This window comes from Solanum pennellii, chromosome 5 (genome assembly GCF_001406875.1).
Source record: "Solanum pennellii chromosome 5, SPENNV200".
NCBI lineage: Eukaryota > Viridiplantae > Streptophyta > Magnoliopsida > Solanales > Solanaceae > Solanum > Solanum pennellii.
This window is the reverse complement of record NC_028641.1, coordinates 66,102,146-66,174,234: the sequence shown is the minus strand read 5'-3', so window position 1 is coordinate 66,174,234 and position 72,089 is coordinate 66,102,146. Positions and strand designations below refer to the sequence as shown.

Here is a 72,089-nt window from a genome sequence, read left to right as displayed (position 1 = left end):
TACAAAAGATATATAAATTAGTCTACCTTCATTTTTCTTGTTCTTTTGAGCTCTCCTCAATTTGTCATCTCGTATGAAAGCGACAACTTTCATCATTGATAGTTTAAGGGATGAAACACACTCACATAAATTATCATTTTTAGTATTCTGTCCATTCAAAACAAAAATATCACAAGGCTGGTTGGAATTGTTCTCACCCAATATTTGATGCTCCACTTTCTCTACTGCAACCAGTCAGGACAGTAGCACCTTTCAACTTGGCCTTTAAGGCATCAATGGTTGTGTCCTTGACTTCATTCGTATATGGCTTTAATGTTTCTTATAATTTTGTTTTGTTTCACAAACAGTAGGTATAAGGTATGGATGCACAATCTACAAAAACAATAATATAAATTTATATCTTTGTACTTCTCCCTCTATACTTAAATAGATCACCTTCAACAACATTATCGCTCTTTGTTGTGTGCCATCTAAGCAAATAGGAAATGGGCAGAGAAAAATCCAATGACTTCTTTGCATACTTCTCAATATGAGGAAAAACCTCATATATCCAAACCTGAAATTAATAAAAAAACAGAGACTATCAAATACTATATATATATATATATATATATATATAAGAGTTTATTATAAATGAAATGCATATTTGATAATCAGTACCAGAAATGCCCAAGGAAAGTCATACAAAGCATATGATACATTCCCTCCTTCATTGTACACCTGCATCTACTTCTTCAAACCAATTTTTTTCTTCAAATGATTCAGTGTTAAATCAAAACACGCTTTCCCCATGGATAACTCTTGAAAACTCTAAATTATCGACCATCATAATGTGGTTCGATCCACAATCGTAGATCGATCTTGGGCAAGCAACTAAGAGTGGACGAACCAAACTAAGGAGCACTTCAACTTCTGATCTTTTTTCAATCTAGTACCCTTAATTAAATACATCAACGTTGTACTACTGATATTTTTACTCTTCGTCACTTTATGGTATAATTTCTTACCTTTCTCAAGTACTCTTTTCATTTTTGATTCACGAGGATATGCTGAGCAATTCATCCTCATAATCAGTGCAAACTCTTTTAAACCAAAACATGCATGCTTATCATTCACACAAAATCATATCTCATGCAACGTTTTTTTATCATTTTTAACACGACGCAACAACTTATAATGGACCAGTTGTCCATTGAACTTGTAGTACTTTGAATATGTCTTAAATGTCCAAAACAAGTAGTTTTTCTTTTNTATATATATATATATATATGTATATATATATATAAGAGTTTATTATAAATGAAATGCATAATTGATAATAAGTACCAGAAATGCCCAAGGAAAGTCATACAAAGCATATGATGCATTTCGTCCTTCATTGTACACCTGCATCTACTTCTTCAAATCAATTTTGTTCTCAAATAATTCGGTGTTAAATCAAAACACTCTTTCCCCACAGATAACTCTTGAAAATTATCGACCATCATAATGTGGTTCGAATCCACAATCGTAGATCAATCATTGGCAACCAACTAAGAGTGGACGAACCAAACTAAGGAGCACTTCAACTTCTTCTCCTTTTTCAATCTTGTACTCTTAATCAAATACATCAACTTTCTACTGCTGATGTTTTTACTCTTCGTCACTTTATGGTATAATTTCTCACCTTTCTCAAGTACTCTTTTCATTTTTGATTCACGGGGATATGCTGAGCAATTCATCCCCATAATCTATGCAAATTCTTTGAAACAAAAACATGCAGGCTTATCATTCACACAAAATCATATCTCATGCAACGTTTTTTTATCATTTTTAACACGACGCAACAACTTGTAATGGACCAATTGAACTTCTAGTACTTTGAATATTTCTTAAATGTCCAAAACAAGTAGTTTTAAATTCATTATGAATTTTTTTTGAACTAACACAGTTCTAAAATCATGATAAAGGGTCAATCTTTCTCTCATATACATTTTCGCTGGAAAAGACCGCAATTCATTTATCTCTGTACTTAGATTAAAAGACACACCAGAGATATATCTTGCACAGATTGGCAAGGACAGGGGATCATCATCCTCATCTCAAGTATCTCCGTTGTTTGTGCTACTCTCCTCATCTACACTATCAGTTCTTTATTGACTAGATTCACTAATGTGTTCATAGTTATCGATCTCAGTCATTGTCTGTGAATTCGAGTTAGACTTAGGCTCTTCAACTACAACTTTTTTCTTTTATGAAGACCCTTTTAAAACTTCTTGAGCATTTTTTTATTATTTTTAGAAGGCTTAGAAACAAATCTTTAAACACTTCCGTCTCTAGTTTTAGGAGTCATGTTGTATTATATGCAAAAACATATTTTTCATATTAAAAAACGACCACTAGTCTATAAATACAAACAAAGTAATGCTTAACAATAATATGACAAAGTATCAGTTCCAACAAAACTCGATAATATCATTGACCTAAACTCCATTATAATTGACCAACATACAAGGGATTTTCAACATACAGTAAAAGCTTTCAGCCCGTTTGACCAGATAAACATAAAAGGTCAAAAAAATGATAAACATAAAAAATCAAATATTTCTATGCATTGTTTAAAGCATAACGTCACTAATGATTCCAAATAAAAAGCATGAACTAAAACGGGTGAGATTTTGAGAATATTAAGAAAACATCTAAACTTCACGATTTTTACGACACTATCGCAAAATAAAATCAAATAGGCTAAAAGAAAATAGAAAACATGATTAAACTTACATCAGACTCAGAAGATTGAAAAGAATTTGCGAAGTAGATTGAAAAAGCTTCGACTGAACTTGGGAAGAAGATTGATTAAAATAGACAAACTCGACTTGGTTTTTCAGGAACAACTATAGAATCCCCTTTTTCTTTATGTTTTCGAAAACGGAAGATGGAAGACGAAAGAATGAATACGAAGGATGAATGGAAGACAAAGGATGAACAATTTTATGAAGGTTTATAATTTCGATAAAGAAGGTTGAGAAGCTTATGAAAGACGAGGAGGGGTCTTATAACGTTTCAGTGGTTCCTCGGAAAGTGCTAACCTTTTTATTAAATATTTTCTATATATGTTTTTACCCCATTTTTAAAGTGATGAAATGGCCTATGACCCCAAAACCCAACCCCACTTTTTTGCCTTTTTTAACCCTAACCCTACAAATTAATTTTAAAAAAATGGCTATTGTGCAGATTAAGTTTTGGGAGTGTCTCCCATTCCTATTAATCTCTAGAAACTCACCCAAAATTCATTATGAACCTCCCAAACACAAATCAAATATGTTTCTATCTTGAAAATGATATTTCAGACTCAATGAATTCATCAAAATATCCAAATAAGGACACCTTACCCAATATTGACAATAATAAATTTTAACTAATGAATCTCTTAATTTTCAAATAAGGACATGAAACCCATCCAAAAGTTTCACAAACTAAATAAAACCCAATAAACCAGTCAGAATTAGTGAAATCATCAAAACTTGGAAATGACAATCCTAACTTCATACGTGGACTAAAATCAAATTTTAGTCTTAACTATCTCCATATTTTTTTTATAATGGATCAAAATAAAAAATAAAAGCCTTAAGACCCAAGCCAACAATACATCTAGACCAAAAACACATTTCGAAGCCAAGATAATTGTCAAAATTCTATTTCAAGATTGTTATCACCAAATATTGACTTCAGTAAACTACATTACTCTTTCAACTATCAAAACACAAAAATCTTCCAATACTTATCTGATTAGTTGAAGACTTGAGCCAATAGTCCTACTAACCTAAAGGTCATGTTCTAGTGCTGATGGAACTGGTGGAATTTCATTATGAGACTGGGACCTCTAAGTGTTGACCAAAATCCTTCTTTTCAAATGAAAATCTTCCAAAACTCCAAATCTTTCAAAAATTCTCAACTTTATGATCCAACTACAAAACCAATCTGGTAAATTAAAAGAACATGACTCGGGGCAAATATCCGTAGTATTAAAATGGTAATTTTATAAAAATAATCTTCAGGTTCATTATATTTTCCGCATATGCATTGCACAAGTAATACTATAAAGTAGTTAACATGCATACATCACATAGCTTAGAAAAAAAATAACCATCACCCACCTTGCCTGAATGCTCTGAAGAACATAAGCTTTTCCCTTTTATAATGCCTTGTAAAATAATAGCCTAATTAAACCTGAATTATTACTTAATTCTAACCCTAGGCAAATTTGATGATCATTTTATCCGAACTAGAGTTTTTCCCACCATTAGTTGAAGTTTAAAAAATAAACTATTAAAAATATTATGCATATATCTACTTATAGTTAATATTAGAATATTTTATATTTAAAGATTTGATGGGTTTTCTATAATTTTATTATCAACAAATAAGCAACATTAAAATAATTTGTATTGGTCGTGAATGCAATGACAAATCCTCTAAAATCATAACTTACAATAGACTACATTAACTATTATGGATAAAGAAAAAGGAAAGTGAATACATATTATTTAATCATAGAAGCCTGACCATTCACGTGTGAATGCATTATTATAACAGTAAGAAAAATTGAATTGCCTCAAATAACAATAATCACTACACTTCATGTAGTTTATTGTTTTTGTCAGTCAAAATAGTTGAATTAATTTGAACTTTTTTTACTCTTATAATAAATGCATTCACACTTGAATGATCATTTTTCTACGATTAATAATACATATTCATTTTTCTTTTGTTATTATTCATGATGATTAATATAGTCTGTTTGTAGTTAATGCAATAACTATAGTTCATATAGTTTCTTATTTTTGATTGTCTAATCAAATCTCTACCTAAGAGTATCACACTACGTTTTAAGGCTTAAGAATTGAATTGCAAGCTAGGAGAGTTAGGAGAGTAATTAAACATTTATCAAAGAAATTAGTGGAAAAACTGATGAACAGTGTTCTAGATCGCCTTTTCTTTTCCTAAGAATGAAGTTGCATAATAATGAGAGGTTTTGGGAGTTTTCCTCTATTAATACACACCTAACTCACCGTAGCGGCCAACAACCTACTATAGCAGCCCAACTATGATGGGATCCCATCTTCTATAGTGGCTTGCACGAAGACAAAAACTTAATAATCTTCCCCAAAGCCTATATTATTCAATACATCCTCAAATAACCATTTCACGTCAAGTTTGACATTGGGAGTTCTACTCACCCTAATTAATTCTAAAAAGTCTTATGGACTCCTTCATGTCTTACATAAAAGATAATCCAACCCAATCGTAGATATTATCTCCAATCCCTTCCTTCATTAACTTAGACCTCATTTTACTTAGATTTTGTTTCATCTTAGCCTAGCCTTAAGTGTTAAAGTCTTAACACAAACTTTTTTTGACCCAAATCATTCACATTTTATATAACCCTAATGACCGGCATGGACCATTACAATAGATACAAATTTACCATCGCTTATCTCTGAGCGATCAAACAAGGAAAAAGTTGGCCAAGTCAAAAATAGTGTAGTTCTTGAATTCTCAAATAAGTGAGGTTACTTGTACCTCGTGTCCCTCTCAATTTCCCAAGTAGCTTCCTCAACCGGATGATCCTTCCACTTAACCTTCATTGATCTGATATCCTTTGTCCATGATCTCCAAATATCCCGATCAAGAACTGAAATTGAATTCTCTTTATATTGAATATTATTGTCTATTAATATCGAGTCCCACTTGATGATGAAATCTCCATCCATATAGTACCTCTTAAATGACTACGTGGAATACTGGATGATCTTTGGGTATTGACAAACTTTCAAATGACAATGGGGAAGATACCAAAACCCTCAAAGGTCACGAGGATCAGTTGGTGTTGGGGTTTGACCCGTTGAATCAAGATTATAAGGTTCTATGTATTCAAAAAAAAAGTGGGATGATTGGATTGTAGGTGATTCCCTTTGTTGCTTTATATGTATTTATTCCTTGTGCAGCAACTCATGAAAGAGTTAACCTAATACCTGAATTTCCTTACTCTTGTAGCTTACACGAGTCATTGGTGCCACATATATCAACAGGTTATTTATTGTCTTACTAGACGCCTAGGCGGTATCTTATGCATATGCTCATTTGAGATGGGTAGAAAACAATTTGACGAGATGCAAAAGCCAGATATTAAAAGAGATTTGTCATCAACATATTCTTAAGCGCAATAGCCTGTCTCATTTTACTATCTTTTGTTTGGTAAGAAATGTAGTTACTATATTACCTAGAGGTGATGAAACTAGATATAATATTTGTGTTTTGGTTATGAACTCACAGTTCATTGTTGAGGACATTTCCGATTCACAAATTAACAAGGCCTTAATTCAAGTGTTGGACCATTTAAAAAATGTGAGAAGGAATAGAGCATGTGAACTTACAATTTAGTTAATTTGAACATAAGAATGTCCATAACAAATAACTTTGATTCCCTAATCAAAACTTGTATATCATCTCGGGATCCAGTACCTACAGGTAATCTAGTGGCTACATCCCTTACAAAACTAAGAATATGTAAACGAGATAGTTGATTATAATTAAGTAAAGGGTGATCACTAACCTTTTGTTAATGATTTGTTGTTACATTTTTTTAGTGGATCAACAAAAAGTATATGACCATCAATATTTGTACGTGATAAATCCATTCCAAGTACTGCATTGTACCTTAGAGCTTTTTCTGTATGGAAAATAAGCTCTCATTTACTCAAAATGGTGGTTGATCACCCGAGACTCTTCTGAACTCAGGATTCCTTTAGCCTTTCACCCAAATTGGCACATTGCATCACTTCATATGGAAGTTTTTAAAGACAACAATATTTTTCAAACTATCACATGCCCTTTTTTTTAGCCAATAAGCAAATTAATCAACCGGTTCCATATGACCAAACTCAAAGGATAAAGAAACTACAGGAGTAAAACACTAAAAAGTACAAACTAATAGTGTATAAGAATAATTGACATAATGCTCAACTAACAAATTATTATGTTATTCTAATTTTTGTCATTCAGAACCTCCTATATAAGTTCATGTCCTTAGTTTTCTAAAGGTCGATCATGTTATGTCTAACCACCTAAGCGTAGATGTTTATCTGAGTCTTAGCCATCAAAATTATAAAGATCACCAACTGATCCTCCTTCTTCAAGAATCTCAAATAGGCAAATACCAACCTAAAAACTCTTGCAAAATCCAAAAGTAAGACTCATCTTGAGTTTTTGTCCCCTAAATCCAAACCTCCATACACATTGTTATACTCCATTGGAGTATACTAAATATGATAGTTGAAATCTCCTCTTATGAATAACTTCTTAATGTGTGAAACTTCTCTCACCACATCATCCAAGTCCTCGCTTTCATTTCTTCTCCAATAAATAGCAGTCGAATGCAGCATTTTCTATAAGGTTGAAGAGATTAGAGAAAACCTAGCCATACTTTTATAAGCATCCTACCCTAGACCTAATGGGCCACCCGTTATAGGCTAATATGTCTTTAATAGGGTCTACACAATAGCCAACATATTACCACTAGGTGAATTGATGTAGGCCCAAGAAGGAATTCATGTTTTATAAACCATAAGAAGTAAGTTAGTATGAGTTAATACTTAGTAAAAATTTACAACATTCTTCTACTTGTAGAATAATTAGCTTATTATTAAAAACAATTCTAATTTTTAAAAAACTATTATTTTATAAAATTACTCGCCAAATGAACAACAACACAAGTACATAGTTGTAGAATATTATTTCAAACAAGACTATCAGTATCAAAATTCAATAGTATTTGCATCAATCATTGTGAAAAAATCATCCACAATCACAAGAACTGAAGTTTTACCAACATAGACCCAATTGTGTTGTAGTGTATCAAGAGATAACCAGCATGGACTCCAAATCAAAGTTATTTCATTTAGTCCTTAATGTTTTTCCATAAAAATATGTATCCTACAAGACAAATTAATTCATATAATCAATATAATATTCTTTAATAACATGTGTGCAACCAGGCATAAAGGCGATGTCTACTTCGACTCGATGATCCGTTGGGTTGATTTCGGCTAGCTAAGACAAGTCTGTCAAATGTAATAAGACCCAAGTCACAAAGTCAAACTCAGAAGTTGATTGGCACTTACTAGGTGATTTGTCTAATCACCTCTGTGAGAGTTCAGTCAAATGCCTACTTTTCAAAATTTAAACACAAAATGCAACACTAGCCAGCATCCAATTAATTCAACAAGTTACCCATATGCAACTCTACCCGAGGGTACTCAAAGTTCCCCCAATTTTCTTACAAAGCATTGCCAATTCAACGATTTCCCCTTAAATCAAAGCATGGTCTTGTTAAATGTATTAAAAATCAAAATTACATAATTTGATGTTCAAACTAAATCTGCATTTTTTAAATAAAAATTAATGTTTTCATTGATGTATGAGAAAAGTTGACATCCTCGTTGATGTTGAAAAGAAATAAAATATTGTTTTTGAGATCTTGATTCTCTTTTTATATCTATTCATCTTTAATTAAAATAAATTATTATTTCACAAATTTAACAATATAACTCTTTATAGATTGAGAGAAAACCTCCGAAGACATTTGACCCAAATTTCAGAGAAATCTTTAAAATGAAATTTTACAATAACTTTTACCAACTTTTATTTTACCACTTATCTAACTCAAAAATTTGAGATACAACCGTTGAACACTTCAAATAGGACATTCTACATCATTCTTAATTTATTACCCACCTTCCTTGTCTTTTCATAAAGATATGAGTAATTTTAGACGTCTCAAAAAGTGGGGGTGTTACACAATAATCATACAATACTTTTTAAAAGTTAAAATAAACAAAATGTACTTGAGAGAATATTTTAAATTCTGTTTTATATAAAAAAAAATAATGATCAAATTGTAACGATAATTTTAAAAAACTATTTCTTTGAGTAGTGATACATTATTTTAAGCAATCATCCCCACAATAATAATATAATTATTTTTTTTTACTTTTCTTCAAAAGTTCTAATTTAAAAATAAGGTAACAATTGATATTTCAAATCGTAATAAAAAAAAAGACTACATTTTAAAATCACAATAATTATGAAAGATTTTTTTAAAAAAATACACACACACAAAAAAAAAAACATCATATCAAAAAAAACATACAACTATAACAACACTAATATATTTAGTATAACCTCACAAATTATATAATATTAATAATTATTTAAAAAAAAGTAGCAAACAACAATATTTTTCTTACATTTTTTATATTTGTTCAACTCAATTTACATGTAAATATATTTTATCTCTCTTGTTAGTTATAAAAAGTTTTTGCGTAGAAAACTNTATATATATAGACAAATGCATTTATACAAAAACACAATTGTATATTATTTCTAAAAATGAGGAATACTTATATCATTTTATATGCGAATCAAAATGTATATAAATATCATTAACATATTCAATGAATATCTTTAAGTTGTGCAGAATTACCGTCTTCTGGTTGGTTCAAAATATGATTTATACCTTTTAAAGCAATTTTATCTTCCAGTACATACCATATTTTACGGCTTTAGATGTCGTAATTGTCACCGTTAAGTTCTTCATCTTTGTTTGGGTCAGCAATAATACTTTTTGATGTCATGTCTATTTTGAGATATAATCAGGCAAGAATTCAAATCAATTTCATGTGACATACATATTCAAGCAAATTAATTCTCATAAAGATTTCATATCTAATGTAAAATCGAAAAAACACGTAAGTATTCGATCATCATCTACAAACTAAATACTTAATCAAAATTTGACATTAATTTCTTATTGTGTATCCTAATGTATTTTAGTCCATTATTAGATGGACTTACATATCTAACAATCAACACCATATGATAGTGCATAAAATAATAACAATATACCTAACCAGAATAGGATAAAACAAATATTTTCATATTAAAATATAATCAAAGGTGTTCATTACATAATATGAAAAATCAAAATTAATAAGGCTATATGAGACTATGATTCTATGTGATCATGCTAGTCATCTAGCTTCAAGATTTATTGTGACCCTCCATAATGGTTTGTTAGGAGAAAAATCATGATAGATGTCTGCTAGTTCCTTCTACTAATAATCTGGTAAGGAATTATACAGAATACCTAATCCAACATAGTCCTTAACATGGATGTAATAATTGTAAATTTAATTAATTTTAATTCAACATTGTTCTAGAAAATCAAGTAATTGGTCAGACAAGTCCTTTTTGATATTTTTGAATTCTTCAAATAATCTTTTTTTCTTCTCTTTTACATGCTCTTTTTTCTATGTGAGTCATTTCTTATGACTTCTGACTCTAAATCTGAATCATTTTCTATTTTGATCCTTTTGTGTCGCATCCTTATACTATTTCATTATGCTTATCTATCAATAACACTCCACTTGGAGCAATTTGAGCATGTTCCTATTCAACCATATTATAAATGCGAACAAAAAAAATATAAATATGGTTTGAGACCATTTAATGCGACAACATATCTCACATTCGGGGAGCACGCCCTAAATGTAACAGGTGTTGTCATCCTCGAAGAGGATTAAGACTAACCTTTTAGCTTTCTTCATTACATATCATAGGTTAAATTGCAGAAAATTTAAAACTTTTCATATACTTCTATCATGTGAGGTTTACATAGACCTCTCGCTTACACATTATATATACATATGGGGTTTACATAGACTCCTCACATAGGAAGCATTACATAAGCTTCTACTTTTATTTCACATACATAATATATTAATATATTCTAATAGGAAATGTTTCACATGTAAACAATCTAAAACGAGTACAACATTCGGGCATAGCCCATACTTCATTACAACAAAAGCCACATACAAGCATATACAATAATAGTCTTCAAATAAAAGGGAAAGAACTAAATTGTCTTTAAGACTAAAACAATATACAATACCTAGATAGTGGCATCATCCTCGGAAGGTGAGAACCTACCAAACTTGGAGAATGAGAATCCAAGTTATCTTCCAATGGCCCTCTAGAAGCTCAATGGCCGGAACCTACATAATTGTAGAAACATAGAAATATGGGTTAATACACTACTTGTACTACGTATGAAAACATACACATAAAACATTTGAAATCATGCTAAAGGGGACAATTATTCAAAACCATGCCAAGTTACTTTGATAACCTTATGCACAATTAAGAATCCATATAAGTCAATAATCACATATTCCTTAAGAAAACATCATACACAGCACAAGACCAACATAATCAAGTATAACCAAGTTAACATGTGTAATAAGATCTTTGAATACTCATAACATTTCAACATATAGAAGACCCTTACTCATAATCCACCATCAAGTCCACAAATGCAATGACCAAGTAAAGCCCCATAACCTTGCACAACCAAGTAAACTCAACAAAGGACCACAAGCAATGTCTAGAGTCACATTACATAACATTAGAGTAATCATCATCATATATAGCAATATAGACCAATAACATGTTCATACATGAAACTAACGTCATATATGATCATCAACATTTAAAGTAACCATATGCATAACATTTACGTCATAAAACATAAGAACAACCTTCTAGGACCTTCTTTAAGGCCAACTAGTGCAATGTATACGTAGAGTCCCATACTCCTAAATAGACTATGTCAAACCTCTTAAGTCACCCTATTTAGTGTTCACTTTATTACTTTATTTTACTTTTGGAAACACTTGTCTTAATCGACATACACCACAAGAGCTAAATGTGGAATGCATTGTCATGAAACACTACACCGAAAGAAGGTGTACTACTTTCCAAGGTAGTACCAAAACACGAACATAACATTCTAGGTGGATCCACTAGCTAGTACTCCTATGGGGGCAACATAGTTCAAGAACTAGGAGATATGCTTGGGACCCTCTTTATGCACATTGCATTATAGTCTCCAATCTCATGAGTACAATAAAGAACCTACCTTCCCTGCTTGGGAAGGGACACTCCTCACTACTAGTTCACTCGGTGCTAAGCTAGAGTCTCTTTTTGAAATATCTTTAAGTTATCTTTTAACAATCATAACATACTTTAGGCCATAGGAGACTAACCTCTTGTATATTCATAGTCATTATAACATTAGGAATTACATGATAATATCCTTTCTATACAACCCTCATATGTGAGATGAACACATTATCATCATCATGTCATAATAAGGCACATAGGCAATTCATAACAACGTTATATAATTACATCTTAAACATAATCTCACACCTTCACATAATAAATACATTTCAATTGCATCATCATACTAACAACTACTTAATACGATCACAAGACATGCTTTAATTGAACTTCATCCCCAAGTATAAGCCATCACAATTGAAGTAAAGGTTTAAAATCACAAAGCCTTACCAATTCTCCTTCAAAAGTAATCATCATTAGTCTTACCCTCAACCAATAAAATTTCGTCCATCAATAAGTTTAATAAAATCATTCAGTAGTAATTAACACAAGAACTAAGTCAATTGTATCAATACTAATCAATTCAGCATGAGTTCATAACCTAGGGTTATGAAATTTGTGTCAATTCATAATCTATTCCACATACTAGGTTTAACCTAAAAAAACTACCATAATTGAAAAAAATACATCATAATAATAATTAGAAATCAAGAACAATACAATTTGAAAGATCAATTTCGGATTAGAAGGAAACCCATATAGAATTCATCTTTTTGAAATCAATTTTGGAAGAACCCTTTGTGGAAAGGAATACTAAAGGTGAAATGTTCCTATACCTTGTTAATCATTGAAGATTTATGTATAAAAGTGATGATAATGAAGACCTAGAACCCTTAGAAATTCCTGTTCAACGGAGTGTTCTTTGGGACAGAGAAAGTAGAGAGAAGGTACAAAAATTTGGGTTTGGGAATTCTGGGTTTTATAGTTGGTTTTAGGCTTAGGGTAGGTTATATAGTCACTTAAATATCTTAGTTAACCACCCCTTAACCCCTAATTAAACCCCTATCTAGTTAAGTAATTAGTTGACTCACATAAAATTTGGACAGTGAAAGTGCAGGCCTGACCGATGTAACCCAGACCTACGAGCCGTAGGTCAGTCGATGACCACCCTTGCCCCCGTACTTCACATCCGTAGCTTGGTAAGAGACCATGTTTTTATCCACTTCATGAAAATGACTAAGTGTACATCCATGGAGTCATCTACGCCCCGTCGTTCAGCCTATTCCCCATCGATGGCAAGCCTAGGTAGATACTATCTTCGAAACCTTTTGGCCAACTAGGGAGGGTCCTCCTCGAGGACCCTTAGGGTGATCCTTGGGGAGTCGTACCCAGGTTTTTTGACCCTAAACCTACTCTAATACATGTTAAACACCATCACATCAAATTTCATCAAATTCCGACTGCTAAAACCTCGTGAAATATGCTAAGTCACACTAGCACCTCTTTCACTTGTGTCCAGACGTCATGCACGTGTCTTGACGTCTTGAATCTAAAAATTTCTACATGACTTATGAACTTTCTTATTGACATTAAAACAGTTTTACAAACCTTAAACACTCATGTTAGTCTCTAGATTAGGTCTTGCACTTTCGGAGTGTTACAACATATGTCACAAATTTCTGGTAGAAGACAAAGCAATTTTATATAAGAAAAGAGTTTACTCCTATGAAAATAATTACAAGATCAAATTAATATTTTTCAAAACCATAAAATATTTCCACACATATATAAACATATGTGCTATTGATAAGTGTATTAGGAGCATCAACAGTGTTTCGGTAGGTCTTGATACGTGGAAGCAATTGTTGAAATTCAATAGAAGGAAGTTTCTCGAGAGCGAGGATGAATTCTTGCTTGGATTGTTGAGCTTCTCCAAGGTTGGCTCTTGCATACAAAATTTGAGGCATATACCTTGGGGGCCTCAAATTTCTACCAAGAATAAAATTTTGCTAATTGTTTTTACATAAAATTATATTCTTTTGTACTCCTTAATCCCATTCAAAAAGAAAAAATCAATTATTTTTCGCTAACACTCATATTATTTATCTGTTTGAACTCTTTATTTTCCAAATCTTTGATAAGATAGAGTAATAGTCTGTCAAAAATATGAATCAGTAGTTGAAAAGTGTTGAATAAAGTAAATTACAATTTTTTTTATTTCTTCTTAAATTTTCAAGCAATAAAAAAAACATATTAAAGTAGGATAAACCAAGTTATCAACTTCATGAATAAAATTCTATGATTTTAACTCTTGTTTTTATTTAAAGTTTGTAAACTAATTACTATTAATTATATTAACAATTCATATAATAATGGCCTCTGTAAAAGAGTGTTTTCTAATGTTGAATTGATAAAAAATGTTACCTAAAACTAATAATAATTAAAAAGATATTTTTGAAGAAATCATCTACGAAGAAATTTTAAGCAAAGATTTACATCTTAAAACGTCACGTGCCAAAACATCATCGTGATCGGTACTCACACTTACATGCTAGTGGGAGAACCACTACTAATATCAAACTGAAACAATTATTCTAAACTATAATAGACCTTTAAGACCTAAAAAAATCTAAGAATACCCGATGCGACCTTATACGCAAATAAAGAGCGGTTCGGGCCTTACTTTAGAAATTTTTGGGGTGTTACACTCTTTTTGAATCATTTATGCTTTTTTCTAAGTTTGGATAGTTCAATATTTAACGCATCCAAGACACTTCTTCAAATTCTAAGTCTCAACCATCGCTAGTCAATACAATAACCCAACCAAAGGTTGGGGTCGAGTCCCAAGGGAGCGGTTTTGAGAATTAATCAGCCAAGAAAAAATTAGTTCGAGCTAGTCATAACTAGAAGAAATTAACGATTAAAAACATAAAAAATCAATGGGGTGACTCGAGTTTCCATTAACGAAGGGGATTTTGTAGTCAAACTAGCAACTGAAAATAGCAAAGTAATAGAGAAACGAATATGAAGACAGGATTCTTGGGTTGTGATAGGAATATGGGCTGAAATAAACTATCGAGTACATGCTATTGATAGTAAATTGTTGTAAATTTGTAACTAAGCTACACTTTAGTGGGGTAAATTCTCTCTCTCGCAATTTAGTCGAATCAAATTGGTTTCTATCAAAAACCAAAATGCCACAATTATGCCCAGCCTTTGCCTTACCCCATTCACTCTCTCGAGCTAAAAGTGTGTGAGAGGGTTTAAGACTCACTCTCTTGAGCTGAACCTACGACACTTAATAACCATCGGCTATTGATTTAGTAATTTTGGTCTTAAGACCTCTCTCTCAAGCAGGACAAAGACACGAAGAAGAAATCATATTTGCAACTCCAATTCCATTAAGTTCATACATACCTACTGAACATCACATTTAACTAGAAAATTAACTACTAATTAGGAAAACGCAACAGTAAATTCAACCCATATTCACATAATCACCCCCCCAAGAATTGAGATTTTAGCTAAGCATGGTAAAGAGATGGAAATTGATCCAAAAAGTGTCCCCATCAATTGGGTATGATAGAAAGTATCTTTAAACATATTAAGGATGAAGATTCTTCAAGACCCAATTCAAAATTCTTGAAGTTGGGAACCTTCAAATCTTAAGGCTCAAGTACAATGTCTCCCAATAACTCAAAGAACTCAAAATAGAAAAAAAGTCTGAAGTCTGAAATGTAAATTCTAATGTTTTATAATTGATACTAAGCTACAAATCTCAACAAGTATTTATAGTTTTTGAAAATTTGTGTTGCAAAGGATCACTCGGTGCAATTAGTTGGGATCGCCGGTCAACTTGGCGATCCGCCCTTTGGTTTGTTACATCACCATTTTGTTTTTTCCTTCAGCATATTTGTGTCCTCTGAATTTGGGCAATATCGTACTATTTTAGAGAACTATTCGATAACACGCTGACTGCTCGTTTCACTGCGGACTTGGTCCTTTCAATCAGGGATCAGCACACTAGAATATCAGGTGAGATTAATGCCATTCGTGACTCGCCAGATGGATAAGGTGATCTTCATGCCTTAGATCTTCGTTATTTTTAGCTACCTTGTTCTTTTTTTCTTTCCACGCTTTGTATACAAGACCTGAAACTTGAGGTTTTTCATTAGCTATTGAAACAAAATATGCATTTGAGCAAACTAAACCTATCAAAATATGGCCTAAATGAGTCCACGTCATGGACTCATCATTCAGCATAAGTTAAACCATCTTCATCATTGAAGGAAACAAATCTAGTTCCCTCCCATCTATTATTAGTGTTAAATCACTAAATGTCATTAAAAACAACCAATATCAATGATATTAAAACCACATCACAATTGACAGAACAAGAGAAAACACTTCATAAACATATTCCAAACGAATAACAAGAATGTTTCATGCACATAACATGTTTAAAACACAAGATCAAAAGATATTTATATATTCTACATCTCTTTAGTTTTTTGCTCCCGTTTGATAATAGCTATTTTGTTTGGTAATTTCTCCATGACATCGCCAAAAGGTCATGATGTGTTCCTTGCAGTGGCAATAATATCGATCGAATAGGCTCATTATTCAACATGGATATGATTTTGTCTTTATTCTCTTCAAATTTGATGTAACTCATCACATTTTTACTATAATATTTACGTATAATTACATTAAATAGCATGAAATAGTGCGCACGTGTTCGAAAACTAGGATAAAAATCATGAAGTTGTAAAGCTAATCAAACACAAATCATCTTAAGTAACTATATGGCATATGGCATAAATCTATTTGGATATCTTAAGGTTTTTGGGAAGGGGAAGAGGCTATGATATATCCCTCAACTTTATCAGCTAGAGCTGGTATACCTTTATTATGAAAGTAGCTCATATATACCGTTACCATTATATAAATGACTTTCATCTACCCCTATCGCGTTACACTAGGATCTCACATATTATAACATCTCGCAACTACAAAGGAGTTTAAAATATGAAAATACTTCTTTTTTTTGGAAAGTATAAGGATATCTGGAAAATTTAAGTTAAAAGTGAATTTTCGGACAACTTCAAATGGCCATAAATTTACCAAATAATATTTTGAAAAAAATTGGCCATAAATTTTCCGAATAATATTTGGGAAAAAATTTGCAAATAATGTTTGTCCATACAATTTGCCATTATTTGGCAAATATTTTTGGCAAATATCCCAAATTTCCAAATACTACCTTTTTCTAGTATTTGGGCCAAATCTCATTATTTGGGATATTTTAAAAATTAAAATTTTACCCCAATCTTTTATCATTTACAAAAACACCCTCTCTAGTAGTTGCTTGCATTGTATTACATAATTTTTTACGTGAACACCAAAATAGTAATGAAATATTTAGTGAATATTAAAAATAATGAAAAATTGGCTCTAGGTAACAAAGTCATGTGCTTTGTCTACTTCACGATGTATGGAATAGTTCTTGTTGCACTCACTCCAAATTACCACATTGCTTTAGTGTCATGGACACTATTTGTTATTGTTGTAATGAATATTCAATTGAAATGTAATACAAACTTTTAGTTAGTTTTGATAGTTTTTAAAACTTGTGTTTATAAATCATATTTTTCTAATAAGGTGAAATATATTTCCAAATTCTATGGCCAAACACATGATGAAACTTCACCCAAATTTTCACTCAAATAATATTTGCCAAGATTATTTTGAAATCTATGGACAAATGCTAGCTAAGATGAGTTAGGTGTAGTTGCAGATACGGTTGGAAATTCCTTGGAACAATCTTTCCAACAACGCCAAGTTTGCACGGTTTCCTCTTCGTATGAGTAAGTTATGCCTTCTAGAAGTTGGGCTGTCGGATTAAGGAAATTGTCCGTATCCGGATTTTTAAGAGGTAGTTTGACCTTTTCCCTACCCTATGAATTTTTTTTCATTTTTGGTAATTTAGTTACGCATATAAGTTGAACTAGATAATTTTAATATTTTACCAAAAAAGTTAGGGTTTTAAGAAAAGAGAAGAAAGGAAAAGGTGTTCAAGTTTTGCCAAGATCTTCGAAGTTCACTTGTGGATTTCGTCGGGGGTGATCCCTAAAAAGGCATTTTAGTCTATCTCAACGTTGGGTTTGTTCACCGATGTGCAAGGCATGTTTTATTTAGTGTGATTTAATCTTTACAAGCTTGTAGTTTTTAATGTTATATGGTTCTTGAATTGCTTTAGTTATTGAACTTGAGTTGAGATTTATGAGTTCATTGATGATTTAGGTGTTGTTCTTTAAATCATTGGGTTATATTAAGGGTGTCAAATGAGTGGGTTATGTTGACATTGAAGATATTAAATAGGTTGAATAGAAATCAGTTTGGGTTATGTTGAAATTGAAGATATTAAATGGGTTGAATAGAAATCAGTTTGGTTCTTGACCTACCCAAGTTTAATTTGGGTTCAAATGGGCTAAAAATGGGTTGGGTCTTAACCACCCAATTTGATCCGATTAATCTCAATAGCTTTAACAAAGTGATATTTAACTTTTATTATCACAATGTGTATTTAGAATCAAGATTTTTTTGAAAATAAAGTGACAAATTAATAGATAAATCCTAAAAGATGTTGAATAGATGATAAATCATATATTTTAATATAGGGACATAACTAAGTAAAATTTATAAAACAGGTTGAAATTGGAGATTGAATTGGGCTCAATTGAGAATTCTCTTAATACGGGTTAGGCTTGAATGAGTTGAGATTGAACCAATTCAAATTATCTTGAGCCCAACCCTTAAAATTCTGGGAGGTTGTGCGGGTTACCTATGTTTGGGTTTATTTTTGACACCCATAGGTTATATCCTTGTATATATGATATGGATACATCAAATATAAGTGAATTTGAGAAAAATAGAATTAGAACGATTTCAAGTCTAGAAACGACTTGAGAAATTCGTCAGGCGCCACCTGGACAGGGTCAGACGCGGCGCCCCCCATTTGAGCCAGAGGGCCTGAGGCAGCACACCTGCAATGCACCAGAATGTGGAGTCTAAACTTGACGCCTAGCGCGGCGCAGCGCGGACGCGCCTGAATCGATGTTTTCGCCTAGTTTTTGTTCAGTCTGATAAAGCTTTTCTAAAGTGTTTTAACACTTCCTAATGATTCTAACAACTCTAAATGACTTCCAATCATATAGAAATAATCCGGAAACATGAATCACAACCTTGAATCCATAACTTCAAATTCAACAAAGTATATTGTCAAGTCTAGAAAGTTCTTAGAGTCCTTTCAAGAAGTATTTTACAAATGCTTTTAAACTTTTTTGATAAGACTTAATGATCAAGTTGAGTAAATAGTAAAGATAAGAAAAAGAAGTTCATTTCAAGTTTCATAGGTCTTTCAAAAATAATTTAATGTCTTTTTATGACTTAAGTTTGAGTTCAGTTCATAGTAAAGTGAAGTTTTTTCTTCAAAGAGTATATAGGGAGTAAGTATTCCCAAGCAGTATTAAAATATTTTCACATTTAAAAAGAATGGAAACGGAGATTTCCAAAGATCGGGCTAGTTTTCATAAAAGAGTATAACTTTCTAAATGAAGCAAGATAGACTTCAAGTTATGTTTTTTAGCACTAAACTCAAATCACATAAGCAATATGTTTCAATAACATAAGAGCCAGTATATTTTGGAAGTAGTATTGAGCACCCAATCGAGGACGAGCATGAGTTCAGATAACTCACATCTTCATAAAATCATGTAGACACTATTGATAGAAAAATGTCATACTTTTTAGATGAACCCCTTTCAAACTAGACTAGTTAATCCATTAGGCAGTTTAGGTCTTATACTTTCGGCTAGGTTTAGGATGCACTGCAGCGTGAGATCAGTTGTTGTATCAGCACTATAGCTCTTATGTGATAGTTATCGGTTAGAGAAAATCCCATAGAAGTTATTGTATTTTCAAATAAACATTTTATTTGTATTATTATATACATCTTATAGTTAATTTTATCTATGCATACATACAGAGTTTATAAAATGATTTTCTAAAAAACCTTCATTATATTTAAATTGTTTTTAAATTGTTTTATATTGAAATGAGTCAGTTAGATAAGTCTAGTCGAACCAGGTAAGTTTCCTTCAGACTCTTTCTAGCCTATGTTGTTTAGCATTCCAAATCCCATACTCGTACATACCATGTACTGATGTTAGTTGACTTGTCTCATATTATGATGCAGACGCAGGTAACGAGGATCGACATCTTGCGCACCATTGATCCTGTTAAGCACACGAAAGTCAGTTTGTGAGACTCCCTGCATTCTAGAGGACTCCTTTTATTGCTTTCAGTATTTTTATTTATTACGATGTTGTCTATCCCAACATCCATCCCAATTTTAGAAGCTTCATAGATAGAAAGTCAGATGTAGTCCTTTAGTCTTTTCATTTCCTTCTATTTGTCAAGACTCGGGTTGCCACTTTTGGCCTGTTGAATGTTTTATTATTTACAATATTCTCAGTTACTATGCTTTATCAGTTCAGTTGAGTTTTTATTGTTGTAGTTATGCATAGTGTTTTCCGCTGAATTAAGTAAGTCATACCAAGGGTCTGCTCTAGGCCAACAATGTTCTATGAGTACCGGCCACACCCAGAGGGTAGGATCGGGGGGTGACATATACCCTTCATCTAACAGAAGTGAAAAAAATAGTTTTAAATTTATTTTGAGTTCATCTTTTTTACACGTAGGAATATAATATATACATATATACATACATACATACATATATATATACATACATACATATATATATATATGTATTTATATATATATTGTTAGGTTATTAGTATTTTAATATTAATATTTAACATATTACATTGCTTTATTTTTGAGCTATAAGAAAACATTGGAATTGATAACTTCTACATCATCCATTAGCATTGGTTGTCCATCACTTTATTTCATTCTGAATACCTCCATTACTCTTTGTAACCTATGTAACTCCTATTGTAACCTATGTAACTCCTATTGTAACCTATGAAACTCCTAACACCATTATCTTCACTATTTACTACCTCCATTATCTTCCTATTCATTACTAGGAAGACTTCTTGTAGTATAAATAGTGGTGGTCTTCATTTGGTTTGTGACACACAAAACACAAGAGAAAATACACACACACACACACACACACACACACACACACACACACACACACACACACACACACATATATATATATTCTATTAAAGTTAAATTGTATTTTAATATTATTCAAACACAAATTATTTTTTGACTCCTTTGATTATCATTATATATATATATATATATATATATATATATGTATTCTATTAAAGTTAAATTGTATTTTAATATTTTTCAAACACAAATTATTTTTTGACTCCTTTAATTATCATTATTTTCTTTTTTTATTTTTTCTTTTATTCTTTAGTGGTACAAAAATCTTATTTTTTTGCAACTGTAATTTAGTTTTTGTGTTAATAAATAATATGGGGGTATCTATAATAAATTTTATAAGAAAATTACTAAAATATAAATGAATTGTCTCATTAAATTAATAAATTTAAATTATTCATCACAAAAAAAAGTAAAAAAACAATGTGAGGAAGATCAAATATACCATGTATGGATTATATTTTTTACAAAAAGACAATTAAAAATTGAATTAAATTATTTTTTTCACTTCCATTAGAGGAAAAGAGTATATGTGAGTTATTTGTATAGTATAAGGGGTATATATGAGTTACTTTCATAACGAGGGGTATATCAGCTCTAAATAACAATGTTAAGGAGTATATCTGACCCTTTTCCCTATGGGAAATAAATAAGCTTCAAGAATATCCAATTTTTCATGGGAAGAAATATTTAAGGAGACAAGAAGAAGAAAAATACATTTGCCATTAAAGCGAGATATATAAAAGAAAAATTTAAAATATAAAAATATGGCTAATTAGGTAACTCAATGAGTATTAGAAGACTCTTTTTGGAATTAAAATTAAGGTTGTCAAAAAAAAGAGAGAAATATAAAAGGAAAACCTTTAAATATAAAATCTGGCTAACTAGGTAACTCAATAATTATTAAAAGACCCTTTGTGAAATAAAAATTAAGGTTGTCAAAACAACATCACCCAGAATTTTATCTTCCCGCTCACGGTTGGAATAAAAAATAAAACCTAATTACTGTTATAACTAGACTGTTATTGCCACTTTTTTTTTTTATTGTTTATGCTTCCAACAATTTCTTCAATCTCTAATCAAAAGTCTTTGCTTAGCCTTAAGAAGACATTCTTTTACAATTTCTTTCCATCAAAAGCTGAAGAAGAAGCTTGCAAACTTAACAACACTCCACATATAGCAGTGACTCTTATCTCAATTAGTTTTCGAGTCACTACATGTGGAGTGTTGTGAAATCCGCAAGCTTCTTCTTCAAGAAAAAAATTACTTATGATGAGGTTATTGTACAATTTCCTTAAGAAAGTACTTACACCATCATACTTATTAGGGACATTCTCCTCTCTTATATCGCACAAGCCAAAAGAAACATCGCACCTGTTCTCCAAACATTTTGCCACATCCAATGGCTAGTATCAAAGAATGTACTCAAATGTGTCGAAAAATGGAATCATTAGCTATCCTATAATAATCTCGTTAGTAATCTTTTTCTTGATCGGCTAGGGCTTTTCCAATTTTTCCTCATGAGGTTATTAGGAAAGTTGATGATATCATTTTTCGAGACGTTTGAGTATATTCTTCGATACAGGACATGGGATGCGGCCAAAAGTTTGGATAATGGGTGCGATTTTCCTATTGGCGTGTGGGATATATCAAAGGAGAATATCCTTAAGAAGTATGGAGGCGTGAGTGTTTTGTTAAAGAAATTGTACAATAATGACTTTTATCTTTCATGCATCAAATTGTTCAATAGTTGCTGATTAAGCATTGGTGATGAAGTTCGACTTTATTGAGATCCTAGATCGTCAAGTTTAATGTTCAAATTATTATCTCAAGTCCGCGCTTAGTGAAAGGCCAAAGAATTTAGGACAAAAAACAATACTCCAGATTCTTTTTGCTATCGTATAGTTGTAATAGATGAAGATTGGAAAATTCGCATTATGGAGTATGACGATTCTTCAAATTCCGAATTTAGTTTTTGTAATTCCCTTTTAGTACATGTGTTTTCTTTCCTTGTTATTATAATTATTTTTTAATTTAGATGCGCAATTTAGCAAACTAATAGTTCCTTTACTGATTGATTTCTCCTCTAAGTTGCAAACTAGAATAAAAACCTCTTTGGTAAGATTTTTGCACCAATTGTATTGACATCGGAAAGTATCATGATCGTTCACATAAAGTTTTTTGTCCCAACAATTAGTATATTATTTGTTTCCATCGAATTCTGGAACTAACTATTCAGAGCAATTGTATCTAGCAACTATATCATACTTGGACAAGAAGTTGTCATTTCTATGACTATAAATAAGACCTATATTTTCTGTGTGAAAACTACATATATATTGATTGAGGGGCGTATGTTCGAGCATAAACTCCAAATTGTTGGAATTCTATGAAAGCATTGAAATCCAAGACATATTCTTGCAAGTCTTGTTGAGCTTCTTCATGTGACAGACACATGACCATCAAATGCCTCAAATATTTGATCTCCCCTCATCAGCATTATCTCAATGACGATCGTCTGATTTCGATTCAAGAAATTTTTCAATTATTTTTTCTATATTTGTGGAGCCATATGAATATGGTTTTTTCCACATGGTGAAATGATCATAACACATACATCTGCTCCAATCAGAGTTAAAATTTCTTTTTCTTTCTTAAAATATATTTTTTCCTTTGCGGCAAAGTTGCAACTAGCACGTGCTTCATTTGAATCAATTAACTCCATTTGAATCTTTTGCTTATTACTGATGATAATTGTTTCCATTGAAAAAGAAAATAAGAAGATGTTTTGGATGAATAAGCCCGAGCAACTTTGAGAGGAACACCAGGGTAATTTACAATAAGTGTACGAGCTTATTTGTCTCTTGTATTGTCACATTATTTAATAGTTTCATATTATGAGTCTATTTGTCACGTTTATTGTCACGTTTATTGTCACATTATTTAATATTTCCTATGAGTCTATCTTTCATGGTATTTTTGTGTTTATTTAGTACTTTTCATTTATATCATGTGAAACTATTACTAATTTATATATATGACTAGCGTTTGGACATGATGCACATGTGCCCATGTCATGAATTACATATTTTTGATACAACATAAATAATAATAATAAATATGGGTATATTAACTAACATAGCCAAACCTTAAAAGTTGAGTTAACTATAATTCATAATGAGTTAATGTTTTAGCGTTATTAGGTATAAACAAGTAATATCATTGTATTATACCTTGGTTCTTCAATGCTGAATTTAAGGCTTCGAAGATTCTATATTTGTTTTTTTCGGAATATAGAACTAACTATTCGGAGCAATAGTATCTAGAAAGCATACCATACTTGGAAAAGAACTTATTAATTCTATGACTTTGAAAAACGACCTATGTATTCTATGTTAAAACTCCACATTAGTTGAGGGACATATTAAGAGCATCAACAGTGTTCTAGTAGGCTTTGAGAAGCAAAAGAATTTATTGGAAATCTATGAATGAGTTTCGAAAGCCAGGATGCATTTTGCAAGGCTTGTTGAAATTCTCCATGTGACTCGCATCACAAATATATTTCAATATCATACGACTAGGCAGAATGACCCAGATGTGCCTTTTTATTGTGTATAGATATTATTGATTTTTTTTCTAAAACTATGCGGCAGCAGAAAAGGTTTAAAATGTCTCTCTTTGGATTTTGGCTGTCTTTCAATTGATTTCAACAATTTCATTAAATATTTAGGGGCTTTAAATAGCCAACATAATCTACATAATTTAAAATTCAAGAATTCTAAAATATCTCAATAACAAAAACGACATAACTAAGATTTAGATTTCAATTTTATCTTAAAGTTAACAACTTATTTTGTTGAAAACTCATTATTTGCTTTAGTTAATGGAATTGTAAAAACTGCTCGTCCTCAACTCTTGTCCTCTAGTAGTTGATGCTGATTTTTCGTGGTTATTTTGAGCTTGCACGTTTTTCAAAATTGATATTTCTCTTTTTGTTTCTTTTTCTTCTATTGGTTTTGTGATTCAAAAACACTTACTATGAAGTTTTCTTGTGTGAAATTGTTTTTGAGACTGCTTTTATTTGGAAAATTGTAGGACTCACAAAGTGTAGTTGTAAGTATATTTCTTCCATCACAACAACACATCTGACATATGTTATAATATATGAATTCATTTTCACTAAAAAAATATGATAGTTGTATCCAATGAATCTTTTTTGTGCATTCAAAGAAAAATAGCTACTTGACATTGATATTTGTTAAAAATACTCTTACACTTCGAATATAAGGACGGGTTAAAAATAGTAGCCCTAACGGATTAAAATGGATAACAGTGGTGTGTAGATCATTTCCTATAGTCACGTTATTTTAAGGCATATTTTCACATTTTTGAGCCAACTTTAAGGAATTACGTGATTTTCTTATTTTTCATGTGTATTAGCCCATGAATCTTGCGCCTCTGAATACCAAAAAAATCTAAAAATACTTCCTATGGACATTGTAATGAGTTGGAGAACATTACATACAGTCACACCATTTTTAAGGCATAATTTAGCATTTGTGAACCAACATGTAGGAATTATACAACTTTCTTGATTTTTCATATATATTATTAGCTCATGGATCTTGCGCCTTGGAGCACTCTAAAAGTTTTTTGAAAAAAACTTTATGAGGACCTCTGTAATGATTTGGGGGAACATTACGTATAATCACACCATTTTAAGATATATTTTGGTATTTATGAGTTATCCTTTAGGAATTACGTGACTTTCTTAGTTTTTAGTGTGTATTATCCCATGAATTTGACGCCTTGAAGCACCCAACAATATTTTCTAAAAGAACTTTATAAAGACCTCTGTATTGAGAGAGGGGTCTTACGTATAGCTACACAATTTTTAAGCTATTTTTTTTTGCATTTACGAGCCAACTTTTAGAAATTGCACAACTTTCTAGGTTTTTTCATGTGTATAAGCTCAAGGATCTGGCATCTTGGATCACCCAAAAAGGTTTTACGTAGAAACATTATGAGGACCTCTTTGATGTTGGGGGTGGAATTACGTATAATTATACCATTTTAAGACATATCTTTGCATTTACGAGCCAACTTTTAGAAATTACGCAACTTTCTTGTTTTTCCTTGTGTATTATCCAATGGAAGTAGTGCCTTCAAGCACCAAAAAAATCTGGAAAAAAAAATATCAGGACCTACTTAATGAGTTGCAGGTAGAATTACATATAATCACACCATTTTTAAGGCATATTTTTGTATTTACTAGCCAACTTTTAGGAATTGTGTCATTTTCTAATTATTTTTTTCTGTGTGTATTATCCCATAGATTTAGCACCATGGAGCTCCATATTTTTATTTAAAAAACCTTATGAGGACCTCTATAATGAGTTAGGGGGTGACATTACTCTTAGTCACACCATTTTTAAGGCATATTTTCCCATTCACAAGCCAACTTTAAGGAATTATATAACTTTCTTGTTTTTTTTTTTGTATCTATTAGCCTATGCATCTGACGCCTTGGAGCACCCAAAATAATTTTATGAAACAACTTTATTAGTAACTCTATAATGATTTGGGGGAGCATTATGTATAGCCACACTATTTTAAGACATTTTTTTGCATTTACAAGCCAATTTTCAGGAATTACATATCTTTCTTGGTTTTTCAAGTGCATTAGCTCATAGATCTGGCGCCTTGGAACACCTAAACAAACATTCTGGAAAAAAATTGGGAGGACCTTCGTAATGAGTAGGGGGAATATTACGTGTGGTTACATCATTTTTAATACCTATTTTTTCATTTACGAGTCAACTTTAGAAATTATGCGACTCTCTAGACTTTTTCGTGTGTTAGCCCATGGATCTGACGCCTTAAGCGCCCAAATTTTTTTCTAAAAAGAAACTTTTAGAGGACATTCGTAATGAGTTAGGGGAACATTATGTATGATCACACCATTTTAAGGGATTATTATAACATTTACAAGTCAATTTTTTGAAATTACGCAATTTTCTTAGTTTTTGTGTATTAGCCCATGAACTGACACCCTAGAGCAGCTAGAAATTTTTTCCACAAAAAACTTTAGGAGGAACTCCTTAATGATTTAGGGGATCAATATGTATAGTCTCACCATTTTAAGTCATATTTGCATTTACGAGTAAATTTTTAGGAATTATGCGTCTTTCTTGTTTTTTCGTATGTATTAGTCAATGGATATGCCACCTTGGAGCACCTAAAAATTTATTAGTAAAATCTTTATGTGGACCTCCGTAATGAGTTGGGGGAGTATTACATATAGTCACACCATTTTAAGGCATATTTTCACATTTTTTTATCCAACTTTTAGTTTTTAGGCGACATTCTTAGTTTTTTTTGTATATTAGCCCATGGATCCGTCGCCTTGGAGAACCCAAAAAAGTTTTCTGAAAAAACTATATGAGGACCAATGAAAGGAGTTGGAGAAGTATTACACATAGTCATGTCATTTTATGGCTTATTTTTGCAATTAAAAGCCAACTTTTAGGAATTACGCAATCTTGGAGAGCCCAAAAATTTTTTCGAAAAGAACTTTACGAGGACCTCCATAATGAATAGGGAGAGCATTACATATAGTCACACTATTTTAAGACATATTTTTGCATTTACGAGACAATTTTGAGAAATCACATGACTTTCTTGGTTTTTCGTGTGTATAAGTCCATGGATCCGGCGCCTTGGAGCACCTAAATTTTTTTTTCTCAAAATAACTTTATAAGGACCTCTATAAGTGAGCATTAGATATAGTCACACCATTTTAAGGCATATTTTTGCATTTTCGATCGTGTATTGGTAGATGGTGATGAAAAAAAGCTATATTGAAATCCTTGATCTTCAAATGTAGTGTTCAAATTACTTTCTCATATTTGTGCTTAGTAAAAAGTACAAGAATTTAGGACCAAAAACAACATACCATAGTATGTTTGTTACCTCATTAGGATTTGTAAGGTAAGGCCTAGACCCCCTTTCTTGTACTTATTTCTATTGAGATTTTTTTTACTTCTAATAAAATGCCAGTACACACTCCATCTAGAGGTAAATTTGCCCCCAAGAAATAAAAATATAGTTGTAATAGATGAACATTGAAATATTTGAACTATGGAGTATGATGATTCTTCAAATTCCCAATTTAGTTTGTGCACATCCCTATTTGTTCATATGTTTTCATTTATTATATATATGAGTATTTTGAGAAGAGAATTAGAAAATTGAGAGAGGAAAGATAAAAGTAGATTTGTATACATGAGTATACAAACCCGAAAAGGGGTCTTTTCTTTCGGTATTCAAATTGTTCATGGGTCCCATAATTTATAGCAAATTATATTAAAATATAGTAATACATAATAGTTAATTAAAATTGTAACCTCGTTGAATATTAAACTAGTAATGTTTGTCAATCCGCGTGATTTTCCAAACTTAGATTGGAATAAAAATTTATCTTATTAAGTAATATTTATCTTATGTGTATGAATCGTCATATATTGATTTTTTAAAGAATTATTTGTAGTTATATATAATTTGACTTGTCCATAATATTATAGGTGTATACTTTCAATAAAGTTTGGGCCGGTTTGACTATAAGGCAACTAAAGTAATGACTTGGAGTCTCAATTATTCTAGGGTTTTACTTTTTCCTAAAAATGAACACACACTCACTCACAATAACAATCACAAAGTACATTCTCATAATGATACAATCAAATCATGATTCATTGCATCCATCATTTATACTTCCTCATTTACAATTAGTGTGATTAATAGTTTGTACATTCGCATACATACATTTACCATAATGAAGCAATAACAAACATACATCACACAATCATAGAATCACACTTATAACCTGCCTCGAAGCAAGCTTAAAACCTAAGAAACTTGATCCTTCCCTTTCAACATTCGTTCCGCTTGTTATTGGCCTACAAACATTCATAATAACACGAAAAACAATATACAATCACCAAGAACCCGAATTACTAACAATTCAATGAACCCTGGATCAAACCCATGATCCAGTCTCCCAATTAGGATTGATTCGATCACAAATTCCAAATTAAAATCCTCCCTCATTGATAATTTCCCATTAAATTACGTTCTATGCATCAAAAAAACATATTCGGTGAGTGAAAATCTTACATTTAGCCTCAAGAATGGTGAAAAACTATCAAGAAGAGACCTGAGTTCATTCCTTAGCTCTCAAATTTGAAATTTGCAAAATAAAAAAAAATTGGGGTTTATGTACGATTTTAAGTCGCGTCTGGCCCGCCACAGCGGCCCTCACCCCTCTACAGAGGCCCCTCCCTAGTGACGAAAATCAACCCCAAAGAGTCTTGAACCAAATGGTGAGCTACTTTAATAATTCCAACACCCCCATTTCACAACACACCTTTAACCAACGACACATATCAATTTACGTTAAGATCATTCTTAGGAGTTTTACTCACTTTAATTTTATTTTGTAAAGTTTTACGTATTCCTTAATGCCTTATCTATCTACTCATGTAATCAAATTCATATTTTAAATCAGTCGATTGTTACCGAATTTCCCTACACTTTAAATACTCTAATTTCATCTAAATCTGGACTAGGTTGTGAAATTTCAAGTTACTACAAAAAAGTTTTTTGACCTAAAAATTTTGCCGTTGATTTTCTGTAACGATGGAATCCGGTCATCACAATAGATGCGAATTTACCCATCACTTGTTTGCAAGTGACAAACTTAAAAAAATAGGCTAAGGAAAGATTGGAGTAGTACCTGATTCGATGAAAAATCAAGGATATTTGTCTTGCATGTCTTTCTTGGTTTTCCATGTCGCTCTCTCTACTGGACGATGCTTTCATTAAACTTTCACGAAATTAAAATCTTTTGTCCTCAACTTATGTAAAATCCTCGATTTTACAGGATTATGGATTGAGGAGCAAAGCATGAACACTAAGTTTCTTAAAGGAACAAAGCGAGCTAAAAGATTGAAGAAAAGAGAATTTGATGATTGCCAAATCCATTTGGCGAATCACCGTATGGCCACTTAACCGCTTAGAGTTCCAGTTGCCAAGCCTCAATGGAAGAATACAAGTTGGCGAGAGAAAGGAGCCGTCAGCGGATCACCGATGTGATTCCGTGATACAAAGTTAGATTGCCCTAAGTTACAAACCTTAAGGTTACTGAAGGCTAAGGCAAAAGAATGATGAAACTGACAAAAAAGAGGATCGACTTATTGATGGTGAGCCCGACTTTATTCACTAAGTGATTCCTCCCAGTGCATTTTTGGCAACTATAAATACATTTTAGAACATTTAGTAAAAAAAGAGCATTTCAATCATTTTGAGTCCTAAGTTTTAGTTTACAGAGTTAGGAGACAATTTTCTCTAGTTTTCCCTAAGCTTTGGAGTGTTGAAGTTTTTCACTTTTAAGAAATTGAAAGTGGATCTTTGATATTCTTCGAATTCAAACATTAAAAAGACAAAATCAATATTACCCAGTTGATGAAAACATAATTTGGTAACAATTTTTATCTTTTTAAAATGTCTAGCTGAAACCTCAGTTATTGGGGTGTGATTATGTGATTATGGGTTGATTTACTTTATGGGTATTGAAAATTGTTAGTTTTAATGCTATTTAGAAGTGAGTTTAAACATGAATTTTTGATTAAATTCAAGAATTGTAGTTGCAAATGTAATTCTAGTTTGTGTTGTTGACCTTCTCGATATAGAGGTTTTAATTTAATGGTAAGTGGGTATTGGGTTGACATGGGTTCAGCTTAAGAGGGTGAATTCTAAGCCCTTTTCCACACGTTCAGTTCGAGAAAGTGAATGAACTATGGTCTAGACTGTTCTTATTTTGCATGCTTATCGATGTTCGAGAGAAATCAACTTGATTCGGGGTAAATTGTTTGAGAGAAAGTTTACTTCCTCTATAGTAAAGATTACTTACTAATATTAACTGTCTAATAGTTGCAAGTACCTAGTTTCTACATTGACCTATAATCAAATCACATCCTAAGAACCCATCTTATTATTGTTATTTCGTGATTGTTTTGTTGTTGTTTTAGTTGATAATTAAAACCAAACCCCCCTTATTTGATATTCATGTCACCCCTTGAATTGAACTATGTTTTTATTTGACAATGTCTATTCCTATGACTGATTTGAACATGTTCACACTTTTCTATTGAATCTTAAAGACGTACCGCTCCCTATTATGATTCGACCCAACTCATTTAGTTGGGTTATATACTAACTAGCGACCGTTTACAATTAGAATTGGATGAAGTGTACTTGAAATGTTAATAAGTGACGAACCATGCAGTTGCTCATGAAATGAAGAAAAGAAATCCAGTGGCCACCCATGTGAAGGCACAACTCCACAAAAAGCTAGACGGGCCGTGCTACTTAAGATTGACCGCCTACTTGATCAAGAAGGAAATTCCACATTGTCTAAATGTGGGTTCATGGAGGGCTTGATGAGCATTCTACCCTAAGATGACTCGTCAGTCTGCCCAAAAAGTGTTGCGACATTGTTGTTCTACTTTTAGTAGGACTTGTTTTTACAAACTATTTTTAATTACATAGTGTTTATTTTTGAAGGCAATCATCGTGATTTAGTGTTCATAATCAAGAATCTTTTGGTTTACTATTATTATAAGTTCCTTATATCATGATTTCAATACTAAATTATGCATTGTTTCTTGAAATAATGAGCGCTAAATACCACATTTATAGTTGTGGGAACCATGACTAAACCAGAACTATTAATTCATAATACAATTAATGTTTCATTGTTAGTTGCACTGATTGATTCTACTTTCATCATGATTTCATTCTAATGAGTGCGCACATTAGAATATGCATGCATTTATTACTTGTTTGAGAGAAAAGTAATAACTATGAAAAAGTTAAAGTCATATTCCATTAACTTGTTATGAAGAAGTGTGCTCCAGAGAAGAATTTCTACTTAATAAGTATGTAAGGATAAACATCAAAACACTATAAGACCGAGAGGAAAGAGTGAAATTCCTCTAATAGGGTTGATAAGCGTTTACATGTATCTAACATTTTAGGAACAAGTAATATTAACAATGGATAGTTGCTTGTATAGATTTTTAAAATGATTTAAAGGTCATAGGGAACACAATCCTTGTCTCAATAAATCGACTGCTAAAATCATTGAAACATTGTTGCTCTTGTTGATAGTGAAACTAAATTCAACATTAGTTACTTAAACAATAAATACATAATATGTACTTTCTTTTTGAAATATTAGCTGCAATTGAATAAGAGCGTGAATGAGGTTATTTCTACTGTAAATTGTCACGACCCAACCCAGTGGGCCGTGTGGGCACCTACTCTAAAATTTAAGTAGGAGGAACCTTGATCCCCAAGCGATTTAAAATATGCGAAAGATTAAGAAAAACATATATAAAAGGAAATTCATGAGATATTTTACACAAATAAGAGTTTAAACAATACAAAGTTAAATTTGTAAAATAAATTTAACGTCCCCAAGGATCTAGTCTTATCAGGTACAAGAGCTTCTAAGATCTCAGTGTATAAAATACAGTAACTATTGACACTGCTTCCACCACAGGAAAGAAAGAGTAGAAGTTCTTGTAGATTGTCTTAGTCTTCACTTATGAAACATAATTGACTCTGAAGCCATACTATGCAAAAATGCATAACAAGAGTAGTATCAGTACAAACCATACGTAGTGGTGGGTATCATCAACCAACATATTGCGCATTGCATAATATAAAGAAATTAACCAACAGGAAACATGCAATAAGAAAGTACAAGTCTCAACTTTTATGCCCCTGCCTTTACCACTCCCGTACACCTTAAACATACTAGTACACTTGACTCTAATTGTCTACTCTATCACCATGCTCGCTCCGTTCTTGAATACTAGCTTAACCATTCTATCTCATAGAGGAGCTCTCTAATACAACCACTACTAACCCAGCCAACCACTTCAGACATGCCCTAGCTTTTTCTGCATCACCATTTTGCCCTTGACCACATAATATACTCTATCGAGACTCGCTAACAATTTCTAATACGAATCCCCTTTCCAAGGTAAGGCGTAACTACTATTGCACCATGAACACTACCCCACTTGTCATTATATAAGAACACATGCAGCCTCTCTTAAGATAGTCGTTAGTGACAGTGGGACCCTCGATCTCCCCTTACCAAACAACATACATAAAGATTGGGCATGATAATTCAAAGTTAATTATAGTAAACGAGGTATTATAAGTAATTACTACATCATAAACACACATATATAGGCAATATAATTCAATTATAATTTTAGGAGCAATATAAAATTCCCCCATATCAAGAACAAGTAGTCACAAATGGTTCTCTCGTGGAACCCACAATGAAACTGTTACTGTGTTGGAATGTGACAACCGATCCAATATATGTGTTAGAACGTTACACTTAATCCATTATATATGTTGGAAGGCCATAATATGAATTTTACCCAAAGGCTAAACCCCTCGCAAGGTCAACACAACTCACTTTTTCCATGCATGAAATATATTACGCAATGAGAATGAATTTAGGACTACTCAAGTAAGTAAGCCTAGCTTAGCTAGGCGCCAAGAAATTGTAGAGGGATGGTAGCAGTAATCGTGACTTTCAGACAACAAGACAGTGGATTTTAATTGGGAATGAGTGAGTTGTGTCGACCTTGCGCTAGAAATCAATTTCTACTTCCATCCTAATCCTGGATCAACCTTTTGAGCATTTGTGGAGAGATCTTACCTCTTTTTGGCACTTAAGGAAAAAAAGAAAATAAGACTTCGCTTCATTAAGTTCTGCCCCTAACCATCCTACACTGGCGCTCCCAGCTGCTGGGGCACCACTGTAGCGGCACCACTCCACTCTGGTGGAAAAGTGGGACCTAGTTACTCACAATGTTTTCCCCTTCATAAGTAATGAAGATTTTGTTCGTTAAAATATATATACTAATTTACTCCTTGTTCGTCCCAAAACGACGGATGGATGAGTATAATGATCCAATCTAGAATACTTCAAAATGAATGGATCAGACCATCATTGAACAATGAAAGATAATGCTTCCAACGCTTAGGAAAGAAAGAATCATACATAGGGAATAAAGTAGGGAAGCAAGGCAACACGCAAAGGAGTAGAGATTTCCTATTTGCCTGTCTAGACCCCTCTAGAGCGGCATGATTATCGTTGAGTCAGGATCTTCCGCGTGGTGGGAGATCAAAATCAATTTATAAAGGTGAAAGGGGAATGGTTTCATAATTTCCTCCTATATCTACCCCCAAAACTCAAAAAACTGTCTCAGTTGCTTCACTTTGAACATTAGTATCCCTACTCTAGTTTCATCATTTTTTGCTTAACAACACTAGAATGAAAACATTCGGTTGGGCAGCATGGATTTGGGGTAGTTTTTAAAATTCACATGGGTTGCTGATGTACTGTGGTTTCATGTTGCTTTAAATGCTTTTTGCATAAGAGTTTTGTGTGTCTAGATCCCTTTTGTAGTAGTTTTAACATGTTTTTACGTTTGTTTTGCAGGAACGATGTGTGGAATAAAAATGCAGAAGGCAGCTGGAAAATAGTGCAGGAAGACAAACTACGAAGGCAATCAACGGTCCGTAGGTGGTGATATCATCGATTGCAGTTCCGACTGATGGAAAAGATCGGGGAAATATGACCAAGTGTGGAACTACGAAAGGGATGATAAATGGATCGTACTGGAAAACCATTGATTTTTATCAGAGATAGTTCTAGTACCCGAAGTTGGAGAAATTTTAAAGATGGAGAGACGGAGGGCATCAACGACCATGTTGTTGGTCCGTAGATTGATTTAGAGAGGGTGTTATTTGAACGAGAAAAAAATATTCTCAGTCTAGACTTACGGAGGCCGTCAGTAAGAGTTTTCGATCTATGCCGCTTTTTTTAAAAAAAAACATTCTTATTTCAATTCTTTTTAATTGAGGACAATGTTTTCTATTAATAGGGTTTAAAGCCTTGTTTTTGGGGTTAAACATTATTAGTATTCTTCTTGTTTTGTTTGGAGATTGGCTTTTGAAACTTTGGCAATACTTCAATTTTTGGATTTGGTTTAAAGATTTATCTTGCAATTTCAATTTGATTTTCTGGGTTTATTCTTAATGTTGAAATAAGTTCATGATTTCTTCCTCAAAAATTATGAATTGTGATCTTCCTTGCAGGGGTAAATAAATTCACAATAGGGTTGTGGGAACAATGAGTAATTAACAAAGGAAATCTATCAAATGAGCAATTCTCAAATGGGTTCTTGCATGTATTGATAATTCTTTCTCTTACAAGTATTTTTAAGGGTGACCAACATTAGAACTTGTCTTAGTGCTACTTGTCGGACCAAGGAGATTGTAATAGGAAAAGAATTTCAATACAGATTTAGTGGGATACTATCTAATAGGCTAATTTCGGTTGGTGCAAAGTAATAAATAAGTCATACATCGATTTTGATGTCTAATATGAAGTAAGAGTAAGGGTTATTAAATTATACACACGTAGCCGGACCAAGGTACGGGGTGAAATTCTCTAGATGCCAAATCAAGGATTTAGATATACATAAGTTAATCACTTTACATGAAAAACACTAGAGACGAATTGCTATTGCTAGGGATATGACATTATTAACCTATAGGAAAAACATATACCCTAGTTAGTCTCACAACTTGATAAAAACACACTTTTTCCTTTCGTTCACTTGTTAACTTAGAAGTGTTTAAGAAACTTGTTTCACAAATAACACCCCCTTTAAATACCTTGGCTAAATAAACATAATTGTTGAAGTTAATTCCAAGCCATTTTTCTTGTAGGATCGACCCAAACCTACTAGTGGGTTCTTTACTTGATTACGAATGCTTATACTTCTGTAGGGAGGTGTAATTTGAGCGTAACAAATTTTTCTACCTCTTCCACGGAATCTGGAATTTAGATTAACTTTAAATAAATTATTGATATTTAGTCAACAATTTCCTTCTTTTACTTTTTCTGTTTCTTTTTGTCTCTTTCAGGTCTATGTTTAGTGAATGCCAACTACAAAGAGATGACGAGAACCACTCATTCGTTCGATCCTTGACTTAATCGTACATTGCGAAGAATTGAAAATCAACAGAACCCAATAAATTTAGGTGATGGGGCAATTTGTCAACCTCTATTACCAGTTGAGGCACACAATCAAGTTCAAGTTTAAAATCAATTGGATAATGATTTGAGGATGAAGCCCCCAAAACCAAGACCTCATGATTACTATAGGGGAAACATTAATATTGTTGATTTTATGGACCTCTTGTCCTACCCTCTTCCCACCCGAGCACACATTTTGGTTGCGAGTAGCTTGATGCAGATGCTCATTGCGAGGGTTTTATTCCTAGGACTGCCATTAGAGGACCCTGATGCTCACATAGCCAAATTGAGGTCTGTGCGTGAGACCTGTTTAGTAGGCCATACATGGATATGAATGTCATTGGGTTGCGAGTGTTTCCTTCATCACTGATAGAAGATGCCGCCATATGGTTTATTGAGCTTCCCTACAACTCCTTTTATACTGATGATCAGTTAAAAGATGCGTTCTTCGCAAGGTATTACCCAGTGTCAAAGAAGCTCAACCACAAAGATAAATTGAACAACTTTGTGGCACTTCCTAAGGAGTGAGTGAGTAGATCTTCGGACATATGTACAACATTTGTGAGAGGCGTCCCAAATCAATGCATTGATGGTTAGTCGTCAAAAGAGTACTTCTATCGGGGTCTAGATGATAACAATAAACAATACTCGACACTATTGCAGCGGGTTCCGATGGAGAGTGCACATATGCAGAGATCAAAGAGAAGTTGGAGATGGTATCTTGCAACAACAAGTCTTGGAGCACTAAAAATTTGGATCTTGGGAGAAACACCTTTGTAGTACAAGCTACAAACAACCTAACAATAGATGAGATGCATGAAGAGTTGGCACAGATGAGAACTAAGCTAGGGTTAGTTTTGAAACATGTGAGGGGAGGTGCAGAAAAGGTAAATGCGGTGAACTACTTAACTAAACCACCACCACCGGTAGATAAGAAGATGGAGGGTTTCCAACCAAACGCCCAAGGCTCGAATAAGGAGAGTTGGCGCCAAGGTCAAGGAAATCAAGGTCGGTACTATGGTAACTATAATCGAGAGGGTCAGTATGTTTGAGATGGGAACTACAACCGCAACAACAACTTCAACTGGGGTAACTATGGTAATAGGAATGACCAGAGTGGGCCCTATATTCCCCCACAAAATTGGGAAGTTGCTCCCATGGACGGTGGAGGTAGTATGGCACGAGTTGAAGATATGATACAAAAGATCATGAGAAGATTTGATACTAGTATGAGCATGCCATGGAGATGAGAGGTGATTTATCTAATATTTTGCAAAAGGTAGATGCACATGTAATTTAAATTAAGCATCTTGAGTTACAGATTGCTCAATTGTCTACTACTGTGAATCCACGCCAACTTGGCACTCTTCCTAGAAACACCATCCAAAATCTTTAAAATGATAGGCATCGTGTGGAGTTCACTACTCGAGGGGGTAAGCAAACCAATGATCCACCTATGCCGCATGTGGTAGAAGATAATATGAGAAAAGACAAAGAGGTTGTAGAAACTAGTGGAAGTTGGTCCACAACACGGTGATAGAAGCAGAGGTGTCTCAGAAATTTGTCCCTATTCCTAGACCTCCACCACCATTCTCTCAGAGATTAGTGAAGAAGACTAAGGATGGTAAATACCAACGATTTATCACTATGTTGAAACAAATTTACATCAATGTCCCTATGATAAATGCTTTGTAACAAATGCCCGACTATGCTAAGTTTGTGAAGGATATGGTGATAAAAAAGAGATCGGTGAGTTTTGAGGATGATGACAGAATGCAACATTATAGTGCTATTTCTTCAAGGTCTCTTATGCAGAAAAAGGAAGATCCTAGCGCTTTCACCATTCCATGTACAATAGGATTGCTACACTTTACTAAACCACTATGTGATCTTTGTGCAAGCATAAACCTCATGCCTCTTTTCATTTATAAGATGTTAGGCTTAGGTGACCCAAAACCTACTACGATGTGGTTAATGATGACTGATCGAATAGTGAAGAGGCGTATTTGTATACTCCATGATGTGCATGTAAAAGTGGAGTAATTTATATTTCTAGCCAATTTTGTGATTCTTGACTGTGAAGTTGATTTTGAGGTTCCCATTATTCTAGGAGGTCATTCCTTGCCACATGGTGTGCATTGTTTAGGCTGAACAATGAAAAAGCAACATTCAACATATGTAGGTCCATGAAGCAGAGTGGTGAGATCCAAACGGTATCTGCTACAGATTTGAGAGTATATTAGAGGTACAAACTGAAGAGCGACCAGGCATCGAGGCACTAGTGACAGTTATTATGAATTTTGAGAGTTATGGTATTGAATATTATGGGTCCCTACACTACACCAGTTTAGGCCTATGGCCACACTAAATCTGAGTAACGCTTGAAAAGTGTTGCCTAAAAAATTTTTGGGAACACTTTCAAAATGTAGCCTAAATTTTTATGTTCTGGCAACAATAATATTGGCAACACTTGTAAAGTGTACCCTTTAGTGGTATAGGTTACACTTTTTAAGTGTTTTCATAGTATGAAATTAATGGCAACAATTATTTATATATATGGCCACACATTTAAAGGGTCCTATTTTAATAATTGTAAATACAACACTTTAGAAGTGTCCTAAAAAAAAATTCACCAAAATATTATATTCCCTCCAACATTTCTAGTCGCCCTACCATTTTTATTGGCCAAAAAAATAATTGTTAAAATATTAGGAAAAACAAATTGGGGCTTAGAGAGGAAGCTGAGCTGAAAAATCCACACAATTTTTACGCCCAAGAACATAGGCCCCAGAATATAGCTGAAAAATCCACACGATTTCTTTTCTCAAGAACTTCAAATCGACTGAATGAGCTGAAAATCGAAGAGAGGAAGCTGAAAATCGGAGGAGGTGAAGAGAGGAAGCTGAAGACTGAAGCAGAGTTGAAAATCGGACGAGCTGAAAATCAGAGGAGCTGAGCTGAGCGGATGTTGACCAACCGATTCTACGCTCCAAGCTTTGTTAGTGTAAGACGGTTTTTTCCCCAAATACGAAAATACGATTTCCTTAACAGTATTCCGTCAAAATTGTTTACAGATTCCTTGTTGAAGATCGAAGAGCTGAAGAAAGTGATTTTTGTCACATATTTTTTGTTGATGGGTTGCTCTTTTCATCACAAATTCGTTGTTAACGAGCTGTTTCGTCGGATTTCACAAATGAACAAAATGTTTCACACATGAACACGCCTCACGTCTTGGGTTGTTGCAACAGTGTTTGTAAGGTATGAAATTTTATCGCTAAGAGTCTTAATTATAGCTTTTAGGTTTTGATATGAAGAACTGAGTTGTAGCTAAGTCGTCTTTCTTCAAAGATCTAAATTGTTGAAGCTGGCGATACCTACGATATTTTTTCCCTAATATAGATTTTGTCAACTGTAAGTAGCTACTCTACAGGAATTTGAATAGTTTTTAATGTCTGTTTTAATGTCACTGTTTTTTTAGTCTTCCTGAGTTCATAGTTGTGCTCACCTTAAGCTTGTTTTGTTCCTTTGTTAACCACATTAATTATGTCTTGTAGCTATTTTCTTGTAAAATGTTTCTTTTTTCGACTACATGCTTTGAAGTGTTAGAAGTCATTTTGTTGTTTCTCTATTGCATTTTCAAGTGAACATTAGTAACTTTAGTTGAATATTTCTTTGTTTTTTTGGGATCACCTCGTAGTATGAATTTGTTAAACTTTCTTTGTATTTTGAGTTGCACTATATAGAAAATGAATCATATGCCTTAGAGATAGATGATATAGGATATATTTTTCAAGTCTAGAAGGGGTAGAGAGGGAGTGATACACTCAAACTTACTTCTATGAGAAAGAGTAAAATCCAAAAGTTCGCTTGATTAATCAACAAAAATCACCAACACTCAATGATAAAAGTCTAAAGATAACCTAATAATATTACAGAGTCTAACTAATAATCCAGCGTCTAACAATGCAGAGTCTAACCTCAAAAATGAGGTTTTTCGACGGATCATCGTGGCCACAACGGACCGTCATGGACTTCGTCGTCCCACACTTCTACTCTCTTCATTACCCTCGATGGCAAGTATGAAGGATCGTCACAGACACGACGGTCCGTCGAGGGTCTTCGTTCTAAAACACTTAAACTCTTGGAATATAGGTACTGGATTACTTCTCTGAACTTTATGACAAACCTGCGGGACGGACCGTCGTGGACTCCGTAACCCCACACTTAGACTTCCCCATCTTCCTTCAGCAGCTGCACTACGCTACCACCTATGGACCGTCACAGACACGATAGTCCGTCGAGGGTCTTCGTTCCAAAACACTTAAACTCTTGGAATATGGGTACTGGGATTACTTCTCTGAACTTCATGACGAACCTGCAGGACGGACCGTCACAGACTCGACGGACTGTCCTGGTCTCCGTAACCCCGCTCTTAGTCAGACTTCCCCATCTTCCTTCAGCAGTTGCACTACGCTGCAACCTACGGACCGTCACAAGCACGACGGACCGTCACAAGCTCCGTAACCCCACACTTAGTCAGACTTCCCCATCTTTCTTCAGCAGCTGCACTACGCTGCCACCTACGGACCGTCACAAGCACGACGAACTGTCACAAGCTCGTAGGTGGTCTCTTCTGCATTTCTTTGCTCAAAATCTCCGCATTTATCTATGGACATATTTATGTATATCCTATTAATTGTACTTATTTTTTCATTTATAGTATCATCAACATTGAAAAACATTTGTGGAGGATTAAAGGTTTGATTTGACATAGCGAAAGCCTCACGACTAGGTAAGAAACTTTTATCATCTCATAACACATGATTCTGATAGATTACTCGTGACTTTTAAAACTTATTTGTTAGCTGGTTAATGATTATTGCTGAAATTCTAAATATTGATATATTCATCTAGGAGTTCACATATCCCATCTAAGGATTGGATGAATTTAGCAAGGTATAGCAAAGAGTATATTGATGGCATTGAATCATTTCAAGATTTTGATTACTCTTATGGAGATCCTCATGGAGAGAAAATTCAGTGTCCATGTGCGAAATGTTGTAATATTCTTTGGAACCGAAGGAATGTAGTGTATGATCATCTAATATGCCATGGATTCGTTAAAGGCTATACTAGATGGATCAATCACGGGGAATGGGATATGAAGTTGAATGTTGATGATGATATGGATTGCTCGTGTGATGATATTGATGGGTTGTTGAATGATCAATTTAGAGATGTTTCACAGGCTGGAGGAGTTTATGATGGTTCAAATGAAGATGCCAAGAAAATCTATAGCTTACTTGTAGAGTCAAACCAAGAATTATATTCTGGTTGTATAGGTTTCTCTAAATTATCATTCACACTTCGCTTATATTTGTTGAAGTGTTTGCATGGATGGAGCAATGAATCTTTCACTTCTCTTCTAGAGTTATTAAAAGAGGCGATGCCCGAGTTGAACATTCCTCAGTCTTACAATAAAATCCAGTCTATGGTTAAGAATCTTGGTCTGGATTATGATAAAATTGATGCATGTCCAAATGATTGCATGTTGTTCAGGAATGATCATAAGGATGACGATATTTGTCATACTTGTGGAGCTTCACGATATATTCAAGCTCCTAAAGTTGATAGTGAGCTTGAGTCTTCAAAAAAACAACATCGAGTTTCTGCAAAGACATTGAGACACTTTCCATTAATTCCTAGACTCAAAAGACTATTTATGTGCTCAAAGACGGCAGATTCTTTGAGGTGGCATGAAGAGGAACGTCTAAAGATGGAAAGTTAAGGCATCCCGCTGATGGTCTAGCATGGAAAGACTTTGATAGGGTGCATATAGATTTCGCACAAGATTGTCACATTGTGAGACTTGGGTTGTCAAGTATTCAATCCATTTCGAACCATGAGTATATCACATAGCACATGGCCAGTTATGTTGATGATTTATAATCTGCCGCCTTGCATGTGCATGAAATCTGAATATTCCATACTTTCTTTACTAATACCTGGACCGCGATTACTTGGAAATGACATTGATATTTACTTACAACCATTGATAGACGAGTTAAAATGATTGTGGGATTCTGGGGTTGAAACATATGATGCTTCCAGAAATGAAACTTTTCAAATGCGGGCAGCTCTTATGTGGACAATCACTGATTTTCCTGCATATGCTATGCTATCTGGTTGGAGTACAAAAGGAAATTTGTTTGCCCTTGTTGTAACTATGGCACTAATTCTCGCAATCTTAAACATAGTCGGAAAATGTGCTATGGATAATCGTGTTTTTCTACCGATGGATCATCCATGGAGATCAAACAAAAGATCATTCAATGGAAAAACTGAATTTAGGCCTCCTCCAGCTCCTTTAAAGGGAATTGATGTTCTTAATAGCTTACGTGATTTTGAAAATGTGTTTGGGAAGAGGAAAAAGAGATCAAATGATGGCCCATGGAAAAAAAGGCCAATTTTTTTTGAATTACCTTACTGGCAACACAACTTGTTACGTCACAACCTTGATGTAATGCACATAGAGAAGAACATAGTTGATAGCATACTTGGAACACTTTTGGATATTTCGGGAAAAACAAAGGATCATGCAAAAGCACAGTATGATTTGAAAGATATGGGAATCGGGAAGAACATTCATCCACAAGATACAGAAGATAGTAAGAGAAAAAAGTTTACAAAGGTGTGCTTGTCAATGACAAATGGAGAGAAATCCATATTTTGTGGAGTTTTAAAGACAGCCAAGCTACCTGATGGTAGTGCCTCCAATATATCTAGGTGTGTGCACTTGGATGAAAGAAAGCTGTCTAATTATAAAGCCCATGATGCTCATTTCATGTTACATTACTTGCTTCCAATACCAATTAAAAGCATTCTTCCTGATCATGTGTCTATTCCTTTGATTCGTCTAAGTTCCTTCGTCCATCGTTTGTGCCAAAAAGTAATCACATTGGAGGAACTGGATTGCTTAGAAGTAGAGATCATAGAAACTAGTAAATCAGTTGGAGCGAATTTTTTCTCGTTCATTTTTTGATATCATGATTCATTTGCCTATTCATTTGGTGAATGAAGTGAGATTAGGCGGCCTAGTGCAAAATCGATGGATGTATTCCACTGAAAGAGAAATGGGTACATTCAAATCATACATTCGCAATAGGCGTTTTCCAGAAGGTTGCATAGCAGAGACACGAGTGGGAATAGATTGCATGAATTTATTCTCAAAATATCTGCATCGGGGTGTGCATACCAGATTTAATAGGAGAGCGCGAAACAATGATGAATGTGACCCAAGTGACGCAGAACCTGTGAGTTTGTTTTCTAACAAAGGAGTTCCTTTAGGAGCAAAGAAAACTGATCTAATCATTTTAGATGACAAGTCACTAAGTCAGGCACATGCATACTTATTGGGAAATTGCGACGATGTTCAAGAATATATTAGGTACCTTAATTTGAATATAGCATTCCTTTTGTATAATTAATTTTTATCTTATTTAATTTATTGTTTTAACGAATATAGTAAATGTTTTGTATAGAGCATTAGCTAGAGGTTAATAATCAGTCACGAAGATCTAAATCGAGGAAAGCCAAGAATCATTGTCAAAACTTGTCTCAATGGTTTGAAACTCGTGCTTTGAAAGAGGATGTGCCTGATTTGATAAAACAATTGTCTAGAGGACCAAATTCTGTTGCAAAAAGATATTCTGGGTATCTCATAAATGGATATAGATTACATGTTAGGCAGCGTGATGCAAGGCGTAAAACACAAAATAGTGGGGTTACACTAATTGCCTTAACTACAAGCTTTGCAAGCTCAAAGGATAAAAATCTGATTGCTGCAGATTTGACTTATTATGGTAGAATAGTTGATATTGTTGAATGAAACTATTACAACCATTTTAAGGTTGTTTTATTTAAGTGTGATTGGTATGAGGTTGAAAAAGATGTTTATGGCCTTACTTATGTCTATTTTAACAAGAGATGCTCTCAGGAAGAGCCTTTTGTGCTTGCATCTCAAGTACACCAATGATTCTATGTGCAAGATCCATATGATCAAGATAAACATTATGTTATGAAGAATGTTCCAAGAGACTTGTTTAACATGGGTGATGAAGTTGAATCTAATCTCTCACAAAGTTATGAAAATTAGCCATCTTAACATTCGAAGGGTCCATCTATACCAAAAGATAATGGTGAAGTACTCTTAACAAGGACTGATTTACCAGAAACAATATTTGATGTTCCTGTGGAGGAATTTGTCAATCAACAACTTGAAGTCGAGTATGAAGAGGAGTTTGAAGATGAGTTCGAAGATGAGTCTGAAAATGAGTATGAAGATGAGTTTTCAGATGAGTTTGAAGACGAGTCTGAAAATGAGTATGAAGATGAGTCTGATGTTGAAGTCGAGTCTGAAGAAGAGTGTGAATAAGACACACCATGCATTTCATTATTGTTGTGATGATCATATAGTGCTCACTCATTGTTTTTGTAATATAATAGTTTTTTTGGTAAAATACATTAATATATCTAATCTGTGGAATGTAATATGTTGCCTTCTTATCTGAATATTATTTTATTGAGGAACCTATACTTCTAGCTGATTTTTGCTTAATTTGGTTGTTTGTTATTTATATACTTTCTGGTTTCATTTTATTATCAGGAAGTTGGCATTAGAGGCATTCAACTCTGTAGTTTGATGTTGTTTCTGGTTTGGTTGTTGTCCCGAGTTTGTCGCTCCGAGAGAGGTACAACTCTTTACCTTTTATTAATTTAAGTAATCAGAAGCTCTCCAGGTTTTAAATGTGGATGCAGCCAACGGCCTCTGTTGAGGGAAGAACCCCACCCAGGATTGGAAACATTGGGCATGTGACGCGAATAGCTAACAAACTTGTTCGACTAGGGAACAATAATAATGGCATACAGTCGCGTCTGCAGTTGTTTGAAATATCTTGTTTCATATGTTATCAATTTTTTCTGTTTGTTCATGTAGTTCTTCCAATTTGAGTCCGTCCTGTTTTACTGTGGTATTCAGCTACACAAGGCACAAGGATTTTTGCACTTCGAGTAGCTGATTTTGCATTTGATAAATAGAGATTTCTTAAGGTCCATTTGTCAGTTGCTAATACTAATGTGTTCTGCATTTTCATAAAGTGAGGCAATCAGGGGAAGTAATGAGAAGCATGACACTATTGAATAGGGATAGAGGGAGTGAGAGTTTTCAGAAGATACAAGTGACTTCTTTATGCATATTTCATTGGTCATCACAGAAGTTGCTCTACTCATACTACCTGGTAGTGTAATAGATGTTCAATCAACTACTCCTCAATCCCTAACTAGTTGGGATTAATTATATGAATCCTCAATATTCATTCTGCTTTATTAGAGCCCATTTCATTACAATATTGAGTTATGCCTTATAAAAAAGTCACTAAATCCCACATGCACATTGTTATCTAAGTCTATATGCAGACTAATGAGTCTTATGACAAATACCAAACTTTATTAAAGTGTATCAACAATTATGCTTTATTTCAGTTAGTTGGTATTGCATATATAAGTCCTTTATATGAGAGATCATGACTCTCTGTGTATGATTTTATGTCTACTTGCTCTATTAGCACCTTTACTCATTATAGTGTTGCACCTAGATTGTTGTACATATGTGTGTTTGACTTATTATGTGATTTAAAATGAGTTCTGTAATTACATTACTGTTTTGTATAAGTTATGCAATATTATACAGTACTTTAATGTATAAATTCAGGAAATTTTGGAAGTTCTTGAAATTATAGAAATTCTGAAAATATTAGAAACACAAATGTTGCAATCTACTATAATAAGCTATCCATCTGTGAACCTTATATCAAAATTACATTGCTGCTACTTCTTTCACTTAAACAATCTTATTATTTTGTAGGTTTACTTACTATTGGGAAACAAATTGAAGAGATTTAAACAAAGCAAAAACAATGAATCAATCAACAATGCTAAAGAAAAAGGGTTTGAATCCAAACAAAGCTCAAAGTCCATTGAAGAATCTGGATGTTGATATGCAATACCGATCAAGTGCTGAATTGGCCAACAAATTCAAGATTAAGAGAGAACAACTTGCAAATGAACGCAATGATAAAGCTAAGAAAGAGCAGGCACCAATATCACATAAAAGAAAGAATTTTGAGGATTTCATTCCACAACAAGGAAAGAGTAAATTGCTTGGGCACAAATCAGTCATTCAATCGTCTTCAAGGGAAGAGCTTAGAACCTCACGTATGATTGCAGGGAAAGGACAAACTAAACAGAGGTTATTTCAATTTGAAGAGTCCATTCAAGATAATGGAACTAAACTTCCTATGAATAATTCTAGGTTCCATACGTTATTCAATAAAGATGTTACTGCTTCAGCACATGCGACTGGAACAACACTAGGTAATGGAGAGACACGACATGATATTCTTGATCTACCGAATTGAAAATAGGTAAAGAGGTAGCCGGTCATACCAGCTAGTACTCTTGATCAGTTTCTAAAAGATCAAGGGATACACAAAGATGATGAAACAAAACGTGACAACAACACAACAAGTGATGTCGAATTTATGCATACTCCTAGTATTAATGAACATAACAAAGGATTGGATGATCGTGTGGAACAAGAAGAGGAAATTGACATTGATTGTAGTACAAAAGGTTTGTTTTAAACCTTGTCAGATTTAGAACTCATTTTTAAAAGAAATATCTTATTTCATGTCTGTTACATCAATTTAGAAATGTCGAAGTCAAAAAACGTTTGAGGACATACAACATGTAAGGATATTCATGCAAGAAATTTGGAAGAAAGAAAGGAGGTGACATTTGATAAAGGACAAGTGGTGGGACCAACTAATAAGATAGTGTCACAATTAAGCAACTTTATAGGAACAATTGCAAGGAATTCTAGATTCATCAGCTTGATGTACACTAGTTGGCATGTGGTGCAAAAGGATACTAAAAAGCGCATTTGGAAATACGTCAATGTAAAAACAACCACTCTTGAGAATGCATATTTTTTTTACTTACTGAAACTAAATATATTTTATTTTGCATAGTCCAAATTTCAACTTCCAGTAGAAGGAAAGGACTGGGTGATGACTGGTCTTCGTTATGCTTGGAGGCGACACAAGGAAAAAATTAAAAAGAATTTTTTTGATAAAAACAGTACCCTTGAGGATATGCTAGCAAAATGTCTTGATGGCATTCCACATACTCAATTCCGCCAGTTGATCGAGTATTGGAAACACACAACTGTTCAAGTAAGGTTAAAATGGTGCATTTCCACTCATCGACTAATTTTGTGTCATATCTATTCTTTTTATACATATCAATTCAATTATCTCATTGTTTTTAACAATAGGCTATATGCGATATGCATTCTCAAAACAGGAAAAAACAAAAGTGGAGGCATCGAATGGGACCTATTAATTTTGCTAGAGTACGCGTATCATTGGTAATACTTAGCTGACATTTCATACAAAATTTGATTTTCATTTTTTTGTACTTTATAAGAACTTACTGATTTTTTTAAATTTCTTTTGATATAATCTGTAGCATGCAGCCAAAGACGACAACAAAGCCTGAAATATTTATTGCAACTCGTACCAAGACCGGAAAGGAAATCCAGGTTGATACCCAAGTTGCAATAGTAAGTTTTTCAAAGAGGATTATTAGTGAACTTTATTCAGACTTAACATTTATATTGTGGGGAGTTTGACTACATTAAATTTTAATCACGTATGCCTTCTTCTTATTCTTCTTCTTCTTGTGCAAGTTCGAGGAGATATCAATTAGTTGTCGACATTGTTTAATTATTTTTTACGAAAAGTTTTCATAATGTTTTAATGCTTGATCCTATCATAGGATTAGAAATGAAATAGTACTTACAATTCACTATGGATGCCAATTTTATTCAATTGGCTGAACTTCAAAATCGCCAAAATTCTGGGGAATCGACTGATGATGCATTTAGGGCACTGTTTGGAAAGGAGCAGCCTGGTCGAGTTAGGTGCTATGGTAGATCAGTGACAACAAGTTCTTTGAAGAAAGATGAGGAAATTAACAATCTAAAACAAAAGCATGCCGATGAAATCACATCTCTAAAGGAAGAATTGAGAGAAGAAATGCGACATTTATTCACTCAATTGCTGCAAAACAACCCCGGATTGAATTTTCAAGATATACCAGGGTGTGTTGGATCTAACCTTGCTTCACCTATTGATGCAAGTAGTGCACAAGATGTAAGAGGCACAAATCTTCCATATTCTTCGGGGTCAGCTCAAGATTCGTTCTTCAAAAGGTATTTTGTATTTCAAATTCTCTGTTAATAGTGTCAATATTGTTTTTCTTGTTGTTTAGTTGGTGTTCTTGGTAATGAAATTCAAAACTTATTTTTACTTGTCTAAGTTTAGTCCACCAATTTATAACTGTTAAGAATGTTTTTGTTTTTGGTTTGAGCATTCGAATCGTTAGTTGAATAACTGTTCTTTTAGTATTGTGCAATTCAGGAGTCTGCGGCTAACACATTATGTTTTATGGAAGATGCCAATGGTGTTCGATTAAAAAATGATGACACTATTTTCTACCTTTAGCTTCTGAATCCAGCTCATTGTAAAGGATATTGTAGCTGGTCTTTTAATGGTCTGTCTGCACCTTTATGAAGCTATTGCTATTTTATTAATATTGGTGTCTGTTAGCTAGGTGGTTGTGGCTGTTAGTATTAATGTGCTGCAGCCTGTGATTAAAATGTCTACATGCTAGACAATTATAATACTATTGTTATTAGTATAGAGTTTAATGGTTTTCAAACCTTTACCTTTGTAGGGTAGAGAAACCATCTAGAGCTTGACCATTAATAGAAGATCTTGTGGGTAGATTTATTATGTTTGATAGATCCTTAATGGTAACTTCTCTGAACTTCATGACGAACCTGCAGGACGGACCGTCATAGACTCGACGGATCGTCGTGGACTCCGTAACCCCACACTTAGACTTCCCCATCTTCCTTCAGCAGCTGCACTACGCTGCCACCTACGGACCGTCACAGACACGACGGTCCGTCGAGGGTCTTTGTTCCAAAACACTTAAACTAGTGGAATATGGGTACTGGGATTACTTCTCTAACTTCATGATGAACCTGCAGGACGGACCGTCACAGACTCGACGGACCGTCATGGTCTCCGTAACCCCGCACTTAGTCAGACTTCTCCATCTTCCTTCAGCAGCTGCACTATGCTGCAGTTCTTTGAAAATATCATGTCATGTTGTTATGTATTGATTTTTGTGGACACTTCTAAACTATGTTATAAACCTTGTTTCCAGTGGTCATCACTGGTTTGTTTTAACTACTTGTGTGTAATTTTTACATTGAAGATTACAATAGAAGACTGCACAAATTAAACTTTTGAAGTTTAATTTTTGAAAGCCAACAACAGAAGACTGCACAAATGTTGTAGTCCTTATAATGTGTAATTTTTACATTGAAATTGTATTTAGATTTGGATTGGTTGTCTTACAGTGAATTCTCTCTGATTATGCACTTCCACAATTAATTCACAAATTTATAATTTTATTTTAAATGTGCAGGAAAATGCAGGTAATTGAATATGAATTTGGCCTGAAGTAAACTCGATCCATTGTGGAAAAATATGAAGAAATTTTTGTATTGTTGTCATATACGTTTGAATGGCACTTTTGGGTTTTTGGAACTTGTTGATATTAGAGATCTTTAAGCAATCACTTTCTATGTTTTGGTTGTACATGAAATATTTCATGAAGTTTATTTGAAATATTTATCTTCAATTTAATGATTAATTAGTTCATTTTGTGTTTTAGGTCACTTGTATGTATGTAAATATATTATATATATTTGTGCTACATGTAGGCTTATAAATGTTGAAGTTACACTTTGTAAGTGTTGCTCTAGGTAGATAAAAAGTTACACTTTGAAAGTGTTGCTCTAGGTAGATATTGAGTTACACTTTGCAAGTATTGCTTTAGGTAGATATAAAGTTACACTTTGTAAGTGTTGCTCTAGATGAGATATAAAATCAACACTTTATAAGTGTTGCTATAGATGAGATATAAAGTAACAATTTATAAGTGTTTCTATAGCTGACATATAAATAACACCTTATAAGTGTTACAATAGATGAGATATAAAGTTACACTTTATAAATGTTGCAATAGATGACCAATAAAAGGCAACACTTTTTAAGTGTGACCAATAAATCTGAAAAGGCAACGCTTTTAAGTGTAGTCTAACAAAAAATAGGTGTTTCTAATGCACGTCTTCAAAGAGTGCCGTTATACCTATTTGGCTACGCTTTATAAGTGTTGCGAAAGATGGCAACATTTTAAAAGTGTTGCCTAATGTCAAAGGTTGCGCTTCTTTTGGGCAGCCCCTAAAAAGTGTTGCTGAATGTCCAAAAGTGTAGCCTTTTATCAAAGGCCACACTTTTTGCTAGTTTAGGCTACACTTACGTGGTGTTGTTGTAGGCCAAAAATGGTGTAGTGCTAGTGTTTGAAACCGAACGAAATGGATATCGTTCAAAACCAAAGAAATTGGAGTTAGATATGAAACATCACGAGTCTCAACCCGTGAAACCATCTGTTAAGGAGGCTCCAAAATTAGAACTTACGGTTCTACCACCTCATCTGAGATATGTTGTATTGGGTAAAGATGTCACTTTGCAAGTGACAATTGCAATGGATTTGAATGGGCAACAAGTAGAGTGTTTGGTGGAGGTTTTAAAGAGGTTCAAACGCGCCATTAATTGGAGTATTGCGGACATTATTGGGATTCTCCTCTGTATTTGTTCACACAAAATAAACAAATGCCCGACCACAAGCATAGTATTGAGCATCAAAAAAGGTTGAATCCAATTATGCAGGGGGTATTGAAAAAGGAGATCATCAAGTGGTGGATGCTAGAGTCGTTTATCCTATTGCAGACAATAGTTGGGTGTGCCCTGTTTAGTGTGTGCCTAAAAAGGGTGGGATGACAGTGGTGCCCAATGAGAGGAACGAGATAGTTCTAATGTGGCTAGTGACCGGATGGAGAGTTTGTATGGATTACCAGAAGTTGAATGCGTGGACTGAGAAGGACCATTTCCTCATGCCCTTTATGGATAAAATTTTAGATAGACTCGTAGGAAAAGGGTGGTATTATTTTCTTTATGGTTATTTGGGTTACAATCAAATCTCTATTGCCCCTGAGGATCAAGTTAAGACCATTTTTACTTGCCCTTATCGGACATTCACATTCAAAAGGATGATGCTTGGGTTGTGTAATGCACCGGACACTTTCAATATTCTCAAATATGGTGGAAGACACTATTGAGATTTTCAATGACGACTACTCTGTGGTTGGAGAATCTTTTAATCACTGTTTAAGCAATTTGGGTGAGGATATCAAAATGTGTGAGGATTGTAATCTAGTGCTTACTTGGAAAAAATATCACTTTATGGTGAAATAAGATATAGTGTTTGTTTACACCCAATTTTGATCCTCCATAATAAATTAATCATGGAGTTTCTAAATTTCAAACGTTTTAAATAATTGACTTTATAAAATTTAAAAAAAAATAATTGATTTGCAAGTTAGTTCAAATAGTTTTGCACCTTTTTATAACTTTTAAATAACATATATATAAGCTTTATATAATTATGTATTTAATTAGTGTATTTTACGATATTTGAAAACTGTCAAAAAGATTTTAGTTTTCGTTAAAATTTCGCCAATTAGTCTACTTATATAATAGTTTATATTTTTAATTTATTGAATTTGTAATTAAGTTAATTATTTTATTTTGTTAAAAAATTAAGAAAGTTCTTTACTTAGTTGCATTAATTCGGATTTGTCGTGTTTAGCTAAGTTTGGCTACATTTTGCCGAAGTTTAAATCCAATTCTATCCTATTCAATTTTAACGAACCAAAGTCTTGGGCATTTTTTCCATTCTCATTAATGACCCACTTTACCTCAATTGCCAATCCAATTCAATAAGAACACTAAGATCATCAGCAGCCCACTAAAATTAAACCCAACACATGCATCAATAGAAAAAATCCGAACGACCCATGTGTTCCTTTCTTCTTTTAATAGTGTCCAGTAAACCCAAACACGAAGAAATTCCAGCGAACAGGAAAATTGCGACCCCTCCGTACGCCCATCTCGACCTTGTCATTTTTCTTCCTCTCTTACGCATCGTCCTGTCCTCTCCATACACGATCTTTTTAGGTGTAGGCATCTCCTTGCAAGATTGTCCTTCCCTCATAATCCGACGGCTTTCGTTGATGTACTGTTGAGAGATTGTACAATTTAGTACAAATTCAAGCTGTTTGGCAACATTATCTTTGGGGGGAGAATTTCAAAATTTAAAAACACCCAATTTTCTCCCTCCCGTTTCCCCTTTTTTCATCCCAATCTTCCCTCTATAAATATACATCAGAGGGGCAAAATAAATAGAGTAAGAAAGGTCATAAGAAATATATATATACATAGAAACATAAAGAACAAAAAAAAAGGAGATACTAAAGTGACCGGGGGCCTAGAGTTTTATGTTTCTTTTCATTCCCAATCACGAAAACTCATCGAAGTTTCATTGTAGCAGCAGTGAGGTCGTCTCTCACTCGTTTCTCGACTCAGGTCGCTGCCCCAAAAAAAGGTAAACAATTCATTATCCCTTTGTTGCTTTTATTAGTGTTGACTGAGTACGTAGCTCTTTGTGGAATTTAAAAGCGACTTCGTCTGAAGTGTTTGGTATGATACTATTCCCTTTGTCTTATTTTCCGAGATGGTTGGTGTTTTTGTTTCTGGGAAAGTTTAATGCACTCTAAACCTTATGTTTTGTGTGCGGTTTTTTTTAGTTATGGTTGTGCTCTTGTTCTTGCGGATTGAGTCTTTTACATGTTAGCATGATTCGGGAGTGCTCATTTTAAATGTTTGGAGGGTACGGTTCAAACCATTGTTGTTCCTTGCTGCGTATGTATTGTACTTAGGTGTTAGCTTTGTTTCAGTCTCCAAAGTTAGTATTTGGGTAAATGAGTATTAGCTAGTATTTCTACATGTGTTACTTTTGTATACATTTTGTTTTGGAGTAATTTAGTGTCAGTTGTTAGCGTATATATCTCAGTCTTCCTCGACTATGAAACCTTCATGGTTCATTTTCTTATTCCGATAATAGCTTAATATAAAAGGATTATCTAGTTTTTTTTATAGTCATTGGTTCTGATGTTTTCTCATTGTTTCGTCCTATAATATGATTTAAAATTTAGTAGAAGACTACTCTTACTTACTTACATCATCCGTTCTTTCAACTTCCTCTTCTCTCTTGCACTCGCTGACTTTAAGCTCGTCTTAGTACATGATATACAACTTTCGTGTATACTTTTGTGTGATTTATTTCTTCCAGCCGAGGGGCCTGTTTCAATGGGAAATAGTTTATCGTGAGACTGCTCGTTAGCATCTCTCAAAAGTCAGGCTCGAATGAGTGAAAAAAATCTTTCTTAATCCTCATGGACCCTATTTCTCTAATTCATTATCTGTAGTTCCATGTTTGATTTGGTGAGATAGATTTTTGTTGCCAGTACTTAATTGGTCAGTTACTCGTTGTTTAGATTACGATACGTCTCTTCTGAAAACTATATTGTTAGACTGTTTATGTCACTTCTCTGTTCTTGATAATTATTTATGGAAATGCATGTTTATTTTTCATATTATATTTTGCTAATCTCCATAGAGCCTATTATTAAAGCATAAGTTGTTATCCTTTTGTTCAAGCAAGTTCTCTCCATTAGTTTCATGGTTCTTCTCTTGATTATGTTTATGATCTAATTAGTTTGGTTGATGTTAAGCATAAATATCCAATCCGTTAAGATACCCAAATAAAATTGTTTCCTCTCTAATTAGTAGACATGTTGTTTCAGTTCTAAATAGATGCGTCAAGAAATATACTCGCGTATTTTGTCTAAAGGTTTAAATCGATTTAACCATAGCGTTTCGCTACTCAAGCATGTTTCCCATTTCACTCGAAGTTGCGAAAAATGTCAAATTTCCTTCTCTTATTCATGTTAAATTTTCTGCAAAAAAGTGCCATGCATTGTTTATCTTGTTTACTGTATTGTTTATGCGGAAAAAAAAATTGTTCAAGTATTAGTCCATTGATTCATAGTTTCCTTGACACCTTAGCCTAACTCCGCATTGCATTTTCAAGCTTAATTACAACAGCTAATGGTCTGCTCCATCTCGCTTTTCATGAACTGGTGGTTGACATTTTAGTATCTCTTTGCCTTTATTCCAAAGATTTTTTTTCTGCTTATGTGTTAGTTTGTAGGTTCGATATCGGTAGTCGTCTTGAGATATTTTACTTTGTCTTCTTTATCGTGTCCTATCTAAATAGGAAGATAAAGACCTGTAGTAGGCTGCTGTCCGGAACGTCAAACATTCAAATTTTATTCTTTTTTCGACTCAAACCCCAAAATGTGACATGTGTTTTAGCATAGCAGGTTTAGTCCTCGAAATGTCAAACATTTGCCGTGTTTAGTCGTGACCATGATTTCTTAAATAATGATTTGGCTGACTGATGTTCTTTTATTTTTTTAAAAATAATGAAATAAAAATAAATACAACTTCTTGTCCTTAGCACGATAAATTAGATTCATAAAGTTCCATTGGTGGATTCAATTTTTTTAATATAGCATGAAATTTATTGTTTGTTGAATATGCGCTATCATTTTTTCTTATTCATTTTGACCTTGAAAATTTCAATGCTCACAAGTATGTATACATTTTTTTAAAAGTATTTTAGGACTATTTTTTTAGTTCTCGTCATCTACTAATTAAATTTAGCTCCCTTTAGCTATTTATTTATTTTGTTGTTTTATTCGTTATTTTTTTAAAGTCACTTGTTGCTTTTAGATTTAATTTGTTTTTTCTTGACTTCTTTATACTTTTCCTTGTTTCTTGTTAGTTGATTTTCTCATTTCAATTGATCTGTGTTTTGTTTAAAACATGTCTTATTTTCTTTATCATTTCATGTGCTAATTTCTTTTCATTTCATTGAAAGTGAAATTTGTCTGAGTCCTCATGGACTCTATCTTCCATTTCCAAAGGGGCCACGAGGGCCCCCACAACTTTTTTTCATCCTAATCGATCTGCCATAAAGATCGACCAGCAGGTCTTGGAGTGCTAAAATTTTGAAATAGGCCAAGAAGTTGGGCCAAGCGTCTAATTTGTTTATATATTGTATTTTGTAAAAATTTAAGGAATCCCATAGTGTAATTCAATAATTACATTTTGTCCCGACAAAATTAGTATTTACAAAAAATCCCTTAAATTTGTTGTTCCGTGATACTTTAGACTCTAGTGATACATGGTAAATGATACATGGTAAGTTTAAACTGTTGAGAAAAAAATGGGGAAAAAACGGTACAATTAATGTTGTTACTAAAACAGCTTAATTTAAGGTAACAGATCATTAATCACCATAAAATCAGCACGTAATTGGATAACATTCTCCCCTATGTATAAGGTAACAGATCATTAAACATTTGGATAACATTCTCCCCTATATATTTTTCAAAGTCCTTTAGGAAATTGTTGTTAAAATTGACAGCAAACCTTATGGGATGTGTTGGTATCTTTTTAATCTTGTACTTCAGTGGCTGCAATTTGAAAATAAAACAGCAAATTATAACGATATTGAAATATAAATACTAAATAAAACAACTAATAACTTACTGATACATGGTTTCAGTTTTCAGAAATTCATACTACATGAAAAACATGTGATACATGTCTACTACATGTATCAGTGAATTAACTAAAACATTATAACATGTGATACATATCTAATACATGTATCAGACACATCGACTAAACAATATACACACTGATTCTATATGTATCATCAAGTACAGTGGATGAAACATTTATTAAACTTAGTGAATGATACATTATAACAAATTTCAAAACATGTATCAGTACATCAATTAAACAACTAATACCTTACTGATTTATGAAAGTGAATATCATATATATATATATATATATATATATACACACACACATCATTTGAACCTTTTGTAAGGTGACCGTTCATTTTTATCTGCTTGCCTCCAAGAACAAGAAGATTACCAAATTCATCTTCTTTTTGGTTGTTCGTTTAATCTTTCCTCTGATTGGAATTTGTTTCTTCAGTAACTGAACTTGGGGGTTTAGGGTTTTTATTTTTGGGTGTTGTTAAGCATGTGGGTTAACGTTGAAGTTGCAATGGCGGAGTAAGTAATCTTTAAGAGAAGGAAGATGATTATGGAAAAAAAAGAACTGAAACTTGATGGAGTAAGAACAAAACGGGAGAAGTTAAGAGAAGTTGTTCTGATTTTTGAAATTTCAAATTTTTTGAATTTTTAATTTAAAATTTCAAAATTGGGTCTTTTATTTAAAATTAATTAAAATTAATAATTCAAAATCAAAAAACTGATTTAAAAGGTTGAGTGTTTAAATGGAGAAAATTCAAAATCCAAAAACTGATTTAAAAGGTTGAGTGTTTTAATGGAGAAAAAATAGGCATTAAAATGGATAATTGTGTATTATAGGAGAGAGAATGTAATGTATCTATAAACTTAAACTAAAATTAAAAAAAAAGGAATTATGTAATATTTAAAAAAAGAAGGGAAAATTAGAGAATATAAAACTTATAGTTGTGTATTTAAGTTATTTTTCCTTGTGTTTTGCTATTTTTTGGGCCTAAGCCCTTTTTGTATTATCGTTACCTTGTTAGATTAGGACAGGTACAATAGAATGGGCTTAAGGCTCATAATGAAATGGGTCCGAATATCGGTCATGGCGTATAGAAAACCCGGATTTGGACCCAACACTCTTTACATTTCTCTCTCTCCCCCTCTCTTATTTTTCGTTAACTTATCTGCTTTTATTTGTCGATAGTTTAAATTTAAAGAATCAAAATCCCCGCAAACAAAGTAAATGTTTCATCGATTTAAAGTTAATTTCAAACGGATTCTAAAATAACAAATAAAATTTCAAAGCAATTCTTATTTAAATAGTAAAACTAATTATTTCCTTTTTTGTAAACAACTTCAAATAATTCTTACTTAGACAATAAGCTAATTTTCAAAGGAATTTTGAGCAATTTTTATTAAGTTAGATTATTTAGCCTAATAGATTAGTTTTCGGATAATTGCGTGTTAGCAAACGTCTTAGGTGCTTTTAAGCCTTCCTAAGATATTAATAAGAATCCCCGAATCACTTTAAAGTTATCAAAACGATTTTTCTGTTTAACTCTTTTGAAACAATAGTTTTCTATATTTTTCTTTAAAATTAAGTGGTGATTCTAAAAAGTCAAAAACTTATAAAAATAATATTTTTCTTGAAATGTACAAAATAGTGTTGGGCCACAAAATCTCGTAGAATGAGATAGAGGTTGATCGAGCTAAAGTCGAAGTTATGGAGAGGTTTCCTCCACCCATTTCTGTAAAAGGTGTGAGAAGTTTTCTTAGACATACGGGTTTTTACCAAATGTTTATCCAAGATTGAAAAAAAACTGGACATCCTTGGTGCTACTTGAGAAGGAGTGTAAGTTCTATTTCGATGAATCCTTCCTGAAAGCGCTTGGAGAGTTGAAGGAAATGTTGGTGTTCACGCTCATTATTATTTCCCTAGATTGAATTAAACCATTTGAGGTGATGTGTGATGCTAATGGGGTCGCACTTGGTGTGGTATTAGGACAGAGAAGGGATAAAATTCTTTACCCCATTTACTATAAAAGTAAGGCCCTGAATGAAGCTCAAAAAAATTACACGATAATCGAACAAGATCTTCTTGTGGTGGTGTTTGCTTACGAAAAAATTCGCACCTATTTGCTTAGCACGAGGGTTATTGTACATACATACCACTCTGCGTTGAGGTACTTGATGGAGAAGAAGGATGTGAAGCCAATATTGATTAGATAGGTGCTATTACTGCAAGAGTTTGACTTCCAGATAAACGACAGAAAGGGGATTGAGAATCAAGTTGCCGATCACTTGTCTAGGTTAGAGGATGAAGATATACATGAAGTGGGAGATAAGGTTGAAATTGATGATGCATTCCCGTATGAACATGTATTGTCCGCTTCTCAAGATTTGATTCCATAGTTCCCAGATTTTGTGAATTATCTAGAAAGTGCTATAGTTTCATTGGACTTTTCTTTCCATTAGAGGAAGAAAATCATGTATGATGTTAAAAAGTTCTTTGGGATGAGCCTTACTTATAATGGAGTTGTGCCGATGGGATAATTCGTCATTTTGTACCGGAAGTTGAGATGTTGAGTGTTTTGGAGGCATGTCACTCCTCGCCTTTGGGTGGGCACCATAATGGTATTCGAACTGCGCATAAGATTTTGCAGCGTAGGAAGTATTGGACAACCATTCACCAAGATTCTCACGAGTTTGCCAAATCATGTGATAGGTGCCAACGAGATGGAAGAATCTCGAATAGGCAAGAGCTCCCTTTAAACCCTATTTTCGTGATTGAGTTGTTTGATGTATGGGGCATTTATTTTATGGGCCGGTCAGTGAGTTCTCACGTGATGAAGTATATACTTGTGGCAGTCGACTATGTGTCAAAATGGGTGGAAGCAATAGCGCTTCCTAACATTGAAGTAAAGAGTGTCAATGCGTTCTTGAAAAAGAATATCTTCTCTAGATTTGGCACACCTAGGACCATTATTAGTGATAGTGGCTCTCACTTTTGTAACGAGTTGTTAAAGGGGCTATTGGAGAAATATGGGGTTCGCCATAAAGTGGCTACTGCTTATCATTCACAGACTAGAAAGCTAGTTGAGGTGTTCAACCGACAAATCAAGCAAATTCTAGCAAAAATGGTGAATGATAATCGACGGATTGGTCAAGGAGGCTTGATGATGCTCTTTGGGCCTACCGGATTGCATACAAGACTCCCATATGTATGTCTCCATAACAACTTGTAAAAGGGAAGGCCTATCACTTGCCGGTCGATTTAGAGCAAAAGACACGTGGGCAATGAAGTAACTGAAGCTGGATTGGAATGAAGCCGAGGAACAAAGACTAAATGGGTCGAATGAGCTTCATAAGTTTTGCCTCAAATCCTATGAAAGTTTATCCATCTATGAAGAAAAGATGAAGAAGTACCACGACCGAAGTATTGAAAAGCGAGAATTTGTGGTTGGCAATTTGGTGCTTCTATTCAACTCTAGGCTACACATGTTTCCGGGAAAACTCAAGTCCAAGTGAAAAGGCCCATTCCTCATCACCAAAGTGTTTTCACACGGAGCGGTTGAGTTGGAGAATAAGGAGGGTTCAAAGTTCATAGTCAACGGGAAAAGGATTAAGATCCCCCTAGGGCATGCGGATATTATCCATGAAGTGATTGAGGCCTATCACCTTGATGAAGTCTGAGTAATCAAGAAGACTGCGTTGTGCAAAATCAAGCGCATCTTCGGAGGCAACCCAAGGTGTATCCTCTAGCCTACGATAGGTTTTGTTTTCTTTATAGGAATAGTCGTATTTTCATATTTCGTTCTGTTTTTAATATCATTTAATTCTTGCGTTATTAGTAGTGTTGGCTAGAGAGTAGTGTAGGGTCCGTGTCTCAAAGTGTCTAGAAAAACACAAAAGAATAGCCTAATGGGTGTTACATGTGCAGGGACCAAAACAAAAAATCTTCTGAAAAACAGTCTGGTGCACAGGTCTACGGACCCCATCAACAGGCCGTCGTTCAATCAACAAACCGTCGATGGTGTCGTACTTCCCAACTATGTCCCCTAAATTTTCTAAGTGTAGATATAAATGACGGTCCAAATCGGCGGACCGTTGACGGGTTTTCGTAGGTCGACCCGACCTAACTCGGCCGGTAATAATAAATAACATAACCGTTTATATTAATTCCCACCTTCAAATTCTTTTAAAATTCCCTACCTAAACTGTTTTCTTCCATTATTTCCTTCCTTTATCTCCAACCATTACACAGTTATCTTCCATATCACTCCAAATTCCAAATTCCTAAAATTCCCCAAACTCTCTCTTCCCAAATTCTCTTGTTTCTCCACTGTTCTTCAACCGGTGATCAAATTTCGGGTGTGTAGGCTACTGTTCAAAGTTCATATCACAACCACGCCACTAGGAACGGAAGTTATTTTGATTTCCTTTACACTTTTAATTGTCATTCATAGTTTTTTACAAAAATTCAAATGTGGTTCTTGACTAAGGGACTAATTTAATTGATAATGTATGCTAATAACTCATGTATTACGTCCCTCGGAATGAAAGAATGTGGTCGTATCTCTAATTAGTCGGTTCATAGTTTTGATGAATTAGAATACAAATTATGTGAAATCAAAACTCTAAGAATGACAAATACATTTTTATGTGTGTTATAATGCTTGTCTACGCTTGAGTGGGTCCAGAAATTGTCCAAAAAGTTGATCTTGCAAAAAGTCCTAAATTTTGTCTCCGGCCAACAGTACGAGACCCCATCAATGGGCCGTCGATGGGGTCCGTCGAATGGATCCACACTTTAATTATTGAAGTCTAAAATGATAAAAGTGGACTATGGTCCGTCTTTTTTTGCGCATTCGTCCTTTCATTCAGAGAACCTGTTTTCACAAATCTTAAAAATTATTCCAAGTGTTAGACGACGGAAGTTGATTACTGTCCATTGACTCATTGACGGGTCGTTCTGCACATCCCTCATTTTGATTATACAGGTCTAAGATTTTTATTAAGTTAAATACTTCTAAGTGTACAACGATGGACCCTATCGATGGACCGTTTATAGTGCCCGTCGACCTGAAGTTGGAGAACTGAATTGTGTAATACTTTTTTCTTCCCTCTGATTGTTTCAAGTGTGTAGTATTGTTGAAGTGAGAATAAAAATTGCGCTACAGGTATGGCTCCTAAACAGGATATCGTCTACTCAAGGGGAAAGTCTAAGTGTGTGGCCTCATCTCGTCGGATGGTTGCTAACTCCGACAATGAGCAAGATCCATATTACGTTCCCCCGGGTGCCACCACTGCCACAACAGATGCAAGAGTCACTAGTGGTACTTCTCAGAAGGTGGTTTGCGACGTAGGCACTACCTCCCAGTCTGATGAGGAGCTCACACTGACCAGCTCACCTTCCAGGGTGGGCTCTAGCTCGATGGAGCATCAGTCACCGAAACATCTTGTGCTTCCTGGTCGGCCTATTTTTTTGGGTCAAATATAGACCTTGCTATTACAGAGCCCCCGACTTATACCAGTCCACGCCCCTATATGCAGCACTAGTCCCTCTAGCACGGGTCCGTAAATTAGAGGCCCTAATGGTCACCCATCTTCGTCACATACAACCTTGGATGAATAAATCCTTTTCTGAGGCTGAGGATCAAATAGAGAAGAGGGTGGCCTAGTAGACTAAGCTGAAGATTCAGGCGGTTCACCAGCGCCTTGATTCATTTGACCTGCGGGCGTTAGCACGACCAGCCCCTACCATAGACCTTACTACCCTTCAGGATGCGCTGGCCAGTTTACGAGAATATATGAATGTCATTCTATAGATAGGGGGACATAGCGGGAGAGTCTGCTTATCGAGCTAGCAGAGGATACAGTGCTTGACGCTTTGATCAAGCCTTCTACTAAGCCGCAACCTAAGCCACATATTCATGTCAAGAGGCATTGTTCTAGCTGCACTACAGATGCAGGAGATGATGCTCGTGCGAGGAAGAAAGAAAGTACGAACCTCAAGCTGCTAGAAGGGTTTCGTTGGCAGATAAGGAGGCCCACCAAATTAGGGCATGAGAGATGGCTTTTGGGGCGTCTAGTTCCATACAGGTGATCGGTGAGAGGATCACTACTGATGGTGCAGAGATTGCTGTGGGCACCATTGAGGGTGACCCAAGCACTGATGTTACGGGTTCTAGGAAACCGGACTCGATCACTTGTTGAGAGATTTTTTACTCTATGTGCCTCAGGTTTGCTTCACCTACCACCCTGTACTTATGTTTTTTTATGCATTGGTGACAATGACATGCTCTTTTTTTTGGGGGTGGGGTAAATGGAGAGTGAGCGTTAAGGTGAAGTCTGAGTAACCCAATTCACTATCCGCTCTTGGGGTTTTCTTGCCTGTGTTCTTTTGCCCCCCAAAAGACTGGTTAATTTTCTGTTGAAACGACATGTCGTTATTTGTACAAAAAATAAAAACATGAAAGATGAAGCATGATGGCTGAAATTAAAAGATATACCATCGTAGATATTGCTTGCATGAATAGGCAAAAATAAGTTGAATGTGTTTGATCTAAGCATGACATAGATAGGCACCCACTGCATAACCCTCAACTAACACCTCAATTGAGAACTCTAACAATCTGATAGTGTAATGAGGTGTAAAGATAGTGTGAGGAATTTGGAGTGTTCAATAGTTGGTGCCTAGCTAAAACTTGCTTGGTTAGTCCTGCAAAGGGAATCTGTGTTAATATACTAGGAAAGGATCATAGCCTCTTGTTCAAATTATCAAACATATAACCTTAAATGAAGTTAACCAAAACGTAAGCTTTCTCCCTTTTTGATCCAAATCGGTTGAGCATATAATAGACCTAATTTTTTCTCACCAACTCACCTTCCCAGGGTTTAATGTTTTGGCCTCGGTCCCTCCTTGGATATGTGCACCTCGACTTACAGCAAAAGCCTAAGTTGAGGGTGGCTAATGCAGAAAATGACCTCGTCTTGTCCCTGACCCGACCTCGAGTATTGTGTACCTCAACTCATGGAAAAGCTATGATTTGAGGGTGGCTATTTTGAGTGAGAATCTAAATGGGTATGAAAAGAGTTGGATGCTGAAAAGAAAAGAGAAAGTGAGTGAAATATGTGACCAGATGAAATTATCAATGGGAGTGAAAGAGAAAAGAAAAGAAAAAGAAAAAAAAAAGAAAAGAGTTTGGAAAAGTTAAAAAATATATATGTCATAGCCAAAAGAAAGGGGAGCAAATAAAATATGAGAAGCAAAGAAAAGTAGGGCGTAAAAAGCAATGAAAAAGAGGTAGGAAGCTTAGAGAAAATGAATAGGAGGGCGTAAAGTCACTAAAAATATACCCAAACGTACCATACCTGACCCTGAGCGTACGTTTCGAATGTGGTGAACTTAAGCAGTGAAAATAAGGGCAATTCTACGGCGACAAGTACTAGCTATGTATAATCTTTTTTTTAGTGTGAGTGTTGAATAAAGATCCTTGTACCTGATAGGCTCAAATTTAATTCTCGAAAAGAAGTAAAATCGGTCGCATCAAGTAAAGAACCCAACTAGTGAGGTTTGAATCGTTCCCACGAGGAAAATGGTTCAGACTTAAATATATTCTATCAATACTTCTATTTAGTCAATTATTTCCCGAAAACAAATAACTAAAGGGGGTTTTGATAAATAAAAGCAATTAGCTAAATTAAAATAAACAAGTGACAGGTTCAAGTATTGGAGTTTAATCAAGTAATGAGAGTAACCAGGGCGTAAGTGTTCCCCACAGGCTCGTAACTCAGTAATTGAAGCTATAACAATTCTTTCCTAGTATCTTGCATGTAAAGTGATAATTTAAGTATCTCTAAATCCTTGGTCTGACATCTAGAGAATTTCACTCCGCACCTTGGTCCGGCTTCGTGTGTTGCTTTACTAAATCTTATCTTTACCATATATTAAGCATCATATTCAATATTTGACTAAGTTGTTCCTTCATTCCAACTGACACTTGCCTATTAGAAGTATACACTAAATCAATGTTGATAATTCTATTCCTATTATCTACCTCCTTGGTCAGCCAAGTAGCAATAAGGTGAGTTCTAACATTGGCCATTCGTTAAAAAGAATTCTAAGCAAAAGAATTAGCAATGCATGCAAGACACTATTCTAGAATTGTTATTTTAGCTAGATTTTACCTTGTTACTTACCCATGGTTCCCACAACCCTAATTATGGAGTTTACTTACCCATGCTAATAATCACACAATTCATATTGATGACATAAAAAATCATGCACTTACTTTTCTGAGAATGAAGAAAATCCAGAAATTCACTTGAATAATTCACAAAAACACTAACAAGTAATTCCAGAAAAGTATGATCAAATACAAAAATCAAGAGTTCAATACTTAAACAAGAGAACTAAATAATATCCAAAAGTCTTACCCCAAAAATGAGGTTTTTTTAACTATTTATAACAAACTAAAACCTAATAAAAGAAGGACTCTATTTTAAGGCAAATCTATCCAAAACGCGTTTGAATCAATGATCCGTGCGATGGACCGTTATGGACACGATGGACCATCGTGGGCTCCGTCATTCCATACTTTGCATAATTTTCTGCTGCTTTCTTCATCAACATTCTGTTACCCTCGACGGAAAGATATGAAGGACCATTGCAAGCACGAAGGTCCGTCGAGGGGTTCCGTTCCATAATACTTAGAAACTTCTCGAAATTAGATACAAGAACTACTCTCTGACAACCACGACGAATATGCAGGACGGATGGTCATGGCTATGACGGTCGGTCATGAGCTTCCGTAGTCCCATACTTGGTCAGACTTCTCCAACTTCCTTCAGCAGCCATTTTCTTCTAACTACGGTTCCACCTACGGATCGTAACAGTCACGATGGATCGTCGTGGGCTCCGTAGGTGGTCACTTCTACAGATTCTGCTCAAATCCTTCGCATTCTCCTTTGGACAGATTTCCTGCAAATAAAGAGAAACGTACATCAAAAATCAATACAAAAAGGCTTTAGACACACACTAAACTTAAGGAAAAGACAATGAAAGTACCGTGAAACCAAGGTACATCAGTACCCAGACTTAAAATCAGCAAAAAAATGAGGATTTCTTTTGAAGTTAGGGAACTAGTTGCAATGTCGGAAAGTTGGAACCTTGGTGAGAGGCAAAATAGTAGAAGTGTCTGTTCAGGGTGAGCTCGTGCCAATGGTGTGATCTTCATGACTTAGCTTTTTCAAACATGAGAGCGTAAGCATGCACTAAATCAAAGAAAGAGTCGGGATTGATAGCCATGTGATTGTGAAAGTTTAATAGAATATACTTTTGTACAAGTGTGGTTTTGAATCATAGTGTATCAATTGAGGACAAAAAATGAATTTAAGTTGAGCGTGTGTCGTGGTTTCACGGTGCTTTCAATGCTTTTCTATTAAGTGTTGTGTGTGTCTAGAGCCTTTTTGTAGTAGTTTTAACATGTTTTTATGTTTTTTGCAGGAAAGATGTCCATAGTAAAAACGCAAAAGACAGAGAAAATAGTGCAGAAGACGACCTACGAAGGCCATCGACGGCCCTTCATTCAATCGACGGTTTGTAGGTGGTGACTGTCAATTGAAGTTCAACTGATGGAGAAACTCGGGGAAATCTTACCAAGTGTAGAACTACGGAAGGGATCGTTGGTAAACTATTGATATGATCATGGATAGTTTCAGTACCTGAAGTTGGAGAAATTCTAAGGATGGAGCGACGGAGGGCATCGACGGACTATGTTGTTGTTCCATCGATCGATTCAGAGAGGGTTCCATTTGAAGGAGAGAAAAATATTCTATGTCTGAAATGACGCAGGCAGTCACGACGGTACTTCAGTAGGGGTCGTTGATCAATGCCGCTTTTTTTGGACAAAATTTCCTTATTTCAATTCCTTTTAATTTAGGACAATGTTTTCTATATATAGGGTTTAAAACCTCATATTGGGGTTAGACATTTTTAGTATTGTTCTTGTGTTGTTTGGAGCTTGGTTTTTGCAAACTTTAACAATAATTCAATTTCCGGATTTGGTTTGAACATTTATCTTGCAATTTCAAGTTGATTTTCTTGGTGTATTCTTATTGTTGAAGTAAGTTCATGATTTCTTCCTTAAAAATAATGAATTGTGATCTTTCTTGCATGGGTAGGTAAATCCAAAACGAGAATTGTAGGAACCATGGGTAATTAACAAAGTAAACCTAGCAAATAAGCAATTCTCAAATAGGTTCTTGCATTTATTGATAATTCTTTAGCTTAGAAGGCTTTTTAACAGTGGCCAACGTTGGAAATCATCTTGTTGCTACTTGTCGGACCTAGGAGGTAGTAATAGGAAAAGAATTATCAACATAGATTTAGTGGGATACTATCTAATAGGCTACTGTCGATTGGTGCAAAGTCATAACTAAGACAAACATCCATTATGATGTCTAATATGAAGTAAGGTTAAGGGTTAGTAAATTATGCACACGTAGTCGGACAAAGGTACGGGGAAAAATTATCTAGATTTCGGACCAATGATTTAGAGATACATAATTTACAACTTTACATGCAAAATACTATGGAAGAATTGTTATTGCTAGGAATACGACATTATGAACCTATGGGGAACACATATACCCTAGTTAGTCTCAAAACTTGATAAAAACTCACTTTTTATTTTCATTCACTTGTTAGCTTAGAAGTGTTTAAGAAACTTGTTTCACAACACCACCACCACCCCCTTTTAATTACCTATTTTTGGAAAAACCTTGAATAAATACACACAATTGTATATTGAAGTTAAGTCTAAATCCTCGTGGGATCGATCCCCACCTACTATTTAGGTTCTTTACTTGATTATGACCGCTTATACTTCTTTAGGGAGGTGTAATTTGAGCGTATTAGTTGCGTGATTTGATTAGAAAAATGTTGCATGGATATTTCTCTTATTTTTACAATGTCTTCACAACATTTTGAGCGAAAATTTCATGATAATATAGCTGAAATGATTCCAAAATGAGTGGATGGAATTTGAATAGTTTCTTAGTAGAAAACTTGAATTTGTTCACCAATTAAGAGTTGAATGCTAGGGCCTTCATTAGTTATTCTTGTACTCTAGAAACACTAATCTCAAGAAAATTTTGTTAAAAATGAAGTTTTAGGGAAAAAGACACCATGATCATGCCCTGATGTTTGACCCAGATAAAGGCCGCTCTAGCGGACTCCATCATGTGGTGGTGCCTTCATCCTGCTATGGCAAACTTCATCTTGTAGGGAGGAACCGTTGTGGCGTGATATTGTAAAATAATGGCCTCTTTCCACTTTTAATAGAAAATATTCCTTCCTTACCCCCGTATTGAATAATTTCATGGAGTTCTTATGTGTACATTTTATGATTTTGGAGGCTTGTATAACCATGGTGAGAATAAATGAAGAAAACTTCCCTTTGTTCGATTCCCCGATGTTGCAAGTCGGGACAGACACCATGATCATGGGAACACAAAATTTTTGTGTGAGAAAGGTTTCGACCAGGTGGGTTTAGCGGAGAAAGTACCCGGTTTCCATGCCCAACGGATGGAGTATGGTTGAGGTCGATGGCAGAGGCTGGTTACGAGAGTTTTATGCGCTACTACCTATCGTCCGCTGGGACGATCCTCACCCTACAATCTACGTACGAGGAGTTGAATGTTTCTGAGCACTCAATTCATCAATTAGGTGCTCGAGGTCTCTAACTTAGAGTACGAGACCAGACTAAGGGAGATGAATTTGGGTTGGATGCACGACACAGTCGACGAGGCTTTGCGTCGGGAGCAGGTATATTGGGATACTATAGAGAGCATCACAACTACTCATTTTTCATCGGATGTCAACAGATAGTTGCACCTAGTATCTAGGAGGATCCACCCGTCGGGCAACCACATAGACGTGACCTTCCATTGGGCTCTAGTGGTGGCTTGGGTTGCGTAGGGTATTGGGCTGAATATGGGGGAATAGATTGTGTCCGAGTGGAAGATATTCTACAGAGGAAACAAGAAGACTTTCTTTCTACTTAGAATAGTGAAAACGATGTGCAAGCGGGTTGGGGTGCCACTTTTTTGCACTGATAATGAACTTGCATATGGATCCCTCTTTTAATCTTCTTTTGATTAGGAAGCCTCCACCTTGAGTAAATAAAGAAAAAAAGGTGGATGGGGCCATCACTATCAAAATAGCGGATGAGGCAGACGACGAGGGAGAGGGTGATGATGAGGTCAACGACGTCCTCCCTACTCCGTTTGTGCCCCACTATCAGGCACTCGTGTAGAGAAGAACCTGGCAGTCGTCGGAAAGAGATTATGATGCTCCTATGCTAATGCCTCAACTCCAATTCCACCCTCCAAATCCCTTGAGATTGATATTCTCTACCACGAACAGAGATAGGAGAATAAAAATAATATAGAAAGGGACCGCCTGATGGGTCGAATGTGGAAGACCATTAAAGTCATTTTCTATTATGTCATCGTCAGAGGGAGCTTCCTAGGCTCGAGCCGGATGACTTTGAGGAGTTCACCTAGATTCAGATGATAAAACTCCCCCTCCACATGGTCCTTGATTTGAGTTTGCCCAGCTAAGGCATGTAACAAATAATATTTCTACTTTTTTAAAGTTTTTTTAAGCACATGGATGCTTGTTTCGCTATTTTCATAGTCGTAATAAAATGTTAGGTGATTATAACTTACTATTCAATTGTGGAGTACTGATCGGACGGCAGAAATTAGCATGTGCACGATTCGAAGCCCATAGACAAAACTAGGGAAGAACAGGGAAGGCAGGGCTGAGATTCTTTCTTGCTATCTTCTACTCTAGCAGTCCCGCCCTGGAGCGGCCATGACGAGATTAGTTTCTGGACAATATTTCTTGGGGTTTCTCCCTGTTTCTAATGTTTTTCATTTACTCACAGGGTCATAGTTAAGCATTTAGGATATCCCTATTAGCTAAGATAGAGATTTTTCCACCTCGAGATCAACCTAGCGGTATACAGTAAAACTTTTCCTACTAATTTAACACCACAAACATGCAGGTCCTAAGAATATTCCTATGAATCACAGGGTTTAGAATCAGTTGCGACATACGTCAAGGGAATCTTTCACGATAGGAAATTCCACTATTATGTAATAATATCCCCTTTTTTGATTTGGTTCCCGACCAATCCCAACTTCCGTGAAACAGGATTTCCCCAACAATGACAAATCATTCTTTTCCTTAACAATCTTTATCAATAGTAAGTTTATGCACAACTAATAGTTGTATTCCCTCTAATAAGTATATTGTATCACACGTCCAGAATCAATTTACGATTCAGATCGTAGGTTATCTCTAGACCTTTGCACATAACCAAGTGATGAATCTCTCTCTGACAACAAGTTCACAAAAACCCAAGTAATCATTACTCACATAATTTCAAACAGTTAGGCAAGCACACTACACACACCAACAATTATTCTGACAATTTCAAGCTACATCACACTGGAAAGTCAAAATTCTTACTTAATTCGTTTCATGGGTGACCATTAGCTGATCATTCATAAATTCATGCAACCTCTAAGGCCAGCTACCAATTGGAACCTTCTTAGTTCCAATTTTCCTTGCTTGTGTCCCTTCAGCCGCGACTACGACATCCAACTCACTTTGTTGAGATACCAATAGGATTCAACCCACATCACAAGCGACAACCCGCACGGAAGGAGAGAAGAAATAGAACGACTTCGTAGAATGCCTCTTAGACTACTTCACATTTGCTCTTGTACTAGAGACTGACAACCTTGGATCTGATACCATTTTGTTATGACCCAACCCAATTGTTCATGCGCGCACCTACTCTAACACCTAAGTAGGAGGATCCTCGATCCCCAAACGATTAAAAACAAGCAGAAGATTAAGAAAAGTGGAGACAAAAGAAAATTCATGAGATATGTACATAAATAAGAGTTCAAATAATCCAAAGTTAAATTTGTAAAATAAATTTAACTCCCCCAGGGATCTAGTCTAAAAAGGTACAAGTGCTTCGAAAATCTTAGGGTATAAAATACAGTAACTAATGAAATAGCTTCCACCACAGGGAAGGAAGAGTAGAAGTTGTTGGAGATTGTCTTCTTCGTCTTCACTTATGAAATATCACTAACCATGCTACCAGACTATGCCAAAATACATAACAAAAGTATAATCAGTACAAAGTACATGTACTAGTAGGCATCATCGATTTACCCATTACCCATTACATAATATAAAAAAATCAACTAGTAGAAAAAAAGCAATATAGAAGTATACCACTCAACCTTTATTCCCCTGCCTTTACCATTCTTGTATACCTTAAACATACTAGTACACTTGATCTAACCCTCTACTTTATCACACTGCTAGCTTGTTCTTGAATCCTAGCTTAATTATTCTATCTCATTAAGTATCTCTTGAATACAACCATTACCAACCCGACCAACCACTTATGACATACCCTTACATCTTCTGCATCACCATTCCTCCCTTGACCACATGGTATACTCTATCGAGACTCGCAAATCTTTTCGAATACGAATCCCCTTTCCAAGGTAGGACTTAACTAATTTTTCCACCATGAACACTACCCTACTTCTCATTATTTATGAACACATGCAGCCGCTCAAAAGATAGTTATTAGTAACACCAAAACCTCAGTATCGATTTATAAGACAACATACATACAGATTGGGCATGATTGTTCATGGCTAGTTCCAGTAAATGTGATATAACAAGAAATTACAACATCGTAAGGACACATATACAAGGAACATAATTCAATTATCATTTAGGAGAAATGTATAGTTCATAATAGGTAGATATGAATGTAGTAGTCATAAATAATTCTTTCATGGAACACAAATCTAAATTGTTAGTGTGTCAGAATGTGACACCCGATCTAATATATATGTGTAAGAATGTGACACCCGGTCTAATATATTATCGAAACATGATACCCGATCTAGTATATGTGCTGAAATGTGACACTCAATCCAATATAAGTTTTGGAACATGACACTAGGTCAAGTCAAGACAACCACAACTATAATCACACACTCAAGTAATAAGTCTATGGAATGAAGTTGTTCATACTTAGTCGTTTCATTATGTTTCTCTATTCTCATACATGCACACATACAATGGAACCATTAACAAACATATATAACAAACTGATAAGTCGAGCCAACACCTAACCCTAGTTCACAAGATGAGGCTTCGCCCCATGATACAAGTCGTACTTAACAACTAGGCGTGCATGTAAAATCGTCACTTTTTTCATGCTCAAATTCCTAAACATGAATTCTACCGTCAATAAGTAATATATTATGTAGTGAGCACGAATTTAAAAAAACTCAAGTAAGTAAACCTAGCCTACCTTAGTCGAGAATCAGTGAGTTGTGTCGACGTTATGCTAGAAATCTATTTCTCCTTTCTTCCCAAGCCTAGAGCATCCTTTTGAGTTCTTCTGAGGTGATTTTTGACTCTTTTGGGCACTTAGTGAATAATGAAGAAACAAGACTTTGCATCATTAAGTTCTGCCCCAACCTTCCCGTTCTGGCGCTCCTATCCTGCTATGGCCCCGCCGCCGTAGCGTCACCACCCCAATCTGGTGGGACAGTGGTCCCCAACTACTCACGGTGTTTTTTGTTCATAAGTAACGACGGTTCGAGTTGTAACATAAATTCCCTGTGGATCGACTTCAACTCCAATTGAATTTTATATTTGACTTCAACAATGGTAATTCATAATTGAGGTGTACGTTTGGACGTACCAATCATTCAAGGACAACTACAAACAAGTAACCTGGATTAAAAACTCATAGACCATGAAAAATAGATATTAATAAAGATGGAAAA

The 72,089-nt window shown here is 34.4% G+C and overlaps 1 protein-coding gene and 1 long non-coding RNA gene across 2 annotated transcripts; both read left to right on the top strand.

The window, feature by feature from the left end:
- The first annotated feature begins 41,351 nt into the window (after nucleotides 1-41,351).
- Nucleotides 41,352-42,197, top strand: LOC107019649. The gene has a single exon (XM_015220062.1). The coding sequence runs from the start codon at nucleotides 41,352-41,354 to the stop codon at nucleotides 42,195-42,197; it is 846 nt and encodes a 281-aa protein (XP_015075548.1).
- A 10,298-nt stretch (nucleotides 42,198-52,495) lies between these two features.
- Nucleotides 52,496-66,258, top strand: LOC114077230. Its single transcript, XR_003578271.1, has 2 exons — nucleotides 52,496-53,107; nucleotides 65,692-66,258. It is a non-coding gene; the product is annotated as an uncharacterized LOC114077230 (long non-coding RNA).
- Nucleotides 66,259-72,089: the final 5,831 nt, after the last annotated feature.

Bases quoted from the DNA above. Each gene is read 5' to 3' on its own strand.
- LOC107019649 (XM_015220062.1), top strand. From the start codon at position 41,352: ATGAATTTAGCAAGGTATAGCAAAGAGTATATTGATGGCATTGAATCA.